Below are 72,089 nucleotides of genomic sequence, written 5' to 3' on the forward strand. Positions count from 1 at the left end.
CACCATCTGGTCCCATTGATGCTGTGTTTTTGGCTTTGGAGAGGGCTGTCTTAACCTGTGTGTCTGTGATTACTGGGGCTCTACATTCCTCTGGAATGGTCATGGGCCCTTTTGGGGGTGAGAGGGGGTGACGTTTGCACTCAACCTGTCAGCCAGGATGTTAGCAATGTCAGTCGGTCCAGTGTATTTTGTGCCATTCTGCACTAACTCAGAGCAGATCTGAGAGTTGCCACTTAAGTTCTTGACATAGCTAAAGAATGCTTTGTGGTTATCGTTAGAGTCTTTGGTGATTTTTCTTTCTAAACTAGCCTTGGATGATTTTATGAGGGATCATAGTTTCTTGCTGATACTGATCAGGGATGCCTTCCCTTCTTGGGATTTTGCTCTATTTTGTACTAGTTTCTTCCTTTTATTGTATAGCTTATTTATGGCAGGGATCCACCAGACAGGTTTCTTCTTTTTGGAGGACTGAGTCTTGGTTTTGCTTGGGATAGCCCGATCCATGCACTCTTGTAGGTGCTCAAACAGTGCATTTATATAGGATTCTGCAGCTTGGACAGCATTATCCTTTTCCATGGGAGCTTTGAAACTTTCCACCTCAGTCTTAAGCAGTGAGAAGTTTGCTTTTGAAAAGTTTTTCATGGTGGTTTCCTTGTCATGGGTTGGGGTCGGGATGTGGATGTCCAGAGTGATTAGTTTAGGGTCTGATCTGACCAGTGAGGGTTTTACCTCTGTTGTGGAACATTGGTCCCCCATGTAGGTGATGACCAGGTCCAATATATTGTCACCTCTTGTGGGAGTGGTGACCAATTGGTCCAGGGCATTTGAATTTATAAACTCCAGGAAGTGTTGGGCAAAGGAGTTAGTAGTTGAGTAGTTCTCCCAGTTTATGTTTGGGTAATTGAAATCTCCCAGTATCACAGTGTTAGGTAGGACCTTCATATTTTCCAGTGTTTTCAGAAATGCTGAATGGGGATCCTGGGACATGGTGGGTGATCTGTAGCAAGCTACAATTTGGAATGCAGTTTTGCCCATTGTTAGTTGCACATGGATGGTCTCTGAGGCATTGTGCTGCGCAACTAACCTGGAGGTGTGGGTATCCTTGATGAATATGGATGCACCCCCTGCCTTTTGTGTTTCGGTCCAGATTCTGTGGCTGAAAAGCATGGTATGAGTTGTAACCTGATAGTGCCGGGGTGCTCTCTGGAGCCTTAAACCAGGTTTCTGTTAATGCACAGATATTGATTTCTTCCATACTGAGGAGTGCCTCGAGTGCGTGCATTTTGATATTTAGACTTCTGGCATTGAGTAGCATTAGCCTCAGTTTTTTGTTTCTTGTGCTGTTTAAGGAGGTGGGTTTGTCTTTTGAGCCTTGCCTAAAAAAGGCACTATGGGGGCGGCAAGGGTATTGGCCAGTATTTGAAAGTCTAAGGGTGACAGGTGCAAGCTGTCTTTTGCGAAGCAACATGGCTTGTCGAGTATGTCATCCCAGGCTGACCGACACTGGATCCCCTTAGAACAACACCAGAAGCTTAGCCAATTGTTGAAATTGATCATTTTTTCTTTATACTGTGGCATAATTCTAGGTGAGGGCAGGATGCTACTCAGGGTCAGGGTCATACCAGCCTGGGCTACATGATCAGAGAGATCCTCCATGTCTCTATTCATGTAGTCCAGGGAGGTACATCTTAAGTCATTCACACTAACATGGACAATGACAGAGTCATATTTGTACTTGTTATGGAGTTACCTGAGTGCTTGTGTTATGTGGCAGATCCTGGCACCCAACAGACAGCTTACAGTAACCTTCTCCTTGTTCAGCCTAGTGAGGGGACATCAGTGTGCCTGACTATAGAGTCACCTAAATAATAATGACTTCACATGATGTCTACTGTATGTATATTTCATGGAATCTATAAACATGGAGTATAGAATTAGGTTCCATACCCAATATCCGTGACATATGTGAGGCATACAAACAAAACACATACCTGACAACTCCACATGGGAAGATGGTGCTGCTGAAATGGGATGAACTTCAACTATTGTAGGGAAAAAACAGTATTAGTGATCACATCATTGCTACTATTAACCATGTGAAAACAGTTAAAACATACCAAAGGTTTGACATATACATACCACCCATATGTGTATTTGATGAGGTTGCAGACTGGCCTAGAAATGAAAAGAATGACACTATTAATGGAGGACATCAACAGGATTAACATCAGTGACAGGTATGAAATATAGTTAATAGCATACTCCTGACAGGATTCTGCTGTTGAGAAGTTTTCGGTTGTACTATGTATCCTGCAGTGGGAAAGTAAAGATAAGCACAACACAGTCATGCATGTAGCAAAACCATTACTGACAGTATTACTTATACAACACAGTAACAGGGCTGCAGATACTCATGATGGATGTTGCACCTGTACACCAAATGGGCCTGTGTTGAAAAATATTGACATAAATATCACGTATTACATATTTGCTACACATTGATGCAAACTATGAATATTTTGCAGTAACTTACCTGGCCTGTCTGAACTTGAACCTGCACGGCTTGAGCAGCCACTGGCTATACCTGTAGCATACAATGTTACAGAAGTATCACTATGACAGTAAACAGCAGTGCCATGACATGAGGCTGAGGCAATAACACCTATTGGTCACAGCAACAGTATGGAGATACTCACCTGCCATTCCTTAGTTTTGTCCATGAGTAGACAGACCTGTGAATATTAATGTACACGGCATTACACATGTTGGTTGGACTGCTCTGTCTGTACTTCACTTGTTTGAATACGTCACTAGATTTATGTACATTATCCTCACCCTACATGGACCTGTCTGCATGGCTCAAATCGGCTGCTGTAGCTCAAAAATAACAAACATGAATATGCATGCTATAGCAATATGCAGTGATTGTTTCTATAACCAGCCATGTTATGGGAAGAAAGACATACATGTTCGGTTTGGAACTTCAGCTTCAATCCCATCACTGGCTATGAGTTGGTCCCCTCTTGTTGTATGCCATGATGCCATAAATATTGTGATGTCATTGGGGGTGGGGAGTCAATGGTCAACCATCGCCAGTGACATCCCTCAATCTCTTGTATCTTCTTCATCTGTTGGCTGCAGACAGGATCATGTCTGAGCAGCATCATCTACAGGCATCATGGGATTTATTGTGACCTTTAACTCCATTTATCATTTTGGTGTGGTCATTCCAGATTTCATGTCTCCAAATTGTATCACCTGAGTGGCCAAGGAGTCTCCATCTATATTGCAGAAGAGCATCAATTATGATTATATTTCCTGTGGAGAGATACTGTCACCCCTAGGACAGCTGACCATCTGAAAGACAATGATAAGCACATGATCATATTCCTGTGTGAGCCCATTTATTTAGTTGATTCTGTAGACAGAGTACAGCAACATAAACTGTATGCATTCCTGTATAACACTGTCTGTGACAAATGCTAAAGTGACATAAAAAGTAACAATAATGTGTCATACATAGCTTGTAATATCTTTAGAGTGGGATTAGAACTTTTCATACTACATATATGTTGAACGGAGGTCCAAAGACAACAATATCATGCCACAACAGTCTGCATGCATTTCACATTAAAATACCACACAGACTTATTAAACAACATACAGAAAGCATCATCAAACCTCAGAATCTGTAGGCAGACCACATACAGTATGGATCCTTAGTATATAAAGCCAGTAGTGAGAACAACTTTAAGAAACATCATTGAAGAAATATCCATAACAGCAACCACACGTTTTTAACAGTTTTGTTAGGAAACATTAATTAAGAAAACTCTGTAATATCAACATAACATGGTACATATAGACAATGTCAGAATCCATAGGCTTTTGTAGTTACACCACATAGTGCAAGGGATTACCAGTAAGAACTGTAGATGATCTGACTTGTGCAGACAGACATTTCTTTGCAGGAGTTAATACTCAGTACATCTTGCAGTTCAACACTGGTATTGAATCTGCCTACAACACTGTGGGTGGTTTTGTTAAAACACAGTTATAGCCTAGGTTTACTGACATTTGTGCAGATAGACATTTCTTTGCAGGAGTTCATAATCAGCAAGCATAATCAGGATATTTGCATTTTGCAGGCTACCAAATAATACTATTTTTATTTAGATAATGCATACAGTTGCACACATACAATATCTTTTAGTACAATATATAATACATTTTCATATGTCATAGGCTGTGGTGACTGAACATACAAAATATTTGTTACTGTTGTATTCATTATGTTGATGTGTGTTCAGCAATCATGCTGCCTGTCTCATATGTTTGTCGTATGGCCTGCCTATTGCCCACGATATTATCATATCACTTTCTCCTCATTTTAAAAATGACACTTGGTGAGTGTTCATATGAATCCTTACATGCAGACACAGTACAATCTCTATATTTGAACATTCATACATTTTTACATTGCTAATGACCCAAGTTGGTGTTGCTAAACCTGTGCAAGTTTTCACAAAAGAATAATGACATCCTGTTTATGAAAAAGACATTGAGGGGCAGGCATTTATAAGGTACCTCTGTCCATAATGGCTCTGTGTCAGTCCCTGGGTACATTTTCATCATTTTGATATTAAGTTCTGCTATGACCTTCTTGGGGATGCTCTGCATGATAGACAGTTGCTTTTCTTTTCTGTTGCACTTTGCAATTAATCTTGACAGACCATGGGACCTGTGATGTTCTCCTGTCAGGCAACAATGACAAGCACATGCCAGGCCACTACCAGAGTCTTCAGATGATGACAATGATGATGAAGATGATGATAATAAGGAAGCTGGACCCACCCCTGCCCAAGCCATTATGCCTGCACCCCGGAGGAGACAATGCCAGGACAGGAACAGAGACTATTATAAGCAGGAGATTAGGGAGGTTGAGACAGATGTGTTCAAAACCCAGATGAGGGACATAATGGGGATATTTTTCCAGGACATGGCACGGGCTATGTGCAATTCATTCAGGGAGATAGCTCATGAGGTCATTCATGAGTCTCAGGCCCATTAGCCTGGTCCCTTCAGTCCATAAATATTGTCTGTGTGCTCCACTTGTGTTATGCTGCCAACATACTGATTGCTGTATAATTGATTGGGCTGTTTATGCACTCTTGTGCATGCATACCATGTAACTGCCATACTTATGTGTTATTGTCATGGGACATTTACTTCTGTTTCAATGTGTGCATGACACACATTAGCACATTACACCTTCATCCCACATTCAGAAATATACTGTAGATCCCAAGCCAAGTGTCTTTTCTGCATTGTCCTTCATCTTTTTTTTGTCCTGGATATACAGAATGTCCAGCCTAATGTCATCTGCTTCCAAGCTGCATCCTGTCAGTGACCTACACTGAGTATAGCAATCCTTAGTTCATGTTTGAAAAGTTGATTGGCATTACATCCAGCTTTCACTCAACAGAACTATCCCAGGTAACCCAAGATGGGCAACTGAATACTAGCTGATCAGTAGCCTCTTGACAATGGGCTGCTGGGCTTTATGGTGGGTACTCCCTGGCCAATAGAGGCATATAGACCCCTCCCACTATTAGCATGGATCCCTGGCAAGGATGAATCCTTAAACTACTTAACACTGTTAAATATACCTGTCTTTTCTGGAAATATTAGTCAACATGGCCAAATCACGCAGAACACAATTTAACCCAATTAGCACATTGTTACATGACTAGATAGACATGGCACACAGTCTATGATCCATGTTCCCCTTTTTAGAGGTTGTCTAAAATAGTTGGCCCATAAAACTCATCTCAAGAGCCTGTGCTGATGCCCATAACCCCATTCAGTTTTGGTTGAACTTGAGGTATAAACACCCACTATGTTTTAAGGAAGTGTCAGGAACCTCACAGACAGAGCATGCAAACTCCACACAGACACTGGGTAAATGTCAGAGCTAAACCTTGCATCATAAAAATGGGAGGTAAAGATCTACACCATTAAGCCAGCTGTTCCCATCTTAATGCTAGAAGTCTAAACAATAAATTACTTGATCCTGAGGCTGTGATGCCCCACCACTGGGCAAGCAATCAAGGAGCCTCAATCCTCACCACTAGGACCTGTGGGGAGCATTCACTGGGAAGATAACAGGTACACATACAGTATCTCCAGAGGGAGCTCTCTGCATCAAGTACAGTCAAGAACAATTTCCCTAAAGAGCACACAGGGAGCACAGTCAGTTCAGGGGTTGGTTTCTCTCTCTTTTTCCAGATCCCCAATAAGACTCCCCACTGGCACAGCTATAGAGTTGAGTCCTTAGCCAGGGTTCCAACCCAGGTCTTCCAACACTCTTTCTGTCCAACCAGTTCTTTGTATCCCAGCCCAAGTAGCTGACACGCATACTCTTTGAAATTTGATTTGCACTCACACACACACACACACACACACACACACACACACACACACACACACACACACACACACACACACACACACACATACACACACACACACACACACACACACACACACACACACACACACACACACGCAGGGAAGGTTGGCACAGGTTTGCTAGCTATGCCTCCTTTTGCCCAGACTATAAGGTAGTTATCACTGCCACCAGAACCCATCACCAGCTACTTTAAGGCCCTTAATAAAGTATGTCCAATTTTACTGTGTAATATCAATACTAATACAAATGGTAGTTTGACCAAGAGCAAGGCTATTAGGAGTGGCCCACACAGTGTCACCAAATAAATATGCAAATACTCTCTAAACTTAAATATCTCTACAAAGATCAGCCACAATGAAAGGTTTAAACATATTTAATAATAAATAATAAAAGATCAAGACAGTACTAAATATCTATTCACAGTGACATCAGAGTTCAAAATCACAAGAAATATTTAAAATAACACTGAAGGACAAACTTATAGAAATAAACAATATCTAAAATAAGCTGCACTATATTCCTGACTGAATCTAAGAGTATTATACTATTCCCCAATAACTTACTTGGGAAAGGCAAAATGAAATATGTGAGCAGTCCCTCTAGTCAGGCCCTAAACAGAATATGCTGCCTCGCTAAGAGACTTCTCAAAATAATATCTAAAATATTACTTCTGGTATAGCTTGCAGGATAATATCACTTCTGGTCATCTGACTTATAGTTCCCATGTAAACCCCATTGCTGGAAGCTGGCAGGATTTAACAACTACCTGTAAAAATACACACACAAGGGTTTTTGCTCAGATCTGTGGCAGGTGCGGGAAGTCATAACAACAATTTCATACCTCCACGCTTCCAGAGTAGTAATTAGTTCACTCCAACGGCAATGCACAAAGCTTTCTAGTACAGACTTTGTGTCTCTGGCTACATTGAAACCTGTGAGATAGCATCTTTATGGCCTAGACCATAAAGTGATTTAATTTCATATATATTTTAAAGTTTGCTGGACTGAGTTGTTTAACATCCTGACTTCCATTCTCCTCTGTTAAAACATATACATTTATACAGTTACAATAGTGCATGTACATTTCTGTTTTCTCCAGTAGAGCACACTGTTGATACATGTTAAACACAAGCACTTTACAAATACATTTTCAATGCAAACATATGTACAAACCAGTTTGATATACACACGACATACAGTTCTAATACATTTGTAACACAGGCATCTTGTATAAATCAATTTGATATTCATGAATGACTTATAATTATTTACAGAATTTCAGCTAGTTGTGCCGGCAGTACCTCCTATCATCACAGAGGCATTACTACATTTGGAAAAATCTTCATGACTGCATAATTACTGAAACATGGCTTAAATATAAAAAGATCACTCTATCTGTACCAGAGTGTTGGGCTTCTCATAATCTTCAGGCCCAATGGCAACTGCAGTGGAGTCCCCATATTTGCTAAGGAATATAATACTTCCTGGAAGATCCCTTGGGACTGATAAATTGAATTCACTGAATTAAAGATTATGCTATCTAGGATTAATCTACAACTAGTAACTTGTTACAGAACACCTTTATTTGTCTGACCATGTAAGATTACTCAGTGTTAAAAATTATCTGCTTATTAGCAAAAAAATGACTTATTCTGTGTGACTTGAGTACGCTTCAATAAGCTAAGATACCTATACTTCCAATGTAGGATATGCCCCCAAATCCCCTAGACTCAATAAACAAAAATTCTCTTGCACAACTGGTAAATAAACTTATTACAGGTCACAGCATTCTTGACAAGATGTCCACAAATATAGCTTCTTCATGCACTATTCCTCTAGTATCTCCTTTCCCATTGAAGTCAAACAATAAAATTGTAACCTTCTCCTTTAAACTCCTAAAGGCTCCCACTACAAGTCCTCTGAAAGGAAGGACTACTACTTCCATCCTCAACCTAAAAAGTGACAAAATATCAAAATTCATTATGTTTGAACTTCCACTTACCTTATTACAGCCAGAAGTATAGAGCTAGCAGTCCCTACAGAACTAAGTATCACATGAAATTCCAAAACAAGCCATCCTTTTCATCTATTGCCACAAATAAAATATATAGCAAAAGAAAGAAATAAACTCCTTACCCCTGGATTCAATAAACTCCGTGCAGGAATAGTGCTATTCCTGCACGGAGTGGTTCATGTCCATGTAGCATTAGCATTAGCAGCAGCGCACCTTGTATATTCATGAAGGCATGCTGCTGTTAAGGCTAAACAGACATGAACAGTGAATGAGTGCAGGGGGCATATTTAAGTAGTGCACAAATATTGAACACTCCCCCTGCACTCACAAAGTGCCGTACTGTACTTTCAAAAGTATTTTGGTGTCCGTGGACACTGAAATGAAATTAAAATGAGTATTTCAGTGTCTGCAGGCACTAAAATATCTAGGGGAGCAAGAAACAATGCTGGGGGTGTGTGACAGGTTCTGTCACACACCACCTGCACTGTAAAAGTGCAGTACAGCACTTTACAAATGCTGTGAGTGTCCGTGGACACTGACATCTAATAAAATAGCTATGTCAGTGTCCACAGACACTGAAATAGCTAGTAGATTATTAAGAAAATGCAGGCTATGTCTGACAGGTTCTGTCACACAATCCCTGCATTGTAAAAGTGCCATATGGCCATAGCCATTAACTGTACAGATGTCTGCAGAATGCCCAGATGCCTGCCTCACATATGTTTCACCCTCCTAGAGCAATAAAGCAGTACAAAGCCATAAATAATGGGGGACAATGCCACAAAAATAGGGAAACATCTTAAATGTTGCACTGACAAACTTGAAAGCTGATAGAATAAAAGATTTGCTGTATCACTGACTTCCTGCAGGGTGTGAAGATTGAAACAGAAATGTCTGCCATGTGAAAGCACAGTAGGGCCACAGCCATTAACTGTACAGGTGTCTGCAGAATGCCCTAATGCCTGCTTCATATACTTCTCACCCTCCTAGAGCAATAAGGTAGTACAAAGCCATAAATAATGGAGGGGGGCAAAGCCACAAAAAATATGGGCACATTTTAAATATTGCACAGGCAAACCTGAAAGCTGACAGACTAAAAGGTTTGCAGTATCAAGGACTCCCTGTATGGTATGAAGACTGAAACAGAAATGTCTGCCATCTGAAAGTGCTGTACAGCCATAGCCATCAACTCTACAGGTTTCTGCAGAATGAGCAAATGCCTGCCTCACATACTTGTCAATCTCCTAGAGTAACAAAGCTGTACAAGGACATAAATAAACATTTTTTAAATACTAAGGCATGTTTAAGTGTAGCTGAGTGGCTGTGCATGTTATGGCCCTCTGCTCAGCATTGCCTAAACACCCCAGAGGAGATAAATGAAAATATAAAGCTAAAATCCTCAAACTGAGATAATGTAGTGGTTAGAGTCCTGGCTTTGCAGGCAGGCATTCAGGGTTTGAGTACCAAGACAAGCAATTTATTTTTACATGGGAAAGCAATGTTAAAATCATTATTTTTATCTTAAAGCATGGTGTAATTGATTTTTGTCAACCAGGGTAGTGTAGCTGGTGTAAAATGGAAATGTGAGTGCATATAACATGTGAAATCACCCATGTATACACAAGTGTCCCATACAGTATAGTCACACCCCTTGCTAATGTAATGAAAGCACATAGAGGGATGTCATGTAAAGTAAATCATATATACTTACTAAATGAAGTCATTATTCTGATAATTTCTTAAAAATGAAAATTGAGCAGTGGTTAGCCATGCTCAGCCATGCTTAGCAGGTTTAAGCATTGCTTAGACATGAAGGCTAAGCAGCAGATAGCTCAGCTAAGTGGATTTGTGCACTGTTAAGCAGTGCTCAGCAATTACTCCTTTAAGCACTGTTCAAGTCAGCTTACCAGATTTGTGCTCTACTTAACAGAGCTTGACATGTTCAAAATGGTCCAATGATGGCAAAGGGCATGAATATGACATTATCTAAATGATGCAGGTGGGACTACAGCCAGAATCTGTTATAGTTCATCTGTGCAGGTATTATGGCTGGTGTAGGCGAAGGAGTGCACTTCCGGGTGCAGTTCTGGAGCATTCAGGAGTCCAGGGTCATGGCTGGACTCCTTGTAGAAAACCATGAGGAGAGACTGCTGCAGGGCCAGTACCAGGGCTCACAATACAAAGAAGAGGCTTAGGACTGACTTGCATGTGCTCTCACCAGTGCTACTGACATCCTCCGGTCTGATGAGCAGGTATGGCACCACTATGCTGTCCTAAAGCAGAGGAAGGGCCACTCTTGGCCTAGTGAATCCAAGATGCACAGGTACAGAATGCTCCAGTATTGTGTAAGTATCACTATCAAGTAGTTTGTATCAAATACTAGCCTGCAAATGTGATAGACAGGTATGCATAATGTCTGTTTTTTGCCCCTATAGCTGCAGCAGAGAGGGCTAGTAATGTAGAAGCCCATGCCGACAGACTACTGAGGCTGCGCCAACAGGCTGGTGAGTTCAAATCTATTTTGCAGTATATTGTGCAAATAGTTAAGAAGGAGTGCATTGCTTACTGCTAGTAGGTATACGGTTACTGTGTTAACTGAATAAATAAAAATGATTGTCCAACTAATAATGATGTGTAATAAAATCCCTACAAAAAACTGTTGTGTTTACTCTGGTATGTTGTTGTAGCTATATAGAATATATACAGGTTCTTCACAGCAAATATGGCTATGACAGCCTACATTAACTGAGGTTGTTCTGTGAACCAGTTGTTAATAAAAACTGTAGATGTTGGAGCTGTAAAACAAGAAATAAATGAAATGTGAAATATATACTGCACTAAGCTCTGAACACTGAACAGTAATGTGTAATGTTTCAAAGTGTGTTTCATCCAGCATTACCTTGTATTAACCTTTGCTTTCCAGATTCTAGTAATCCAAAGGATTAATGCACAGTACAATAACTATCTGTCATCCATGCATCACAGGATTACAAGTTCAGACTGTCTAACCAAGAGACTATTAGGCAGAAACCAGTGAAACAAGGAACAGTGGTTCCCCAGTAGCTCAGTATGATGCAAAATAGCTTAGCTGTTAATTTTGCATACCCAGACACATTTCGAATCCAGGGAGTGGTACTAACATGTGTATATATCTACACACAAAGAATCAGGAATAAATGTAAAAACAGTTAAGTAGTGTTAACAGATATTTTCTTCACAGGTAAGGAAATGTTGGTTGGTAGTAGCTGTATGAAGGGTATACTAATAAACTGTGTAAAACTGTTTAACTGTCCCACCACATGCCTATAAATGACAGCAGGACAGTACATACAACATGCACTCTTCCCAATACATGTCTCTCAAGTGTCACACTGTCATCAGTAGTGGTCAATGCTGCCAGTAATCCTGGACACAAATAGGAAACCAGTTGAAGTATGCCAGTACCACACTTATATAACAGCAGTTCAGGGTACTCCTACTGTGCGAGATATGTAACCCTGACATGAATGAGTCCCCTCTAGTCATGTACCCAGAGTTGTCACAGTTTGCCCCATACCATTCCAGGATGACCGTTTAATAAGTATGTTTGTGCTACATAAGCTATGGGCCATAGGCAGATGTAAAGTAAGGGCAAACCCATAGAGTATTGAGCGGTAAGGTTGTGGAAAACAGAAGCATAAACAGTTGTTAATTGACTTTTTGTTTCACCCCCCATCCCTCATCTGGATCAATAATATAATTCATATACTATGGGTATGTTTTTCCCCAAACCCAATGTTGGGACTTGTGTTCTATTATTGTTCATATATTTGATTGGTTGCATGTTAACATACCGTGTTCAAATACCATTGTTGGCAGCCTGTTGTCATCAAAGTTACTGGCATGCTGTTGCAATGCATACTGTTGTTCAATTTATGCATGTGTTCATTATGCAACTGTTTCAAATCTGTTTTATGGTGTTAATTGGAATACCCACTCATGCTGTTGTAACTAATCTTGAAATGTATTGTTCATGACTAACCAACATATATTTTTTTTAAAACATCAACACCATAGCACATTTGGGAAGGCAGATCCCGGCAGATACACCTGTCCAGCCTCATCTGGTTGTGGCACCAGGCCCAAGCACATCTGGGACCCAACCAGGAACTTCTTCATCAGTTGGTCCTGCACCACCTGTGGGTGGAACCTCCTCAGGAGACAGGGCCCCCCCAGGAGCGGGTGTGGACAGGAGCTTGTCACCCGTAGTCAGTTCTGGGGTTTGGTGCACAGCCCATCTGAGCAAAATTGGGTGGGCAGCTGTGCTAGATTGAGGGCCGCCTGGTGCACCTCTAGGGGCAGGCCACGCTTCCTGTCTAGCCCCCACCACTGCCACCTTTGGGGCCATGAAGGAGCAGTGGTGCCTGCCCATGGGTGGGGACCTCAGTCCCACTGTATCCATTTGGGGGCACATGGGCTTCAGATTCCCAACCACCCTCCCCATCAAAGGTTTTTACCCTCTCATATGTCATATACCACCCCATCTGCTGTCTTGTCTGTCTGCAAATGCAACCTATCCCACCCAGCCTACCTCCCGAAACATACCTACAGCCATTCCTCAACATCCCAATCTCACATAAAAAAAGGGGCATCTGGCCCGCAAAAAAAAAAAAAAAATTGCCCTATATATAGCTCAACATTTTGCCCCCATGTACAGTGAAACTAATCAATCAACCCAAAGATTGTTCTGCAAGTGTTTGTCGCCAACATCCCGCCCTGTGGGGTGTGAGGCTGTAAATTCTAAATTCTACACATTATTCACAGCTGTTGCTGCTGAAGAAATGTAGAGCTATAGTCCTTTTCTACACCCATCTTGCACATCCCTAGCTGCTTTTCATAATGTTTTACCCCCTGCTTGCTTCCATTTCACCACTTTCTTATCACCCTTTTTTATTTTCTTTAAAGAAAGTTAGTGCAGGTGTAAGTGGGAGTAAGCAGTGCTAAGTGAAGCTAACAGGACTTAACTGTCTGTTAGCATCGCTTAGCTCTGTACAAAACTGTGCAAACCCACTTACAACTGCTTAAAAGTGCCTTAATCACTGTCTCCATCAGCCCTTATTCTGCCCAGCAACAAAATAATCTGCCCTGTCAAGCCTTGAACCTAGGATGCTGTGCACTACAATTATAGCAACATACCTCCACACCATCTGAACTGCAGGAGTTTGTAATGTTTTTACAAATATATCATGCACAACAGTCATTCAACATAAGGGGGAATTATATATCCATAGTACTGTTATATACGTATATATGTATATATAGATACCAGTATATATATATATATATATATATATATATATATATATATATATATATATATCTACATATATACATATAGGTTTACTGTCAAAATGTTGAAATTCATATTGTCTAACGTTCATTTGATCGACACATATGGTAGACACATGAATATTAGGTAGTTCATTTGGTTGACAGAAAGTGCATCCAGATTACCTGTCGACATTATGTTGACAACAGGCAAGGATTTGCCCTTGTCTGCACTGTTGTGTGATCTGAGTTGTAATATATAAGTAGCAGGAGGTGTGGGGGGCAAAAACACTAGTGTTAGTTTGCAGGTGTTTGTCGACCATTTAAACTTGGACATTTTTATTTTCAGTATTTTAAACGTTTGATGTAATGATTTTGATGTTATGATCATCAACCATATGAATTTCAACATTTTGATAGTAAACTATATATATATATATATATATATATATATATATGTGTGTGTGTGTGTGTGTGTGTGTATGTGTGTATATATATATATATATATATATATATATATGTGTGTGTGTGTGTGTGTGTGTGTGTGTGTGTGTGTGTGTGTGTGTGTGTGTGTGTGTGTGTGTGTGTATATATATATAGATATATATATAGATATATATATATATAGATATACAGATAACCAACCTCTTACTGCAACACATCTGCAAAAAGCCTGTCAAACTGGGGGGATAAAGGGCAAACAATAGTGGCATCTTTGAAATATGGCTGTCATGTGAGTAGAAGTCTACTAGAGTGGCATGGTTTGCTTTAACATACAATTCCAGATAGATTCCAGGTCTGAAACACAAATGAATGCCATTATTTACTGATGTCAATGCTCACACCATCCCAGTAATTTTTCAGAAACCCACAACTGTTGAGGCCAACAGACAAAACATATGGGCCATGCATCTGGACAGTGTCTAGACATCTGGACAAGAGGTACAACCTCAGTCATGTATCAGAATGGAAAAACCCATGACAGCTGCCAATCATTTCACGCAACACCTTCCAAGCAACAGTAAGACCAACACGACACCAACCCAAATCAGCTCTGGTCCATCACACATTTATATCCAACTAAATCATGCACTACAGGAATGGAACTGTAGGGAAAAGCAGATAGTGGTGAATAAATGTCCACCCACAACCATTTGCACCACAGTCACAGCAACATACCAGTACCCAAATGAACTCTAGAGTACAAAGGCTGTTTGAATGAACATATCCTGATTTCCAGTCACTCACTACACTGGCATATACTGGCCCAACTCGCAGTGTACTGGGAATCCTGAGGTGTTACAGGACATTTCTCAATCTACCCCTACAGACATATACACCTGATAGACTACCAGCAGTTGTAGCAGCATGGACAGTTAGATAGGAAACTGATCTGTGACACTCACATCTGCTACTCTCCCTACTCAGCCAAAAAAACAGCTACAAACAACACTGCTAGACAGTCTTGGTAGTCTGTTCTCAATGGCCAGACATACACAACTCTTACATGTACAGATTTTCATAGAATGTCCAGGGTGTGAGACCATATTCATGGCCACTGCCACATAACACTTCCAGGAGTCTGCTAAGTCAGTGGGATGATACCTTGAGTGCAGTCTCTAAATAATGATATCACATACCTCTGACCCTTTTACTGCAAGACATCTGGACAAAGCATGACATACTTGGGGGACAGGGGGACAGAAAGAAGGACATATCTCACATAATGGTGTTACAAACTGAAACAGTTGCCAGTGTTACAGGCGTTGTTGTAAGATAACATCCCTGAAGGATATGATGTCTGAAACACCAATGGATGTCAGCACTTACTGACTACAATCTTCACATTATCCTATTGTTTCCACAAAAACAGACATTGTCTGAAGAACAGACCAAACATAACAGGCAAACCTCTGGGCAGTCTGTGGACATCAGGACAGTTGAGAGGTATATCAGAGACATAGCACTGTCAGATGTCAAGTCACTCAGAAAATGCATGTCCACATGAACCCTGTTAAACTAGAAACCCTCTATGTGTATAACAGCACTACTGACTTACGATCAGTACCCAATTCTGGAGCTTTGTCCCCCATGTTGATGTACTGTTGCCACATGTCCTGTCCTGACAGGTATTCCCACCTACTGTCTGTGAAGCTGTAGCCCCACACCTCCATAATGTCCTCCACCAGGCAAGGAATAGGGGAAAGGCCCACATGAAGGCTGTAATTATAGCACTGTGTTGCTATGGCATTGGCAAATGGAAAGCCAACACAGCTGCTCTGGATGCAAGTAGCATGTGGGAGACATTGATTTGTGCACAGGCCATCAATTGCTCATGAGCAATACCTACAAAAGGCAAGCTGCTGCCTATGCAACACAGGTATCAACCCATCTACACAAAGACAGGCTGGGACTACATAAACCTATCCATTTGCAGTGTTGTGAGGAAACTCCTGAGCACTATAACAGGTATGTCAATCATGTAAGCTTGTAATGGAATGCAGAAGGATGAATGAAATGATGTCAAATGGGACATTAAACACTAGGCCATAACAAGACCTCCTGGACTCACATGCTGCTGTCCAGCACCTATGGCCATTCCCACTTGCCCTGTCTGCATTGACATGGAGCAAATCTCTGGCCCCTGAGTCACCCCAGCAAAGGTCAGCTCAGGTATGACTACTAATGGAGTCTCTGTTGTCCAATATTGAGTGTGTCACTGGTAGGCCAGCTACCTGGGATGTTGTAATTATTCAAATGTCACCTGTGAATGCTACTCTGATACCTATGCTTATCTTACAAATGTAAGAGATGTACATAGGGTATGTGCATACTACATAACAAGTGCAGATGTATGTGTTGAACTGTATGTGATATACTGAGCCTATACCTGACAACTGTCCAGAGTTTTGCAGACTGACCACATGTCTGCCTCATATTTGCAGTCAATGCCTTAGACAGTTGTGTATTGTCTGGCACATCACTGGCAACCCATTAAAGACTGAAGTCATAACATATTATCATACATTTGATTGTCAGGTGTCATATCCTGCAAAGTATACCTGTGAATGTGACACTATCTTTGATGGTAACTAAGTGTGTTTCAGCTACATTAATAAAGTGACACTATTTACTGGCCTTTGCCCACTACTGATTTGTGCCTTTGTGCAGATGTTTTGTTCTAACAGGAGCTAAGTGTCTTACCATGAAACCCATATCAGTGCAAGCGTACCTTGTCCTGTAGGATTCTGACATTTCTGCATTCACTGACACCTGCTTTCTAGCTGTGGAGAGCACACCAACCTTGCCAGGTTACTCATCCCGTCATACGGTCAGACCCCAAATGGAAGCCTGCAAAGCCACAGGAGGTAGAATGTTGAACATTAGCATACAAATACATACCTCCAGTCTGGCCAAATAGTATGACGCATGGGTGACATCTCATGTGCAGTTAGTTGACAAAACATCTACTCATATCATAGCTAACTACAGGCCTCCAACCATGACTATGGATACCCACCACACCTACTGGGACCTGCTGAAATCTGTCAGGATTCAGTCATCTACCCTGCTCCTGGGTGACTTCAAATACCCAATCATAGTGTACACATGACCTATGCCACCTGAACATGAATGCACATAGATTTCTCGGTTTTGTTAATGGCAATGCAGGGGCTCAGCTGGTCAACACTCCTATGGCAGGTGGAAATTTCATGCACCTGGTACTAGCCAACATGAGCAGCCACTGTAGCATTCCTACAGTGCCAACCCCCTTGGTAATATCTGACCACATAGCCATCACTGTTCAGATCACCATCTCCCCTACCCCCCCTCCTTTACCGTGTCAAACAGAATGAACTGTACACAAATGACTATAAATCCCCTCAGAGCAGGTAGAAGTAGCTGTACAGCCAACGTCAAATTTGTAGGAACTAGCAGCAATGTCCAGGCTCACACCACAATACCATATGGCCACCTACATAGCTGTATGGACTCAGTAGTATCTGACAGGACAACATCATCTCCCTCAAGGTAGGGTAAATGCCTGTGATGGAGAGCAGCAATACACAAATACCATAATAGGTGGAAACAATTGCTGGACAGGCCAAAAAGGAAAGCTGCCTCTTTGTAAGCAATGTCACCTTGGTCTGCACAAGCAAATAAGGGCACAGGTGATGTACCATAAGGCTGCTTTTGAGGTCAAATTGGATGCATCCACCTAGGCAAATCACTAGGTCTTCCACACATGTGTCTGCAATTCCAGAGGCAACACACAAATCTGTTCTGTAGTGGTGGTCAATAACACCACATACACACATGGCATAGATATAGGCAACCATCTGCAGAAAGGTGAAGTGTAAACACCACCCCCTGTACCCCCAGTGCTACACATGTGCATGTACAGCACCTGCCTTCCTTCATAATCAGGAAGCATGTCTGCAATGCCCTCTAAAAGGCAACACACAGAGGTCTCTATAGGCATGATACCATCCCTGACTGCATCCTACATGAACACAGGCATGGGGTCTCAGATCCATTCCACACTGAGCACTGCTGTCATCTCATCTGCACAGAGGACTGTCACAGTCATCCCTATACACAAAGGTGGAGTAATCCACCAACCTAGCCAATATTATGCACATCAGCCTAACTAGCCTGCTCTGCAAGGGGATGGAAGTCAATATCTAGGACATTATGAACAGGGACATCTGTAACATCACAATGTCTAGGCCCATACACCATGGTATTGTCAAAGGGAGATCAACCTCTCTGCAGTGGGGGAAACATGGGGACGAGGGGAAGATGGTGAACAATGCTGACCTTCCCCTAGCCCAATCCTTTCGCACTAATCACCAGGTGGGCAGGTTACATATGCCTACACAGCTAGGCACCAACCTGTAGGTTACCAGATGGGTAGCTAACTGGCCCAATGATAGCACCCCCTAAGTCAAAGTAGTAGAACCCACCTGTAACAGTAGATTAATTCACAATGGTGTACCCCAAAGATCGGTCTAGGGGGCCTCTACTGTTTGAGATATACATATCTGAGGTACAGGACAAAAGCAGTGGTTTGTGGCTGACCAGGTGTATAGATGCTTGCAAGCTGCCCACTGTCTTACATTCCTCTACTGATGCGATCATCCCCCAAGAGGCACTCACCCAATTACTGACTGATGCAAGAAGTATTACCATAAACAGAATGCCAGGAGAGGCATCATTCCTCCTGTTGTGGCAGATGTCATCCACACTAAGTATGACAGTAATAATGTACTGAGCATCTAATCAGGTATGAGAAAACTTGTTCACTGAGTCTGGCAGTGACCTGTCAGTTTCCCAGCATGCGGGCAACATTGTACGGAAGGCCGTCTACATGGTCCACCTCACAAATATGGGTATGTCATAGGTAGGCCATAGGTAGATGTAAAGTGAGGGCAGACCTTTAGAGTATTGAGCATTACTGTTGTTAAAATAGAAGCCTATTCAGTTGTTAATGGACTTTTCTTCTCTCCCCCACCCCTCATCTACATCACTAATTATTATTCATATACTATGGTTATGTTTTTTCCAAACCTAATGTTGGGAGATGTGTTACATTATTGTTCATATAATTAATTGGTTGCATGTTAGCATACCTTGTTCACATACCATTGTTGGCAGCCTGTTGCTATCATTGTTACTGGCATGCTGTAAAAATGCTTACTGTTGTTCCAGTTATGCATGCGTTCTGTTTGCTATGCAATTGTTTCACATCTGCTGTTTTGGGTTAATTTGAACATCCATGCATCCTTTTAAAACTAATACTGAAATGTTTTGTTCATGACTAACCAATATATCTTGAAAAACCTCAACACCATAGCACGTTTGGGAAGGCCAGTCCCAGAGGATACACCTGTCCTGCCCCATCTGGCCATGGAACTGGGCCCCAGCATGTCTGGGACCCACCCTGGTACTTCATCTTCTGCAGGCCCTGCACCACCTGGGTGCAAGCATGGAGATGAGCCCCTCATCTGCTGTCAATTCTGGGGTATGGTATGCAGTGTCATCTGCTCTGATTTGGGTGGCCAGCAATGCAAGAAAGAGGTCTGCCTGGCACACCTTGAGGTGCAGGCTGCCCCTCCTGTCCAGCCCCCAGCACAGCCACTGTTGGGAGCTGTGAAGGTGCAGCCATGACTGCCTCCAAGTGGGGATGTCAGTCCCACCGTATCCATATGGAGGCTTATGGGCCTCTGATTCTCAACCACCTTCCCCAGCTAAGGTATTTACCCCCCGCACGTGTCATACACCACACCTGTCTGCTGTCTTGTCTGTCTCCCTACCCAAACTAACTCCCCAGATCTTCCTACAATCCTACCCCAACATCCCACTCCCACCTTAAAAAAAAAGGGCATCAGTCCCACAAAAAAGTATTGCCCCATACATAGCTGTCCATTTTGCACAGGTGTTCACAGGACACATGTAATCCATTCCAACTGGCTTGACAACACATTTCTGTTGTCCTCATCCCTCTCTCTGGGGTTTGAGTGTCCAAATTCACCTCCAAATTCTATACAAATGCAGAGCTGTTGCTGTACAAGAAATGAACAGCTATGGACCTTACCTACATCTGCCCTGCACATCCCAAGCTACCTTTCATATTGCTTTACCCTCCGCATGCCCCTTTTTCACTAGTTTCCTTTAACCCCTTTTTCTTGTCTTTTAAAGGAATTACCGTGGGTGTAAGTGGGAGTAAGCAGGAGTAAGTGAGTTTACATGATGCTAAGTGAAGCCAAAATGGATTAAGCATCTGTACGATTAACCATATCATGGCTTCACTTAGCATTACTCAAACCCACTTAAAGCTGCTTAAAACTGCTTTAATCACTCTGTCTCCATCAGCCACTGTCCTGCTTAGCAACAAAACAATCAGCCCCTCCAAGTCTCAAACACAAAACTCTGCACGTTCTAGTCAGAGCAGTGTACCACTACACCATTTCAGCTGTAGGATTGTCTGATGCATTTTCAAACATATCATGCAGCAGAGTCATTCAGCAGTAGGAAAAAAGCTCCGTGGAATCACTCTGTTTTTGTATACATACATATACAGATATCTCTCTCTCTCTCTCTACATATATATATATATATATATATACATGTATAGATAGATATATGTATGGAGATATATATATATATATATATATATATATATATATATATATATATATATATATATATATATATATATATATATATATATATATATATATATATATATATATATATATATATATATATATATATATATATATATATGTGTGTGTGTGTGTGTGTGTATGTGTACATAACATGTCGTGCAGTCGTACCTCAGAACCATACCTCTCAACCTATTAGTACAAGACATCTGGGCAAAGGCTGTCAAAATGGGGGGACAATGGGCCAAAAGTAGGGATGTATTTTAAATATTGCCATTAGAAACATAGAAATTTGCTAGAGTAACAGGGTTTGTTTCAGCATACATTTTCTGAAGGATATGAGGTCTGACACTGAAATACATGTCATCATTTATTGACAGAAATCCTCAGATCATCACAGTGATTTACCAGAGAAATACAAATAATTTGTGGAACAGACCAAAAATATAAGCAATAAACCTGGACATTCTGAAACAATCCAGCCAGTTGAGATCTCACTATGTGGGTTGCTAATTGGCTCACAGAGAGAGCCCACAGTGTGAAAGTAGTGGACTCCAAATCATACTGTCAACCAGTAACGAGTGAAGTCCCTCAAGGATTGGTCCTGGGTTCTCTCTTGTTTGGCATATACTTCTCAGAAGTCCAGGCAAACCCAGATGGACTCTGGCTGACTTTTTCACAGGCAACTGCAAGCTGGGAGCCATTATTAACTCCCCAAGTGATGTAGACATCCTACAGAAAGGCCTCACTGAGACCAAAGACTGGTGTCGAAACCTTGGCCTTAAGCTTAATGCCAACAAATATGTCATCATCCCCTTTGGAAAAAACTCAGTTCCCACTAATTACTGCATTAATGGGAGCCCACTGAACACTGAAGATGTTATAACAGATCTGGGGACACAGGTTGACAGCAACCACTCCTTCGACCACCACATTGCCACTGTGATCAGAAAGTCCTTCTGTGTTGCACATCTCATTACCAATGGTTTTGTGTCCAGGAAGAAAGAGGTCATCATCTCTCTCTACTCTTCCCTCATTAAGCCAGTCATCAAGTATAATACTCCATTTGGCATGTACCTCACTAGACACATGCAACAGCTGGAAAGGCCACAAAAGTACCTCACAAAGAAAATCTTAGGCCTAAAACAGATGTCCTACATGGACAGACTCAAAACTAGGCCTAAAACAGATGTCCTACATGGACAGACTCAAAAAAGTCCATCTATTATCTGTCTCATATCATCTACTAAGAGGCGATCTCTGCTTGACTTACAAAGCCATGTCTGACCCAGCTGTGTTAGAAATGCTACGTCTAAAGAAATCCAAATCCCCCCGCACCACATGCTCCAGAGACCTCAACCTCATTACCGCAATCAGCAGAACATGCTGGAGAGACAGTTTCATAACCCAGAGATTGCCCATGCTCTGGAATATACTTCCCATACATATCAAGCAGAGCACCTCACTGGCCCTCTTCAAAAGAAATCTTGATGAGTGGATGGGAAATAGAAAGTTCACCCCGGGGAACACTGCAGTGGTTCTACATGATAGAGGCACTGGGAACTATCATCAGGTGGCACGATGCCAGGGCACTTCTATGGGCTAGACTTGTAAAGGCTCCAGGGCCATTAGCCTAGTACACACCTATGAACCTATGAATAGGTATGCTCAGAACCCCTTAGTGCAACGAATCTGGACCAAGCCTGACAAAGCGGGTGGAGAAAGCCATAAAAATAGGGACATATCTGAAATTCTTGAGTAGATAAGCTGAGACAGTTGCTGCAGTAATGCCATCTGTTCTAACATATATTGACTGAAATAGCACAGGCGCAAGACTCAGTTGCTTCTCATTAATTAGTGACTTAAATCATCACATCATCCCACTGATTTGTCAGGAATACACAACACTTTTGGGGACCAAACCAAAGATATGAGCCAGATAACTGGACATCCTAAGCATATCTGGACATGACATGACATTAGGGAAATGACACTGATCTAAGCATGTCACCAAGCACCATCCAAACTATTGTCAGACTGACACAACACTACCCTAAATCTGCTATGGGGAATTTATACATGCATTTGCAAATATATCAGGCACTACAAGGGTGTACCCATAGTGAAAGACAGACACCGGTGTGACAGTGCATACCCACAACCAATTTCACCACAGTCACAGTGACATACCTATAAGCCAAATGAACACTAGAGTATAATGACTGTGTGAACAAAACTAACATGTTTGCCACTTACACACTACCCCTACATATACTGGCCCAATTCACAGTGTAGTAGGAATCCTGAGGTGGTACTGGATGTGTCTCAGTCTGCCCCTACAAACATATACAGCCGATAGGCCACCAGAAACTGGAGCAGCATGCACAGTCAGATAGAAAAGGAACCATGACACTTACATTTACCCCCCCCCCCATCCCTACACAGACCAACTAACATTTACACACTACACTGCTACACAATCCTGACAGCCTGTTAACAATCGCAAGACATGCACAGACCTCTCAACTGTACAGATTCCCACAGAATGTCCAGACTTTGTCCTTATATATATGGCCTCTCCCTCATAACATGTCTGGCATTCTGCTACATCACTGGGATGATATCAGGAATTAAGGCACTAAATAATGGTATACCATAACTATCAATCTCTTACTGCATGACATCTGGACAAAGCCTGACATAATTGGGGACAGAAGCCCCAAAACAGGGGCATATGTGAAATATCGCTGTTATAAACTGAAAAGTTGCTTGTGTTACAGGGTTTGTTGTAACATATCTTTTCTGAGGGATATGAAGTCAGAAACACAAATGGATAGTAGCATTTACTGACTACAATCTCCAGAGTATGCTGCTGATTTGCCAAGAATAAAAACTGTCTGAGGAATAGACCAAACATAAGAGACGGACCTCTGGCCATTCTGTGGATAGCCCTACAGTTGAGAGTTATGTCAACCACATAGCACTGTCAGTACAACCACACAGAAAATCAATGTCCACACAAACCCTATTAAACTAGCATTATTCCAACTGTATAACAGCAATACTTACATTCTGTCCCTAAGTCTGGAACTTTCTCCCCCATTTTTGGGCTGTCTTCACATTTCTTGTTGTAGGAGGTATTTCCAGCTACACACTGTGATGCTGTTTCCACACAACTCCATGATGTCCACCTGACAGGCAAGGAAAAAGGGCAATGCCCGCATAAAGTACTGAATTATAGGACTGTGTGGCCATGCCATTGGCTATAGGAATAGCAACATAGCTGTTCTGCATGCAATTAGCAAGTGGGGGACACCGACTGCTGCACAGGCCATCACCTGCTCATGAGCATTAACTACAAAAGGCAAGCTGCTGACTATGCAAAACAGGTCTATACCTCTACATGTGTAGACAGAGAGAGAGAGACAGACAGACAGAAACAGAAACCAACAATACTTGGAAAGAAAAAAAGGTATGTCAAATAAGTAAGCATGTAGTGGAATGAAGTAGGGGTTATACAATAATGGGAAGTAGGATGTTAAACAAATATGTCTCAACAAGACTTGCTGTACTGATATATTGTTGATCAGCACCTATGGACATAGCATCTGGGTCTGTCTGCAGTGACATAGATCACAGCTCAGGCCCCTGAGTGACCCCAGGAAAGGACATCTCACATTCAGTATGACTACTACTGGAGTGTCTTTTGAACAATACTGACTGTGACACTGCTAGGCCAGATAGTGGGATGTCAAAAATATCCATGTTACTTGTGAATATATATATGATACACGTTTGTCTCACAAATTTAAGAGACCTATACAGGGTATGTGCATAGTAAACTACTGTCACAGATGTGTCTGTTGAACTTCATGTGATATACTGAGCTCATACCATTCAACTGTCTAGTGTTAGACACACTGACCATATTTGTGCCTAATATTAGTAGCCATTTACTCATAGAGTTGTGTTATGTCTGGCAAATCATTGGAAAATCTGTGAAGACTGACATTATATGAGTGTCGGACATCCTACAGCATATTTCTGTGAATGCAAAGCCTACTGTGATATCAACTGACTTGTGTGTTACAGCAATACTAATAAAGTGTCACTAATTTTGGCCCATTGTCACCCATTGATGTGTGTCATCCCCAGATGTCCTGCTCTAATAGATTGAGAGGTATGACTGAGCAGCAACAGTGTAAATATGGTGTGTTATACTGACATAGAACAGAAATGTATATCAGGTATCACCTGTGCACATGTATGTATGAGTAGGTATATCTGGAAGCCTCAAAACAAAAGACATGAGATGCAAAATGTCAGGTAAATAAGCTGTACATGTTGTATACATGTGTAATCTTAGTTTGTATGCATCCAACAGACATACATTTCTACAGCTACTGCTGGTTGCATTGCCCTGACACAGACATGGGTACTAGAATAAGCATAATTATCAGGTTGAAAATGGAGGGTTGTCCAACTGTGTTGTGACCTTGTGTCCATGCCCACTACAAACAGCTATATGAACACCTACATAGCTGTATGGACTCAGCAGTACCTGACTCATAAAACCTGTCTCCACCAAGGTAGAGTAATCCCCTTTGCTGGACAGCAGCAATACACAAACCACATAATTGGTTGCTATATTGGCTGTACAGGGCCAAGTAGAAGCAGGCCCCAACCTGGAAACAAGTCAACCTGTGTCTGAGCAAGCATATGCTGTCACAGGTGAATCACTGTAAGGCTAACTATGAGTATAAATTGGACACATCCACCAAGGCCAATCACAAGGCCATCTTCACACATGTCTTCAATCTCAGAGGCAATAACACAACCCACCCTGTACTGGTGGTCAATCACACCACACACACACAGCATAACTATAGCCAACCCACTGCAGAGAGGTTAAGGGAAAACATCACCCTACTGTCCAACCATCAGTATAGGTGGATGTGCACAGCACCTGCACCCTTCCTCTCATCATCGGGGAGAAGGTCCATAATGCCTAATCAAAGGTAACAAATGTAAGTCTCCATGGGAGCTGATAACATCCCTGCCTGTATCCTACATGAACTCAGGCATATGGTCCCAGCTCCATTACACACTGCACGCAAGCAAAGCCTGAGCACCATTGACATCCCATCTGCAAGTAAGACGGCCACTGTCATCCATCTACACAAAGGTGAATGATGAATGGTGGATTATGCAATTTACTGGTCTCATTGGGGGAACATGACACATCAGGACCAGGAGTGCAATGCAAGCTCATATTGTGCTGATAGATGACAGGAGTATGATGTGGTTGTAAGTGATGGCTAATGCTAGTCAATGTTGATGTGCAGGTTATGCAAATAACATTGACCAATGTATGAGGTCCTGTGATGTGTTTCCCTGTTTATGTCTTCCAGGTGAAATTCAGCATGCAAGGCAGCCAGTGTACACTGCAGCTGAAACTGCAGCCATCTCTGAGATGATATTCAACCACCATGGGGTGATGTTTGACCATGGCCAACAGAATCTGCAGGAGTGGACCACCCTGAGGGATGAGCTTGCCCACACAGTAAACAACATAGGCCATCATGGATGCACATACGATCAAGTCAGGCATCAGGTAATTTGTAATGCACACAAGTGCACATCTATGGTGAAGGACAGCAAATTGTGTAGTATCACATGCCTATTTGCAGGAGGTGTAACATATCCGTAGCATACCTCACAACCTGTCAGTGCAAGAAATCTGGACAAGAACTAACAAAATGGGGGGACAAAGGGACAGAACTAGGGACATATTTGAAAAGTACTCTTATACAGTGCATATAAAAAGTGTACACACCCCTGTTAAAATGCCAGATATTTGTGACATACAAAAATGAGACCACAAGAAAACATTTCACAACTCTTCCAACTTTTAATTTGACCTATAACCTGTACAATTCAATTGATAAACACACAAACCTGTTAGGGGAACAAATATGAAAAGTAAAACACGTACAATAAGCTAGATGCATAAGCATGCACAGCCTAAAGCTAATACTTCGTTGAATTAGCTTTTTATTTAATAACATCATTACATCTTCTTAGGTACACACCTGAAATCAATTACAGAGACTCTTTGATTAACAATGAATAATGGTCAGCTGTCCTACTAGGCTTTTCCATACATTTACTCAGTTGCCTGCTACAGCAATAGCTATAGTTTGTAGAGAGCTTAAAAAGCTTCAAAAGAATCTCATTGTGGAAAGGTATCAGCCTGGAGAAGGGTACAAAGACATTTCCACAGTATTGCATATATCATGGAAGACAGCCATCAAAAGGTGGAGAAGATATGGGACAACAGTGACATTGAGATGAAGTGGACATCCCTCCAAATTTGATGAGAAGACAAGACCAAAAGTGGTCAGGGAGACTGCCAGGTGACCTACAGCAACACTAAAGGAGTTGTGGGAATCTCTGGCAAGTACTGGTTGTGTACTACATGTAACAACAATCTCTTGTATTCTCCATATGTCTTGCCTATGGGGTAGGGTTGGAAAATGGAAGCATTTTCTCACACCAAACAACACCCAGGCCTGGCTAGGTTCCGAAAAACAAAACATCAAGTCTCCCAAAAGCATGTGGGAAAATGTGTTATGGTCTAATGAGACCAATGTTGAACTTTTTGGCCACAATTCTGAAAGGTTTGTTTGGTGCAATAACAACACTGTGCATCACCAAAAGAACACCATCTCCACAGTGAAGCATGGTGATGGCAATGCCCTACTTTGGGGTTGCTGTTCATAAAGTGGAACTGGGGCTTTAGCCAAGTTGGAGGGGATTATCAATAGTACCAAATACCAGTCCCTTTTGGCCCAAATTCTTCAGGTGTCTGCTAGATAGCTGTAGATGGAGAGGAATTCCACCTTTCCACACAACAATGACCCAAACCATACATCCAAATCAACAAAAGAATGGCTTTACCAGAAGACATTCAACATTCTGGACTGGACCAGCCAGAGCCCACACCTACATTCAATAGAAAATCAGTGGGGTGACTTGAAGAGGGCTGTGCATAAGAGATGCCCTTGCAATCTGACAGTGTTGGAGGGCTTTTGCAAGAGAGAGTGTTCAAATATTGCCAAGTGAAGATGTGTCATGCTGATAGACACTTTCCCAAGAGTACTGAATGCTGTAATTAAATCAAAAGGTATTTTAACAAAGTATTAGTTTAAGGGTGTGCACACTCATGCAACCAGCCTATTGTACATATTTAATTTACTATATGTTACCCCTAACTGATGCATTTGTTCTTCAATTGGATTGTACAGGTTATAGGTCACATTAAAGGTGGGAAAAGTTATGACATGATTTCTGTGGTCTCATGCTATATGTCACAAAAAACAGGCATGTTAACAGGGGTGTGTACACTTATTCTATCCACTGTAAGCATAGAAAGTTGTCAGAGTAACCAGATTTGTTTTAACATACATTTATTGCAGGTTTTAAAGCCTGCAACTCAAATTATGTCATTAATTAGTGGCACCAATCCACAGATCATCCCAGTAATGTATCAGACAAATACAGTATTTATAAGGAACAGACCAAAAATATCAGCCACACATCTAGATATTTAGCAAAACTCTGTACACTTGAGAGGTATGTTCTGTAGGAGTTGCCACTGTGTTATACAGGTGAACAGCAATAATGTGTACATGGGTGCAGTGTGTGTTAGGTGAAGGCCCATCACCTACTAACACTACTCACGTATCCCAGAGGTGTATATTAGTAATAATATGAAGTGGAAAGGGCTGCACAGCATGATGTGGAAGGCCTGTCCAAAGTGTGTATGTTGTGGTCTGACTGTGTGTTGTGAATGTTACCAGTTGGCTATTGTGAGGTCTGTGTAATGCCTTTGTTCCACCTCACGTGTCTGTGTGTAGGTCCATGTCTGCATGCATGTGTGTGTGTGTGTGTGTGTGTGTGTGTGTGTGTGTGTGTGTGTGTGTGTGTGTGTGTGTGTGTGTGTGTGTGTATGTACCAGCAAACTTTATAGTGCAGGTATTAATTTACATATGTTGTCTTTCCCTCACAGGTGGACATGGTAGTCATGGTCCCTCCTGCTTAGAATCTGATGTCAGTGTCTATGCAGACTCTGACCATGATGGTGGTCCTAGTAAGGCACAGATGGGGTTGTCAGGGGCTGAATCTGTGCCATCGGTTGGCATCCCACAGTCGTCCACAATGCCCCTGCACACAGTCACAATCTCCACACATACCCCATCCCCAGAAGCCACAGATAATGGACATAGGTCAGCACCAAGACCAGCTGAGAGTCTACGTGGTTGTGCACTTTCACACTCTTGTAGTGGCAGTCTCACCAGCAGTACCACAGGGTGGGTACTGTCCACACCACACTGGAGCAGGCCATGGACATGTGGTCCTGACCAGTCCCATCAGGGACATGGATCCAGCAGATAGCAGTCACCATCAGGGAGTAGTACTGCATCTGGCCTTAGACCTGGTGGTACCAGTGAGACCCTGGTAAGACCAGTTCACATGTCCATGGCCAGAGACAATGAAGTGTGTACCCTTGCCATGTACGGTCCACAGCTGTCCAACATACCCCTGTGTAGAGCAACCACATGGTGCGACTGCGTGCATACAAACACACACATATCACCATCACAGCCAGGTCCCCTCCAGGCACACACACACAGCCTCTGCATGGCCAATTCATAGAACACCCCTCCAAATACACACACATGATGTCAATGATATGGCCCAGCCTAGGCCTCTGGCAAACCTACACAACACCCTGTTCATATGATGATACCTGTGCCACATCCCTGTCATCCAAACCACCGATGAAGGGACATGCTAATATGGTTCTGATGCACAGGGTGAATTAAGTACAGTTTAGCTATGTAATGCTGTGTAAGGTACTGTCAGCTGGCATTTGTAATGGTAAACTTCAGAGTGTGTGTACCTTTTCAGCCATGATGCATTATTGGTGTTAGTAATGCTGACTGAATGTAGTCTCACATGATGTATTCTGTGTTCTAGGTGTATGTGTGTCAGCAAGATGTGGCCCTGCTGACATTGCCAATGAAGGGTATGGCAGAGTGGTAACACATCGATTATGTCATAGCCAAGGTACAGCTGTATAGCTACACATTTACAGGTCTGTGTAACAGTTATTGTATGTGCCACAGAGCTTATAGGGCTGATGGGTGTATACAGGTAAGTCTATGGTGGTTGACATCAGCAGCCCTTGCAAAGTGGACAATGGTAAGGGTAGTGGGTGGAACACACCTCAGATTGGTAAAACCCACACCCCCAAGGGATATTCTGTCAATCAAACACACAGAGAATACTGTTCCCACACACACAGTCTCTCTCTCTCTCTCTCTCTCACACACACACACACACACACACACACACACACACACACACACACTTGCTAGGACTGAGAATAAGACCTTTACCTATCTAGTCATTGCTACTACAATGTTATGCATTTATCGCATGTGCCACAAAGCTTACAGGGTAAAGAGTGGCCAAAGGTAATTCCAAGGCAAACAACATCACCAGGCCTTGTAAAGTATGGCAATGGGTGATTTACTGGCTGAAAATGGAGCCAGAATACTTAAACCTACAGTTATACACACTTGCAAACACAACACACTCATACAAACATTTGCCAGGACTGGGATTAGCATCTCTGCCTATCTTGTTAGTCAGTCCATAGTGGGCTGAAGAGTGTCAACAGATACCTCTAGGGTTGATGAAGACAGAGGGCCTTGTAAAGTGGACCTTGGGACATGTACTGGAAGTACTGTGGCCTAAAAATGTAAAACCCATCCCCCCAATGGATATAGCTCTCACTCAAACATGTACACGGGTTACAGTTCTTTTGCACACACACACATATTTGCCAGGACTGAGATTAGAAACCCTACCTATCTAGATATTGCTAATACAGTGTTACACAAATATTGCACGCGCCACAGAACCTATATTGTGAAGAGTGGCCCACAGTTCTTCTAAGGTGAACAACATCACCAGCCCTTGTAAAGTATGTCAATGGGCAGTGTACTGGGAGAGTGAGGCCTCAAAATGCTGTATCCTACAAATATACACACTTACAAACCCTTACACACACAGTTGCTAGGACTCAGATTAGAACCCCTTCCTCTGTAGTCATTGGTATTATAGCATTATGCCATTACCACATGCACCATGGAGCTTATAGGGCGAAGAGTGTCCCAAGGTACCTATAAAGTGAATAACATTACCAGCCCTTGTAAAGTATGGCAATGGTAGGTGTTTGTGGTGAGAAGGGCCTCAGACTACTTTCACCTACATGTTTTCCCACTCACAAACACTTTTATACACACTAATGCATAAACATACACTCACACACACACACACACACACACACACACACACACACACACACACACACACACACACACACGTTTGCCAGTACTGAGATCCATAGGTTCATAGGTGTGTACTAGGCGGATGGCCGTGGAGCCTTTACAAGCCTAGCCCATAGGATTACCCTGACATCTTGCCACCTGACATTAGTTCCCAGTGTGTCTAATGAGTATAACCACTGGAGTGATCCCTGGGGAGGGATTTCTATTCCTCATCTACTCATCCAGATTTCTCTTGAAGAGGGCCAGTGAGGTGCTCTGCTTGACATGTATGTGAAGTCAACTCCATAGCATGAGCAGTCTCTGGGTTATGAACCTGTCCCTCCAGCATGTTCTGTTGATTGTGGAAATAGGGTTGAGTTCTCTGGGGCATGTGGTGCTGATGGATTGGGTTCTTCAGATGTAGCATTCCTGACAGAGCTGGGTCAGACATGGCTTTGTAAGTCAAGCAGAGATTGTCACTAAGTAGCCAATATGAGACAGAGACATGGAGTTACTGGAGTCTGTCCATATAGGACAAGTGTTTAAGCCCTAGGATCCTCTTTGTGAGGTACTTTTGCAGCCTTTTCAGTTGTTGCAGGTGTCCAGTGAGGTACATGCCAAATGGGCCATTGTACTTGTTGACTGGCATAATGAGGGGTGAGTGGAGGGAGACAATGACCTCTTGATTCCTGGATGCAACACCCTTAATAATGAGATGTGTCACGTAGAATGACTTTCTGAACACAGTGGCACTGTGGTGGTCAACAGGGAGCTCATTGTCAACCTGTGTTCCCAGTTCTCTTATAATGACTTCAGTATTCAGTGGACTACCATCGATATGGTAATTCATGGGAACCAAGTTGTTCCCAAAGGGGATGGTGGCACATTTTCTGGCATTAAGCTAAAGTTCAGGGTTCTGATACCATCATAGGGCTCAGTGAGGCCTTTTTGCAGGATGTCAACATCAAATGGGGAGGTAATAATAGCACCCACCTTGCAGTCATCTGCGGACACTGTCAGCCAAAGTCCCTTCATGTTGGGCTTGACTTCAGAGGCATAGATACAGAACATGAGGGGACCCAGGACCAAATGCTGTGGGACTATACTCATGACTGGTCAGCAGTCTGACATGGAGTCCGCTGCTTTCACACCATGTGTTCTATCTGTGAGCCAGTTTGCAAGCCACCTAGTGATATATGGGTTGATGCCTATCTGAGTGTATTTGTCTATGATTCCTGAGGGGGAATGGTATCCAAGGATTAGAAGGTCCACCTTTCTTGTTATTTATTCCATACTGTTACATAGTTATTGCAAGTGGCATAGAGATTATAGGGCTGCAGAGTGTCTATAGCTACCTCTACAGTGGATTACAACAGTGGGCCTTGTAAAGTGGACATTGGGACGTGTACAGGGTGGACTACAACAAAGAAATTGCAAATCCCACCCCCCCAATGGATATGGTTCTTACCCAAATACATACACACACCCACAGGATACTATTCTCACACACACACACACACACACACACACACACACACACACACACACACACACACACACACACACACACATTTACCACGACAGAGATTAGAGCCCCTAACTATTTAGTTATTGCTAATACAGTGTTATGCATTTATTGCATGTGCCATGGAGCTTATTGGGAGAAGGGTGTCCCACTGAACATCTAAGGTAAGGAACATCACCAGCCCTTGTAAAGTATGGCAATGGGTGATGTACTGGATGAGAGAGGCCACAAAATACTTTAACCTACACATATGCACACTTACAAACACAGATACACTCACATACACATTTGCCAGGACTGAGATTAGAACCCCTGCCTAACATAGTGTTATGCAATTATCGCATGTGCCACAGAGCTTGTAGGGCTGTCGACTGCCCAAAGGTACTTCTAAGGTGACTGACGTCAGCAGGGCTGCTAAAGTAGGGCAATGGGAAGTGTGCTGGGTGTGAATGGGCTCAAAATCTTTAACCTATAGACACACACACATTTACATTTGCCAGGACTGAGACTAGAACCCCTACCTTACTAGTTATTTGTACTACAATGTTACAGAATTATCACATGTGCCACAGAGTTTGTAGGGCTGTAGGTTGCCCAAAGGTACTTCTAAGGTGTCTGACATCAGTAGAACTGCTACATCATGGCAATGGGAAGTGCACTGGGTGTGAATGGGCTCATAATCTTTAACCTACAAACATACACACTTTTACATTTGCCAGTACTGAGATTAGAACCCCTATCTAACTAGTTATTTGTACTACAATGTTACACAATTATTGCATGCACCACAGAGCTTGTAGGGCTGCGGGTTGCCCAAAGGTACTTCTAAGGTGACTGACATCAGCAGGACTCCTAAAGCAGTGCAATGGGAAGTGTACTGAGTGTGAATGGGCTCAAAATCTTTAACCTACAAACACACACACTTTTACATTTGACTGGACTGAAATTAGAACCCCCATCTAATTATTTGTAGTGTAGTGTTATGCAGTTATCACATGCACCACAGAGCTTATAGGGCATAGGCCAGTCCAAAGGTATTTTTACAGTGAATGACATCAGCAGATCTTGTGATGTAGGGTCATGGGAGGTGTACTGGGTGGGAATGGACTAAAACACGTATTTCTACCCCCACCCCCCACACACAGTTACATATGTCAAGATTGTGATTAGAACCCCTACCTATTTAGTTATTTGTATGATAGTGTTATGCAGTTATCACACATGCTACAGAGCTTACAAGATTGAAGTCTGTTTGAAGGTACTTTTAAGGTAACTGACATTAACAGATCTTGTAAAGTAGGGAAATGGGAAGTGTACTGAGTGGGTAAGGCATCATAATACTTAGACCTATAGACAAACACACAAATGTAGGTGACGTGATATTCCAATCCCCACCTCAGTACCATCAGACAATGTATCTCATCTTCATGCTGGCACGTTCCAGTAATTACAATTGGTATGCAACTGTCTGCAGCAGGACATCATTCTCTGCCATTCAGGGTATCCCTGTGTATGACTCCCCCTGTGTGTGTGTGTGTCTCTCTCTATTACTGTCTGCCCCTCTCTTCCCCATGTCTATGTGTGGGCATGCTTGACATATTGTAATATGTTGCCCATGTATATGTGTGTGTGTGTGTGTGTGTGTGTGTGTGTGTGTGTGTGTGTGTGTGTGTGTTTGTGTGTGTGTGTGTGTGTATCATGCACAACAGATGCAGATATACCATATATGTGCCACCTACAGCTGGCTGTGGCTTATCTGGTCTAATGGGTGTGTGTGGGCAGTTACATTTACATAGCTGTACGCATGCAAAGACATTTGCACAATACAGATATATATAGTCCGATGCAGTTTCAGACATGGGCTTCACTTCTCTAATTGTAGGAGCATGCTCAGTATGACCTTCTATAGTAAGTGTGGGAATCCATTCCAGGGATACTTGTACTCCAGTCCAGGGTGTTGTGTGCTACAGCCATACCTTGCAACCTGTTTGTGCAAGATATCTGGAGATGGGCTGCCAATATGGGGAAACAATGGATCAAACATAGGGGATACTGTAACTATTGCTCTTATCAATATATGAGTTGCTTGAGTTACAGGCTTTGTTTTACCATTTTCTGACACATGTAATGTTTGACACTGTACTGTACTGTGTAATTACCTACTGACAGATATAATCGGATCATCCCAGTTATTTACCAGAGAAATACAAGATGTATGATGCACAGACCTATATTGTGAGGGGAAAGGCTAGACATTCTTGCACAATCTGGCCTGTTGGGAGGTGTGGCTACAGCCAATTGACTGACAAAGCTGTGTAAAAGGTCCAGCACCTTGGTGATATACTGGCTGGGGATCTCCTTGTTGTGTGGTATTCTTCTTACATGAAAGACCATATCCTGGTGTGGCCATACCTGTCAACTGTACAGATTCTCACAGATTATCCAGATTCATGCCTCATATGTCTGGTCAGTTTCCCTTAAAACAGTGATTTTCTAGCACGTTTGTTGCAAATCACTCAGGGTTGCAGTCAGGGAATAATGACAGAACATTAGAGTTTCAGTCTTCACACCCTTCATGACATCCATGCTACTATACACCCCTTCTATTATTCTATCAACTTTTTAAAATTACAAGAGCAATATTTCAAATGTGTACCTATAGTTGGGTCTTTATCCCACCATTATGTATGGCTTTGTCCAGATTTCTTCTTCTATGAGGTCAAGATGTATGCTACTAGCCTTTAATGGCATGACCTTACATTTGCATTTTGTTGACTGTGTTATGTTGGTAGTATGGACCACATGACATTCCCTACAATGGCACTATAGGAGATGCATGGGCCTTTGCCAGAGGCCTGTAGGCCATGTGAGACTGATGCAGGTCATCTGTAGCAAGCAGTCTGTAGGATCTGTTCTGTCACTCATATGCTCTCAGGCTACCAGGCAGTGGACCCCCCCGGGGTGACAATGGTAAGTGACAGAACGTACTGCTGTGCTACTAGGCTCCCTGTCTCTCTATGTATGTGAGCCAGACATATGGACAAAGCCATGAGAGATTGGATGACAAAGGCCTAAATATAGAGACCATTGTAACTATTGACCTTACAAACCTAGAAGGGTGATACAATAACAGATTTTGCATTAGCATTCATTTTTCTATAGGGTATGAAGTCTGAGACACTACAAGCCATCATTATTTTCTGACTTTAGACTTTCATGGTTTGCCAGTGATTTGCCAGAAAACTACTATTTCAGAATAAAGACTGTAGCAGAATATCCTGAGGTACTAGGTACGATAGACTCCACACACATCCACATCAAAGCACCACCTGGTGAACAGGGTAGGGTCTACATAAAGTGCAGGGTCTTCCCCTCCATCAACTGCTAGGTTGTGTGCAATGCCCAGGGCATTATCATGAATGTGTGTGCTGGCAGCCCTGGAAGCTATCACAACTCCCACATCTGTCATTTGTCACAGGTGTACCAAACATCATGCAAACCTCTGTACATTCTGCAAAAGGTCTGTACAGTTGGGAGGTATGGTAGGCATTGTGTAGGTTACTCTAACTGTGTACTGTTCATATGTGTGGCCCCCTCTACATGACCTGTCCAGCTTCCCAGCAGTAATGGATATTCACATCTGGACAGTGTGTACAACTCCCACCATAGGTGTAGCTGACATGCAAAATACTTGGCACTGCAGTTTGTGGAACATGGCCATGTCTACCACAGTACTATACCTAGGCCATTAGGACACAACAGCCATGAGAAGTTGCTGGCCACATCCTGACAGTATTCCCCAAACATATGCATAGCTCATTAACCCCTGCATATTGTGGTCATGCAACAAGTTATCCTGTTGATTGGGACATCCCTGGCAATGTGTGCTCTGCTGCTACTACCCTACAAACTTACATGTTATTGCATTTCTAGGGGAATGTGGGTGTGAGGGGGCACACCTGTCAATGGTACACATTTGCACAGACTGTGGTGATATTGACTTTACATTTTGGTTTCATTTAGCATAGTATTGTACCCCATGTTGGAGAATTGAGGCATATCACTAGAGACCACAGGTTAGATTGTAATGGCATACAATTGAGTTTCGGATTTCTTACCCTTCAGAGCTTTAGTGCAAATGCAAGGCCTGCTGTGATATCACTGTGTAAGTCTGTAGGGGGTATTCCATCACTGTTGCCATTTGTGAACCTTTGCCAGATATTCCTTTATGGTTTTTTACAGCTGACTTGCTGAGTGAGTCTGAGGGGTGAGTATGGGATCACCATATTGTCATTCATGCATGTGACCTATGACCCCTCGTTAGTTGCCCCCCCCCCCCCACATATACTGCAAAGAGATTTGTCACCTTGAATAATACTACATAGTGTGGGGAATACAGTATTGTGCTGATATTTCCTGATGTCCAGCATAGCTGTCAGTTGTCTTGTGCTATCCCAATAGGCCACCCCATCCCCTTGCATGCAGCATTACCTTAGATATGCTACCAGAACATACTAATCCATTCATTTATTGTTAAGAAGATAGACTTACCTTGTGCCTGTGGTTGTTGTGAGGACGGTGCTTGAAGCTGCCTATGTTGGATGCACACAGTACACTGCCTATACATGGTAAGTTACAGGTAATGGGATGTGTGTATCATCCATTTTACTGTGTGTGTGGCATGCCTCTGTCTCCCTACAGGAGCAGGCTCAGGGGCTTCCTCCTCTGAGTCCCTCTGTGCCTGTGGGGACCTTGGCAATGGTGGGAGGCTGTGTGGCCCTTCCATGTGCTGCTCCTGCTGCAGATGTTTCCACAGGATCATATTGTGTAGCATGGCACATACGATGAACATGTGTGCACATGTGGCTGGAGAGTACTGCAAGGCTCCACCAGATATGTCAAATCAGCAGAACCGTGATTTGAGCATCCCAAACACATGCTCTATAATTATCCTAGTTTGTGCGTGTGCCTCATTACAGCTTTCTAGAGTGGTTTTGTGTGCATTTTTGATGGGTGTTATCATCCATGGCACCAGTGCATAGCCAGCATCCCCCACCAGATGCCATATGGAATGCCCCCACTGGCAAATGCCTGGTACACCTGTGACAAATGACAGATGTGGGAATTGTGATAGCTTCCAGGGCTGCCAGCACACACATTCATGATAATGCCCTGGGCATTGCACACAACCTAGCAGTTGATGGAGGGGAAGACCCTGCACTTTATGTAGACCCTACCCTGTTAACCAGGTGGTGCTTTGATGTGGATGTGTGTGGAGTCTATTCCACCTAGTACCTCAGGGTATTCTGCTACACAGTGGAAGAGATGCATATTGCTGGTCCTCTCCTCACAGGTGTTAGGGTAGTAAATGTGCTCACCAGCATGTGGTAGGGTGGCATCCAGGAACTGGTGGAGTACCCTGGATGCAGATGCTTGTGAGACCCCCCATGACGTCTCCAGTAGATCTTTGGAAAATACCTGTAGCTAGTATTCTTAAAGCTACACATACCTTGGTATCCACTGGGATGGGTTCCTTTCTGTTGGCTCTGGGTCTGAGTTGAGGCTGGCACAGCTCGATGATTTGTTGAAGTATGTCTCTGTCCACCCTGTAGTGCTCTACTTTCTCCAGATCATGTAGCCCCTGGTAAGTTACCCTGGGTCTGAACACTCTTCTCCTACTCCTCGGTCTGGGGTGGTTGTCAGCATTATCCTCCTCACCGCCCTCAGCTTCTAGCACATAGGTTCATAGGTTCATAGGTAGGTACTAGGCTACCGGCCCTAAAGCCTATACAAGCCCAGCCAAAAAGGTACCCTGGCTTTTGCCACCAAAGAAAATTATTTTCCTGTGCCACTGTCAAGCAGAGCCACAGAAGTGATCCCGGGGAGAATTTTCTATTTCCCATCCAACCATCAAGATTTTTCTTGAAGAGTGCTAATGAGGAGCTTTGTTTGATATAGATAGGTAGCTCATTCCAGAGTATGGGAAGTCTTTGGGATAGGAATCTATCCCTCCGGCATGTTCTGTTTATTGTGGTGACAAGATTTTGGTCCCTAGAGCGTGTAGCTCAGAGGGATTGGGAATTCTTTAAGTGGAGCATGTCCAACAGCTCTGGGTTTGACATAGCTTTGTATGTTAGGCAGAGATCACCTCTAAGTAGGCGATATGCGATGGAGTAAAGCTGGAGTTTTTTGAGACGGTTCATGAGGGCATCTGTTTGAGGCCGATAATCCTCTTTGTGAGGTATTTTTGTGGCCTTTCCAGTTGTTGTAGATGTCTTGTGAGGTACATACCAAAAAGGGCATTGTACTCTATAATGGGTCTAATGAGTGATGAGTAGAAGGGGAACAATGACCTCTTTCTTCCTAGATGAGAACCCTTTTGTGATGAGGTGTGCCACATAGAAGGATTTCTTGACTACTGTGGTGATGTGATTATCAAAGGAGAGACTACTGTCCACCTGTGTCCCAAGGTCTCTTATCACACTTTCGGTGTTAAGTATACTTCCGCCTATGTTGTAGTTCATGGGTACAGAGTTTTTACCAAAGGGGATGACAATGCACTTTTTGGCATCGAGCTTGAGGTCATGGCTTTGACACCAGGCATCTGTCTCATTGAGGCCCTTTTGTAGGATGTCCACATCATTAGGAGTTTTGATTATGGCTCCTAGTTTGCAGTCATCTGCAGACTTTGTTATCCAAACATCTTCTGTGTTAGCCTGTACTTCAGAGAAGTAGCTACCAAACAGGAGGGGACCCAGGACTGAACCCTGTGGTACTCCACTTGTCACTGGTCTGAAGTCGGATTTGGAGTCTGCTACTTTCATTGTGTGGGTTCTGTCAGTCAGCCAGTTGGCAACCCATCTTGTGACATAGGGATTTATACCTAGTTTAGTGAGTTTATCTATAATTCCAGAGTGGGGGATGGTGTTGAAAGCCATGGCAAGATCTAGATAGGCTGTGTGAACTACCTTACCCTCATCGTGGCTTTGGTGACTGCTTCAAAGAAGTCTATCAGGTTTAGGAGACATGATCTGCCTTTTACAAACCTGAACTGTGTAGGGTCTATAATTTGGAGATTACCAATGTCTTTGTTTATAAGTTCAAAGATTTTACATTCCATGGCCTTGCAGACCAGGCTTGTCAGGCTAATGGGACGGTAGTTCCTGGGGTCCATGGTGGCTCCCCCCTTGTGGAGTGTGATAACCGTTGCTGTGTGCCATTCAGCGGGCACAAAGCCTGAGGTGAAGCTATGATTGAACATAGTACTTAGGTGGGGTGCCAGGTCATTCTGTAGTTTGTGTAGAACTCAGCCTGGGATGTTGTCTGGTCCCATGGATACTGTGTTCTTGGCTTTGGAGAGTGTATTTTTTACCTGTGCAGCCGTGATTACAGGAACTTTGCATTTTTCTGGTATAGAGATGGGCCCTATAGGGGGTGAGTGGGGTAAAGTTAGCACTGAACCTATCTGCCCAGATGTTGGCAATATCAGTTGGGTCTGTATATTTAGTGCTATTGTGCTGTAACTCAGAGCAGATCTGAGTGTTGTCATTGAGATTCTTGACATAGCTATAGAATACTTTGTGGCTGTCTTTAGAATCAGTAGCAATTTTGTTTTCATAACTAGCTTTGGAGGATTTTATCAGGGATCACAGCTTCTTACTGAGGCTGACCAGGGAGCTCCTCCACTCATGGGATTATACTCTCTTTTGCAACAGTTTCTTCCTTCTGTTGTACAGTTTGTTTATGGCAGGGGACCACCAGATTTGCTTCCTTTTTTTGGAGGATAGCGTCTTGGTTCTGTCTGGGATAGCATGATCCATGCACTTGTGTAAGTGCTTATAAAGGGCAATTGTGTAGGATCCAGTAGTCGTAACTGTATTGTCCATCTGCATTGGTGACATGAAGTTCACCACTTCTGTCTTAAGAAGCATGAAGTTGGCTCTGGAGAAATTTTTTACCGTGGTTTCCTTCATGGGAGGTGGGGGCAGGATGTGGATATCTAAGGGGATTAGCTTATGCTCGGATCGGACCAATGAGGCATTGACTTCAGGTGTGGAACACCGGTCACTCATGTTGGTAATGACTAGATCTAGGATATTTTTGCCCCTGGTGGGGGTGTGGATAAGTTGATCCAGGGCATTGGAGTTTATGAATTCCAGAAAGCGTTGAGCAAAGGAGTTGGTACATAAGTAGTTTTCCCAGTTAATGGTGAGGTAGTTGAAATAGCCCATTATTAGGGTGTTTGGTTGAACCCTAATATTTTGCAGTACATCAATAAAAGAGGAGTGGGAATCCTGGGGTTTGGTGGGGGATCTGTAGCAAGCTTAAATTTGGATTGCAGTTTTGCCCAGAGTTAGTTGCACTTGGATAACCTCGGATGCATTATGCTGAGCAACTAGCCTGGAGGTGTGGATATCCTTAATGAATATGGACACACCTCTGCCTTTAGTGTTCCGGTCCAGGTTACATGGCCAAAAAGTGTGGTATGAGTTATAGCCTGGTAGTGCAGGGGTGCTTTCTGGAGCCTTGAACCAGGTCTATGTCACTGCACAGATATCAATGTTTTCCATTTTAAGGAGTGCCTCGAGTGAGTGCATTTTGAGATTTAGACTTCTAGCATTGACTAGCATCACCCTCATTTTTTGATTGCCTGTTCCTGTTATGGTGGTGAATTTGTCATTTGAACCTTGTCTAAAAAAGGCACTATAGGGGTGGCAAGAACCTTAGCCAGTATCTGGAATCCCAGGGGTGACAGGTGCAGGCCATCTCTGACAAAGCATCGTGGTCTGTTGACCATGTCATCCCAGACAGACAGATACTGGATCCCTTTAGAATGACACCAGAAGCTTAGCCAATTGTTGAAGTCAATCATTTTGTCCTTATACTGCGGTATCATTCTGGGTGATGGCAGAATGCTACTCAGGGCTAGGGTCATACCTGCCTGGGCTACAAGATTGGAGAGTCACATGTGTACTTGTTGTGGAGTGACCTGAGTGCTTGGGATATGTGGCGGATCCTGGCACCCGACAGGCAGCTGACAGTAACCTTCTCTTTGTTTAGCCTGGTTAGTGGGACATCAGTGTGCCTGACTATAGAGTCACCTATGACTAGTGTGTTGGGTACGTTGTTTTGCCTTATTGGCTGTGGTTGAGTGGCACACAGAGTCTGCGGGCTATGTGTCATTTGGGTTGTGTTGGGGGGTGGAGGTTGCTTGCATTTCTGCTTTGGAGGTCTCTGTTGCTTTAGCAGATTATTATTGGAGCCTCCATGAATGTTTTTGTGTTACTTTGTGTGGATTTTGGTGGTGTAGATTTAGTGAGACTATGTGATGAGTGTGGTGTGGTGCAAGTGTTTACCTTCTCCTCTTGACTGTCAAGTTCTGTCTTGATTGGAGACAGCTTTACCTCCAGTTTGGCTAGATAAGTGCATCTCTCACAGGTTGTAGTGTAGGGTGGTAGGAGGAGAGGGTTGTCTGTGTACATGAGGCAATTTCTACATTGCCTCAGGATGCCCCGATTCATCAGATAGACAGGAGAGAACACTGGGAGCTGACCCTTGGACATGCCTGAATAAGAAACTATTTTCCTCTAGATAAGTGAGGAAAGTGAGTACAAGAGCTGTTTTTCTCTAAGCAAGTGAGAAAAGTAAGTACAAAAACTGTTTTCCTCTAGGTAATGAGGAAGGCTGAGTGCTATAGTATTTAGTAGGTTATTTAGTGCTTACAAGAAGTTCTGAACAAGTGCTGATCACGAATAAGCAAATTCAAGTGCTAAAACTAAGAATCTTTATCTGGACTAAACTAGTTACAGGAAAGGGGGGAATAAGTGCAAATGTGGGCTTTTAAATCAGAAAGTTGAGAGAGATGGAAAAACTGCCCAAACGGCCAATAACTGCAATTTCTGGGCCAGAACCACTACTTATGTGGTAGATAGGTTATTTAGTGCTTACCAGTCCCACTGATAAACTAGAAGGCTTCCCTCCAACACAGAAAGCTTGTGGGGCTCAGAAGCTTGCATACATTCCTGGATACAGCAAATCTGAATCTGAACTACACTAGTTACAGGAAAGGTAGGAAACAGACTTAGATTTTTTTTTTTATTTTAATACAGAAAAGTAGCAAAACAGCAGTAAAAACAATTCAACAATTCAATACTGATGAGTCATAGCAATGGCAGCCCCTAACATGTTTTTGGTTAAAATTCCCCTGCATGTGTACAGCAATGGTGCAGAGTTTGTGGGAAAAAAACAGACTGAAAACTGTTTGCATAGTTTATACTGTAGCGCTGCAGATGCTTTCTGTATGATTGGCTAACTATGATGCATTCCACCTGCCAGCTATGTTATTTATACTTGATTGCTTTTATTCTGCTATTTCCCCTTTTTTACTTTTTTTCCCTTCCCATTTCCACCCCTTTTAAGCCGTGAGGTGCACCATGCAAACCCAGTTCCCAAATCTAAACAGTCCTGCTATTTCTGTTTTTTTTTGTTTTGTTTTAGACCAAGTGCACACTACGCAGACCCATTTGAACACACAGAACGTGGTTTATGTTGCACAATATCAAGAATGTCCCGCGTTTTATGTGGGAAAAACAGCTAGATTATTCAGGGAAAGAATTAGGGAGCATGTGTTGGATATCAAACAAAGTAAAGTTACCAATGCCCTAGCGAGACATGTTATGGCAAATTCGGAGTTCAGGTTCTGTGTGATACAGCACCTGAGGAAAGATATACAAGGAAAAACTCTAGATATCCATTTGGATATATGTGAGTTAAAATGGCAACTATGGTTAGATGCCCTGAATTTTCCAGGCATTAATGAAAGTATTAGTCTAGCACCCATTCTTAAGCTTAGACATATTTTGGGCTAACTAGTAAACCATTGTTTTGATTACTTCAGTTCATAATTGTTTTTAGAACTAATATATGTGGAGTGTCTTAGTGTTTTTTTATTATTGTCATATTTTTGATATTTGTTTACTATGCATTATTTTATGAATGTTCTGACAATGATATTTATGATATGTTTTGGTGGCTTCTTTTTTAAGTGACCAATAATTTTTAAACATTTTATTTAAGTATGGTGTTTCTTTAAAATTTGGGTATGCATTTAGGAACAGGTTTATCCATTGTACAATTATAATTGAAAGTGTTTGTATATGGCCCATTTGGGTTACTTCATTGTTCTGAAGAAGCCCGTCACATTAGGATGAAACCTGGGTTAACAGAGTTGTGCTTTGGTGTTTGTGCTTTGCTACCAATAAATACTCTTGGACATCCTTATCATCGGTTTTTATTTAGGTTGTGGAACAGTTCATTGTTGGATGCTTGGCTGACTATGATGCATTCCACCTGCCAGCTTTGTTATTTGTACTTGATTGCTTTTATTCTGCTATTTCCCCTTTTTTACTTTTTTTCTCTTCCCATTTCCGCACCTTTTAAGCCATGAGGCGCACCACGCAAACCCATTTCCCAAATCTAAACAGTCCTGCTATTTCTGTTTCTTTTTTGTTTTGTTTTAGACCAAGTGTACACTACGCAGACCCATTTGACTAAGATAAACAATGAGAAATGGCCCTCCGCTAGTCACAAACACACTCTTCATTTCATGGCATAAGTCAATACAGCCTGAGACACAACCCCTTGCTTAGCTGTGGTTAGCTAAGCTCAACTGGGAGCCATGGAGCTCCAATGTGCTTACACCAAGCATGACACACCCCATTTTCATGTCAGCACCTTCTCCTGCTTACACCACTGCCTTGTAGCTCCTACACAGTTAGGTGCAGTTTGGCACTTGTCTCCTTTTTATGATTCAGTAAATTTCCCTCATTAGCATACCCCATTGCCTTAGTCCCCAGTTACAGCACTACACCAGAGCCTTTCCCTTTAGCAACCACTGTTCCCTGCTATTGTTTTGATTCTGCATGCCATTTACTATAACTGCAAAATGCAGATTTCACTTATAATTGCCTTTTCACATTATTTTTTTATTTTTAGCACAATCCCATTTGCGCGCCGCTGCCCTATGCTTAAATAGCTGAGATCGGCCAAAAAAAAATCTTTGATTTTTATAACTTTGCAACACTTTTCTGTGCCAATTGCCATATATTTGGCCATTGGCATGCCTAAGGATTATAATACATGCTTTACTTTGAGCTGTCATGCCTCCGTTTTGATTTTTGGAGAAATGTATTCGGTTAGTAGGCAAATACATTTCTACATGCTAAACTATTCTGCCACGGATGCCTGCCTGCTTACTGGATCACTAATTGACCTCATTTGCATGGTTTTCTACAGCAAATGAGGCCATAGCATACTCCAGTCATGTCCATGGCAGAATAGTGTTAGCAGGCTCATGCACGTCCCCAGACTTGTTTACTGGATCGCTCGGCGGCGATATTCCGAGCAGGAGCAGCTACACTATTCCTGCATGGAAAAAAAAACCTTTATTGAATCCCAGGGTTAAATTATTTAGTATGATCAAAACCCATGCAAAAACATGAAGAACAGTAAAAGGTCCAAAAAGGAAGCCCAAGAACTCAAGATTGCCTCTAAAGACAGCAGTATTTATAAATCTTTTTTTAGCCATGTTAAAAATAAATAATTAAATAAATAAATAATTATTTAAAAAAAATACCCTGCATCTCTAACAACGTATTCATAATGGTGCCCTTTAACTCTGACCCAAATGACATTGCTGATATCCTTTTCCAAACAACTGTAATGCCAAAATCACATTTGACATCTCTATTCAAATCCCCAAAGTGTATGAATACCTTACTCCACCAATTATTTCTATAGATCATTGTAATGAAAGTGCTAACCAAGACCCAAAATACTTCCTTCATGGGACCTGACAGTATACTCACTTGCTTAGTTTTGTTAAATATGGTCTTGTAGAAACACTGCTCAGACTGGTTAACTTTAGTTTAATTACTATTTTTTTTTTCTCTGATGAGTGGTACACAGCAGTAGCAATGCCCATCCATAAAGTTGGCCTTACAACCACCCCAGGTAATCACAGACCTATCAGGCTTACAAGCCTCATCTGCAAAGCTTTGAAATTATTATAACTGACCTCATAATCTGTGATATTAAGAATCTTACTAGACTTGACACTAAACAGTTTGGCCTTTTGAAATGAATATTCTGTCTATTTAATGTAGATGGTGGCTATGCAGTGCACTTGGCATGTCATGTCTGGACCTGTCCAAAGCCTTTGACAGCATTTTCCATGCTGCCATAATACAAAAGCTAAATTTTAGTCATTCATTTATTTATTTATTTGAATTTGTTAACCAGGGTAGAGCAGTTATCACATTGGATCTACTTCAGTCTCAGCCTGTGGGTAAACACAATAGATACATGACATTATATTACAGAGTGAATGACAAAAATGGAATATAAACATATATTATATACATTGTGAATACCAGAGTTGGCTTGAGGGTATAAAGGTAATAGATACATGACATTATGTAAGCCTGATAAAACACAACATATACATGCTAATTATACAGAGTGGGTGTCAAACCTGGCATGCTGAAAGAATCATAAAGAAAAGTAGAGTCAGAGAGCAAGGTACACAGAGGAAATAAGGGTGGGGAAAGGTTAAGCTACGTCACTTAAGAGAAAGTAGTTGCATTTTCCTAGAGTCTAGTAATGCGGTTTTATTCTGAATCAGAAAATGGGGAAAGAAGAATGATCTTTAAGAAAAGAAGAAAGAGAGTCCCACAGTTTGAGACCACGGGCAGAGAAAGCATGGTCACACATCTCAACTTCTTAATGTAAAAAATCTGGACAAACCCTAAAACAATGCAGGACAAAGGTCCCTGTACTCTGACCAGACCAAAATCCATTAACATAGAAAACAACTAGAATAACAGAATTTGTGTTAGTGTGCATTTTATGAAGGAAATGAATGCCTGAAGCTCAAATGTGTGTCCCTATTTAGTGACTGCAGTCCTCAGTGATTTGTCAGAAAGCCACAGATTTTATGAGAAACAGACAAAAAGTATGAGGCAAAAAGCTGGACATTCTGTGAAAATCCGGACAGCTACTAGGGTATGAGCTCGGTCTGTGCAGTGAAGCTTAGTTTGTGGTGTCAGAAAGAGTGGACCTGTGTGGTTAATATTTCCAAGGTTGTATGTTCATGCATTTATCATTAGTCTCATGGCTAGTGAGAGAAAGGTTGCATTACTGGTAAGTTTAAACAGTTGAGTAGAGCACTGGCACATTGTTTCACAGGTATGCAATTAGCATTGTATATGGTTTCACTGTGGTGTTCACTACTTGGAAAGAAAGTGATGAATCTGCATATGTCATCTGAGATGAATTCAGTGGTAGATGGATTTCTTTTACAGACTGTAGTATCAGTGGGAGACCATATTCTAAGTGAGTCATTAAGATACATTTACTTATTGCATTCCTATATCATAACCATAAAGAGTATTTATACATCAGCAATATTTTGGTAAATCTGGAGTCAGCTAGCTAAGCCTAAAATGACTATTGGGCCACTAACCTAGTAATCATTTTTGACCCTATGAACCTATATATATATATATATATATATATATATATATATACTGACTGATAATGAGAATGTGAGCATGAAGTACTGGATATTATTTTGTCTAACAGTTTTGTTGTCTTTGAAGATTAATGTATAATGCATAATGTAACTGCAGTGGGCACTGCTACAGTGCTTAGTTATACCAAATTATCCATGACATATTAAGAAAAGCAATATATTTATGACAGTATTTATGTCAGCAGGCATAATATATGAAGGCATGCAGCACTGGAGAGGTCTTACTCCATGGCTGTGCTAGATGTGAATGACACATTACAGGAGAGCTGCATATGCTAACTAACCCCCCCACCCCAGAAGTGCCTGCAGTAAGGCATTTACACTGCCAAACCATTCAGCTGTTTGGCTGCAAAAATTAACATAGCTGTTTCTGGCTGCTCATGGTAACAAACACAGTCAAAAGCTCATGTTCACCTAATGAAGTAGAGGTAAGTGCTGGGGAGTTTAGCGATCATGTAGTATTATAGAGTGTGTGTGTGTGTGTGTGTGTGTGTGTGTGTGTGTGTGTGTGTGTGTGTGTGTGTGTGTGTGTGTGTGTGTGTGTGTGTGTGTGTGTGTAATGAATATGTATGAGTGAGTGTATGTGTGTGTGTGTGTGTGTGTGTGTGTGTGTGTGTGTGTGTGTGTGTGTGTGTGTGTGTGTGTGTGTGTGTGTGTGTGTGTGTGTGTGTGTGTGTGTGTGTGTGTGTGTGTGTGTGTGTGTGTGTGTGTGTGTGTGTGTGTGTGTGTGTGTGTGTGTGTGTGTGTGCAATTAATATGTATACCCCCTTGGACTTTTGAGCAAATCCTGCGACATTGGGTTGGGAGGAAACAAACACCAGGGAAACACTCATAACTCATGCCTTCTAGGCAGTTCAGAAAGACATGGGTTGGGGAAAGCCAGTAGACATCAGGATAACTCTTACAACTTGTACCTTGGGGGCAGTTCTAAAAGGCATATGTTGGTTGGGGCATTAGACACCAGGCATAACTCTTACAACTTGCACCTTAATAGCAGTTATATATAATGTACATTGAGGGAAACTGTTGCCACCAAATATTAAATTTAACATTGAGCCTTAATTGCAGTTATATTCATAATGTGGTTTAGAGTGGGAGGCACTAACTCCCAGGAATAGCTTTTCAACAATGTGCCCTTAGGGCACTTATTAAAATAAAATGAAAATGATGTGGGTCAACAGGGAACACAAGACACTGTGGAAACTTTAAATATCTTTCCTTAGAAGCATTAAAAAAGATTCTAACCCTGCACCCTCCAACTTTCCACAGAAAATGCTAATCCTCTACACCACCACTAGACACCAGGAAGAAAATGGAAATAACACTGAAAGGTTAAAAAAAACAGGAAATGAAAAAAGCTTTGAAACACTGTACCCTTGATACCAGAAATAACAAAATTAACCCACAATATTAACTGAAAACTTTCTGTGTCAATGTTTTTAGCATATAATGAGAATCTCAGTCATTATTCAATACCTGCAAAAATTTGTGAACTGCAAGGGAGAGGGACAAGACACATATATGCATACTTCTCAACCTTGCAGCACAAGAAATGTAAACAATCCAAACTTAATGGGAGAACAAAGACAAACAACACGGGACACATTTTCTTTACTCCTCTTATAAACTTAGGACGTCACTAGAATATCAGTTTTTGCATTAGTATTCATTTACTGAAGGATATGAAGTCTGAAACGTTAATGTCTGACAATGATGACTGAAGTGTGATCACCTGTGTGGATAATGAAAACATAAGAGGACACAAGGGGTAGGTCTATCAAATCAGGCAAATAGAGGTGTGTGTGTGTGTGTGTGTGTGTGTGTGTGTGTGTGTGTGTGTGTGTGTGTGTGTGTGTGTATCTGTGTGTGTGTGTGTGTGTGTGTGTGTGTGTGTGTGTGTGTGTGTGTGTGTGTGTGTGTTTGAAAGTGTTTACTGTGGTTAGGAGAATGAATGAGTGGACACCTGTGCTAACATGATGCATTGGTCACCACTGTTAACTACCACAGGAATTGCTGATCTGCACTTGGCTTAGATAACAGCAATTCATAGTCACTCATATCAGCTAATAATTAGGTATTTCCTCATTGTGGCTAATGTGTCTGTAAATCATAAAATACCACATCATGGAAACAGCAGCTTTTGACAGCAGCTCTTACCATGAGACCTAAGGTTCCTTCTGAATCCCCGCAAACTTTTTAAAAATGTTTTATTGACAATACCTTATGGTCTGGTCCAGTTATTTAGTGATATTAAATTAATTCATTTCATAGTATCAGATTTTTTTTTTAAATTCACATTTCACTGCCATGAATATGAAATTAATTTTCTAGATATTTCCCTGCATAAACGGGATGGCAGACTTTGCACAAAAATATACAATAATACATCAATGATTGATAATTATTTAAAATGTTAGAGCAGAACTCTGTGGTTAAAATGTGAGTGCATAAATGGGCAGGCAATTATATTAAAAAGACAGGCAGAAGATGAATCAAATTATTTTAATGTTCATTTCCACCACAGATCTGTAGCGTGTAGGTATCCAGAACAGATGGTCACCCGGATACACTAATCTTCCATGCAGGACTAGCTTAGTCCTGCATGGAAGTGCCCGTTTAGGAAGAGGACAGCAGTGCACCATGCATATTAATGAAGGCGTGATGCCCGACCTCCTAGGCTTACACGGAGCATGTACGAGTGCAGGGGGTGTGTCTGAGAGCAGAGCTCTCAGAATAAACATGTCCCTGCAATGTAGAATAGCACAAAGTGGAAATAAATCAGCGAGACTGCTCATAGATGTACACATATCCCCACCAACAGTCCCCCATGTGTACAATAGCAACAGTACATACAAATCAAAACAAGAAACTCCTTTATTTTTTTTTAAAAAACAGAAAAATCCTGGAAGAACACCGCTGGATGCTTCAAGTAGTAAAAATAAGAACTTTTAATAAAAGCTGGTATAAAACAGATAAGCGCTTTCGGGTTGGTAGCCCTTCATCAGATGAATAACAGACATCAAAACTCACAATTTAAACTAAACATCTTCCAATCAGCATCTAGTAAAAAACCCGCCTATTTTTCAGGGTGGGTTTCACTGGGATGACATCATTAAGACCGGCCCCCTGTGGGCCATCAGCTGTATAATCCATCTAGACTCAATTAATTCAGTTAATTGTTTGATGTCTCCACCCCTTCTACCCAAACTAACATTAACTATAGCCCTAAAGCTAAAATTGTATGTGGGATTATCTTGAATATGTCTAAAGAGGGCATTGTGCTGATCACTGTTCCTAATGGCAGATAAATGCTGTAGGATCCTGACCTTAAACATATTGTTGGTTTTGCCCACATAAAAACAAGGGCAAGAACCACAATTGGCCAGATAAACAATGTCCTTTGTTCTACATGTAGCCCTGGCTTTTAAAGAAAAGATTCTACCTGAGACAGGATGCAGAAAAATAGTGTCCTTATTGATAAAGTCGCAGGCCTTACAGGTACCACAAGGTACAGTGCCTGCTTGTGACTTAAAACTCAGTTTTTTGGAATGATACTCTCCACATAACAGATCTTTTAAGCTCTTGTTCTTCCTGTATGCAATACAAGGGCTAGATCCTACTAAACCCCTAATCCTATCATCACTTACTAGAATGTTCCAGTTCTTTTTAACAATCTCACCTATATCATTAATGTTACTACTATATGTGAACATTACTTTAGGTTTAAGAATATCGGTGCCATTCTTAGAAGTTACATTATGTTCATCTATGGGACGATGCATTCAAGGTCTATACACATGTTTCCTCTTGTGTTTACTACCTTCAACAACCTTGTTCACCATATCTCCCCTATAACCTCTTTCTTCAAAGTAACCTCTCAATTTGCTTATTTCCCCTTCGAAACAGGGATCCTCAGTACATACTCTTGAGATCCTGCCTAGTTGTCCTTCCACAATGTTGGGGAATGTATACCGTGGATGCATGCTATCAAATGAAAGGAGAGTATTCTTCCAACACTCCTTCCTATATATACCAGTGGAAAAACCTGTTTCAGTTTGTTCTATGGTGACATCCAAAAAATCTAACTGAGTATAGGAGGTATTTTTAGTAAATCTGGAAAACGTGGTGGTAGAATGTAGGAAGGATATAAACTCATCCAAGCGAGCTGGCTCCCCCTTCCACAAAATAAACACATCGTCCACAAACCTCTTATATAGCTTGATGGATGGTAGCCAGATTGTGTTGTTGAAAATATATTGATTTTCCCAAAAGGAAAGCACTAAATTAGCATATGTATTGGCACAGGGTGTGCCCATGGCGACACCCTGTGCCTGTCTGTACAGTTGTTGTAAACCCAAAAAGATGTTATTCTCTAGTACCATAGTAAGCATAGTCTTCACAAGATCAACCTGTGAATCATTAGCTCCTCTATCCTTCAATAAACTGCCAACTGCTGATATTCCATACTGGTTATTTATGACCGTAAATAGGCTCTGTACATCCAGAGTAACCATTAAATAATGAGTCCTGGGTGTACCTCTATCTATCTCCCCCAAAGCCTTTAAAAAATCTCCAGTGTCCCTTAGAACATTACTCATACTATCCACATATGGTCTTAATATTGTTTCTAGCCATATGGAAATGTTCTCGGTCACCCATTTTCAGCCCGACACTATGGGGCGTAGAGGTGGTTCTATCAGGGATTTGTGTATTTTCGGTAACCCTTTGAAAAGAGGCGTTACCACCCCTTCAACCTTAAGAAACCTGTACAATCCTTCATCTATTACCATGTCATGCAGTAAGAGCTCTAAACTATTATGGAATTCGTCAACCAAATTCTTAACCATAACAGGGTTAATAGGAACATATGTGGAACCATCCAATAACAGCTCTGCTATCTTACTCTGATAGTAACTAGTATCTAGAACCACTACTGCACCCCCTTTATCAGCCATTTTTATAGTAATCTCATTATTATCAATTAATCCCTGTAATGCTTTTCTCTGTTCTACTGTCAAATTATAATACTTATTATTGTGTCCCTTATGAAAATACTCCAAAAGGACCCGCTCACAAGCATTAATAAACAAGTTCATGGAAGGAGTAAAAGGGGGCATATAGCTGCTACGTTGTCTCAACATTAAATCATTGGTATTGATTGCACCAAACAAATTACGTAGGGCTATACTCCTACAATAAACCATAAGGTCCATCACGATCTCGTGATAAACACTGTCCCTACTAGGAACAAACGAAAGCCCCTTATTGCACATACAGCTCATCTGTAGTCAAACAATAAGTAGATAAATTAAAAACAATATTAGTGTCAACATACTGAGTCATTCCACAGTCCTTCTTTTCTTTTGTGGGTCCCTGCCTTCGCTCAATGAGCATTTCCAGGACCCCTTCTTCTTGACAGGGACAGGCAACACATTCAAAAAATGCCGTTCCGCTGACGAATTTTTCGGTCTAGCCCCCAAACGACTACTGTCCGCTGGTAAATCTACTCCAGAAGCAGACAGTTCGTTCATGGAAACCACAGAAACAACGTTGGACGGCTCTGCTAAACAATCAGAAACAACGTTGGATGGCTCTACTAAACAATCAAATGTTCCAATAGGTTTCTCTATTACTTTGACCGTGGTGGTAGAAATTGTGGAGCCTAAAGTAACGTGCGTTGAACCCAAACCTGGAGTGGTCTCCAACGAACGCGTGATGTCAGCAGCATCTTGTGCGTCGACTCGTAGCTCACCGGTACTTGTCACAGAACTACTAACATTGTGAGATGCTCGTTCCTTCTCACAAAACTGTGAATTGTGCCACCGGAGCAAACCTAGATCTAGGCCAGACAAAGATGTTGCCATCTAGGTTTGCTCCGGTGGCGCAAAGCCATACCACAGCAAGCTATTCATCTAAGTTAGCACCCAAATCTAGCTATATTTCACCTTCCAATACACAGTTTTGTGAGAAGGAATGAGCATCTCACAATGTTAGTAGTTCTGTGACAAGTACCGGTGAGCTACGAGTCGACGCACAAGACGCTGCTGACATCACGCGTTCATTGGAGACCACTCCAGGTTTGGGTTCAACACACGTTACTTTAGGCTCCACAATTTCTACCACCATGGTCAAAGTAATAGAGAAACCTATTGGAACATTTGATTGTTTAGTAGAGCCGTCCAACGTTGTTTCTGATTGTTTAGCAGAGCCGTCCAATGTTGTTTCTGTGGTTTCCATGAATGAACTGTCTGCTCCTGGAGTAGATTTACCAGCGGACAGTAGTCGTTTGGGGGCTAGACCGAAAAATTCGTCAGCGGAACGGCATTTTTTGAATGTGTCGCTTGTCCCTGTCAAGAAGAAGGGGTCCTGGAAATGCTCATCGAGCGAAGGCAGGGACCCACAAAAGAAAAGAAGGACTGTGGAATGACTCAGTATGTTGACACTAATATTGTTTTTAATTTATCTACTTATTGTTTGAGTACAGATGAGCTGTATGTGCTTAATAAGGGGCTTTCGTTTGTTCCTAGTAGGGACAGTGTTTATCACGAGATTGTGATGGACCTTATGGTTTATTGTAGGAGTATAGCCCTACGTAATTTGTTTGGTGCAATCAATACCAATGATTTAACGTTGAGACAACGTAGCAGCTATATGCCCCCTTTTACTCCTTCCATGAACTTGTTTATTAATGCTTGTGAGCAGGACCTTTTGGAGTATTTTCATAAGGGACACAATAATAAGTATTATAATTTGACAGTAGAACAGAGAAAAGCATTACAGGGATTAATTGATAATAATGAGATTACTATAAAAATGGCTGATAAAGGGGGCGCAGTAGTGGTTCTAGATACTAGTTACTATCAGAGTAAGATAGCAGAACTGTTATCGGATGGTTCCACATATGTTCCTATTAACCATGTTATGGTTAAAAATTTGGTTGACGAAGTCCATAATAGTTTAGAGCTCTTACTGCATGACATGGTAATAGATGAAGGATTGTACAGGTTTCTTAAGGTTGAAGGGGTGGTAATGCCTCTTTTCAAAGGGTTACCGAAAATACACAAATCCCTGATAGAACCACCTCTATGCCCCATAGTGTCGGGCCGAAAATGGGTGACCGAGAACATTTCCATATGGCTAGAGACAATATTAAGACCATATGTGGATAGTATGAGTAATGTTCTAAGGGACACTGGAGATTTTTTAAAGGCTTTGGGGGAGATAGATAGAGGTACACCCAGGACTCATTATTTAATGGTTACTCTGGATGTACAGAGCCTATTTACGGTCATAAATAACCAGTATGGAATATCAGCAGTTGGCAGTTTATTGAAGGATAGATGAGCTAATGATTCACTGGTTGATCTTGTGAAGACTATGCTTACTATGGTACTAGAGAATAACATCTTTTTGGGTTTACAACAACTGTACAGACAGGCACAGGGTGTTGCCATGGGCACACCCTGTGCCAATACATATGCTAATTTAGTGCTTTCCTTTTGGGAAAATCAATATATTTTCAACAACACAATCTGGCTACCATCCATCAAGCTATATAAGAGGTTTGTGGATGATGTGTTTATTTTGTGGGAGGGGGAGCCAGCTCGGTTGGATGAGTTTATATCCTTCCTACATTCTGCCACCACGTTTTTCAGATTTACTAAAAGTACCTCCTATACTCAGTTAGATTTTTTGGATGTCTCCATAGAACAAACTGAAATAGGTTTTTCCACTGGTATATATAGGAAGGAGTGTTGGAAGAATACTCTCCTTTCATTTGAAAGCATGCATCCACGGTATACATTCCCCAACATTGTGGAAGGACAACTAGGCAGGATCTCAAGAGTATGTACTGAGGATCCCTGTTTCGAAGTGGAAATGAGCAAATTGAGAGGTTACTTTGAAGAAAGAGGTTATAGGGGAGATATGGTGAACAAGGTTGTTGAAGGTAGTAAACACAAGAGGAAACATGTGTATAGACCTTGGATGCATCGTCCCATAAATGAACATAAGAATGGCACCAATATTCTTAAACCTAAAGTAATGTTCACATATAGTAGTAACATTAATGATATAGGTGAGATTGTTAAAAAGAACTGGAACATTCTAGTAAGTGATGATAGGATTAGGGGTTTAGTAGGATCTAGCCCTTGTATTGCATACAGGAAGAACAAGAGCTTAAAAGATCTGTTATGTGGAGAGTATCATTCCAAAAAACTGAGTTTTAAGTCACAAGCATGCACTGTACCTTGTGGTACCTGTAAGGCCTGCGACTTTATCAATAAGGGCACTACTTTTCTGCATCCTGTCTCAGGTAGAATCTTTTCTTTAAAAGCCAAGGCTACATGTAGAACAAAGGACATTGTTTATCTGGCCAATTGTGGTTCTTGCCCTTGTTTTTATGTGGGCAAAACCAACAATATGTTTAAGGTCAGGATCCTACAGCATTTATCTGCCATTAGGAACAGTGATCAGCACAATGCCCTCTTTAGACATATTCAAGATAATCCCACACACAATTTTAGCTTTAGGGCTATAGTTAATGTTAGTTTGGGTAGAAGGGGTGGAGACATCAAACAATTAACTGAATTAATTGAGTCTAGATGGATTATACAGCTGATGGCCCACAGGGGGCCGGGTCTTAATGATGTCATCCCAGTGAAACCCACCCTGAAAAATAGGCGGGTTTTTTACTAGATGCTGATTGGAAGATGTTTAGTTTAAATTGTGAGTTTTGATGTCTGTTATTCATCTGATGAAGGGCTACCAAATCGAAAGCACTTATCTGTTTTGTACCAGCTTTTATTAAAAGTTCTTATTTTTACTACTTGAAGCATCCAGCGGTGTTCTTCCAGGATTTTTCTGTTTTTTGCTTCGCTTGTGTGTGCCTTTGGAGGAACCATTTCAGCACCTAGCATTGATTATTGGACTTATTTTTTTTTTTAAATTAGAGTACAGCTAACCGTAGGTGCGCGGGTGTGCCAATTGCTTAGCTACGGTTGAAGCAGCTTAAAAGGCTGAAGAGGATAACAAGGAAGATATATGAAAATGAAGCAGCACAGCAATAGTGTCATGGCCAAAGCATTCCCCTAACAAGCAGGCATTCCAGGTTCGAGTCCCACTGCAGCACTGTCTATTTTACATGTCAAATCATGGTATAACCAATATTTTTATTGCAAAACCCACTAAATAACATATATTTATGAACTGGAGTACTGCCGGAAATGCACATGTGAAGAGTTAGTGTCATAATGAATAAGGCAGTAGTAAGGAGGTGTAAGCACAGATAAGCAGTAGTAAGCATATGTAAGCACTAGTAAGCATGTTTAAGTGCATTTGCATGGGGGTAAGCATTGCCTACACAGATTAAGCAAAGTAGAAGCTAAATGAGTGTAAGAAACTATAAGCTGAAATAAGCAGTGCTTACCACCATGTGAACCCGCTTACAACTGCTTTAAAGTGCCTTAATCACTCTGTATCCAATGGGCCTTTGTCTGCCCATCAACAAAATAAACAGCTATGCAGGCCGCAAACCCAGAACCCTATAGTCCCAGTAGCTATCCACAAACCATCACAGAAGTATGGAAGAATGAGGTAGTAGTAGACATGTCCTCACCATAGCATAACCAAACTGAACCTGTGAATGGCATCAGTATACACTCATATGTGCCATAACCGACTATATAACATAAATATGTGAACTAGAGTACAGCAGTAAGCCCAGAAGTGAGGTGTACTTATAATAGAGTGTTAAAGTCCCCAATAAAACACAAGAACCCCACAGAGTGTACATACACATCAATCAGGGATACCAGGCATACATATAAGGTGTAATGAATAATAAACACAATGCCAAAAAGGCATTATAATGAATGCCTACTGTAGGCAACACAAGCATTGCACAGGCCAGCTTAGGAGGTGTGAGCAATGTGTAGACCAGCTAAATCTTTGTGCCCAGTGGTGTACCCCTTTAAACAATGCCAACTTTAGGTAAGCAGGTTTGCCCATAGCTTAGCTTTTTCAAAACTGGCCAATCACAGAAAAGTGTGGGAAATCGGCCCTACTTAAACCCAAGAGGTGGGAATACAGTTCATTACTGGTTGTAGCTTTCCCTTGCAGGCACTATGGCAGTAAAGGGAGAAGGAGTGCGCTTCCAGACACAGTGCTGGTGCATCCAGGATTCCAAGATCATGGCGGGACTCCTAGTTAAAGACCATGCACAGAGACTGCTACAGGGCCAGTACCAGGGCTCCCAATATAAGGCGGAGGCAAGGGACCATCTCACCTGTGATCTCACCAGTGCCACTGGCATACCCCGAACTGGTGAGCAGGTTAGGTACCACTATGCCGACCTGAAGCTGCAGAAGGAGGACCTCTTGGAGGAGTGGCTCCAAGAGGCAAGAGCATCAGGGGATGTCCCAGCATCAGTCCACTACCTGTTTAATAATTGCCAGCTCAGGTATATCATGGATAGGTATGGCTAAATATTCCTCTTATGTCCACCACAACTGCAATGGAGTGGGTCGCGAACCAGGAGGCCCACATCTGCCACCTGGCGCGGTTGTGATGTGAGGCAGGTTAGTAATACTCATGCTTTTACTGTCATAGGAAATAAAAATAAAAGTAGTAGTAAAGTAATTGCTAGTATAAAACCTGTATTGTTCAAGGCAAGTACTGCATACACTAGATAATATGGCAGGAAGAGTCTCATATTGTTAGTATGGCAATAAAAGTGTAATACCCTGACAAAGCAGGTCTAACTGCTGGACTGTATGTGTATATTTTGGAATCATATGGTAATGTAGATTTGCAATCATGTAATAGTACTGTAGTATTAAGCACTGTTACCCACACCATGCACCATAATGTAAATGTGTAGGAATGCCTGCAGCACATGCAACTGATATGTGAACTGTAGTTTTATTAGCACACACAGCCACGGTTTGAATACTGCCAGTGGTAGTAGTCTGCATACAGAATTATACACCACAACTGTACAGATATGTCCAGACTGTCTATTAAAGTGGCCCATATCTAATGCCTATCAACCTGTCCCCTTGGGAAATCAGTGGGATAATCCCAGACATATAGACAGCAAACAGGAAATACAACTGATTGACACACATCTATGACAACAAACTTGGCACACTAGCAACTCCCCAATACCTTATGTGACTAAGAAGCCATGTATGTCCCATTTATACCCCAACCTGTTAAGCTGTGGTCAGAGTGTGTAGAGTAACAGAGTGAGATGTATGTGCATAATACTAATGTGTAATCTGGAACCTTGTGTGGCAACAGTCAGGTAGTGCTAACAATCATTGCTCCCACAGGTACGTTAGATATGAACACTGTGTTGTGAAATACAGACCAATATAACCTGCACTGGTACCGTCCATCCTGGTATTGTAGGGGACTGTGAGTGTTGCAGTTTCTCTGAATAATAATGTAGCACTGGTCACTGTCACCCACACTGTGCTACATAATATAACTGTGTAGGAAAGCATGTATATGTGTGTGTCAGGTCACTAAAGGTGGAAGAGGGCAATATACTAGATATGTCCAGGCATGCCAGCATGTGGTTAACACATGGCTAAAGTCTGTGCAGAAAGAGTTGGATAGCATAGTGCAAAACATCAACCCGGAATCTGGCTGTATGTTTTCAAACAGTTAGTCAGTGTTAACAAACATTCCCTCCATAGGCATACCAGGTAAGAGGTGTATACTGCAGGTAAAATCGGTTCATGTGCAATGACGTTGACAGCCATATGCGTGTCCAATATAGGTGTATAGGGCAGTGTATTAAGACTTGTAAGGTTCAGATAACAGCACTGACTAGGAAAGTAATGTGGAGTACAGGAATATACTACTTGTTAATTTACATCTTTCTCTCCCCCAACCTTATCTCCAACAATAATCAACATACCCACCCCAACTGGTATGTACTGACTCTGATAATGGCCAATTGTTTGATAAATATTCTAATGGTTCCCATGCATGTGCCATATTGAATTATTCCAACATTGTTGGCATGGTGCTATCAACATACCTGCATGCTGGTCTTATTACCACTGTTGTCCCATATATGCATGTGTTCTGTTTGCTATGCAACTGTTCCGTATCTGGTGTCTGGGTTAATGGGAATATCTATACATGCTGTTATACCTAACCATGGAATGTGTTGGCTATTACTAACCCATAAATGATGTTGAAATCTAAACACTAAAGCAATCTTGGGAAGGCCGGTACCAGCGAACCCACCTGTCCCCACCTCAGCTGGCTGAGGCACCGGGCACTGGCATGTTTGGGGCACAACCCATTGTTAAAAACATTAAAACATTGCTAGTTAAACAGTTATATGTATTAAAACACATATTTTGAAGGAGTTGAAGTCTGAAACACAAAGGTGTCATCAGTACTTACTGACTTCGATCCTGAGATCATCCATGTCTGTTGTCAAGAGAATGAGGTGCAGGCCAAAATTATGAGCCAAACATGCATGGACATATGGACAAATATATATCTGTAAATGTAGACAGATAGACAGCTATATGTATATATATGTATGACACAAATAATCATATAATATTAATAGTATATAGATAGATAAATATGTTCATATGTATATATATATATATATATATATATATATATATATATATATATATATATATATATATATATATATAGGGTTTACATATATAATTAAGTAGATATACACACACACACACACACACACACACACACACACATATATATATATATATATATATATATATATATATATAGCATTTCCACATGGGAACAACATGCTGAACCACTCACTACAACATAACAGACCATATGCACTGCTAATGGAGGTGGGGGCACAATTGAGGGATACCTGGTAATTACTATGTTGCCCCCCTCCACAGCCCTAACAGATATGCTGTGCAATCCAATATCCAGCACATGAAGTTCCTGACTCCAGGACCCTCCACAACACAGCTATAGTGCTTTAACAGTAAGCCAATTCACCTGTAAACTGTCAGGGCAATATCTGTAACATATCAAGCAGAACTGTCATTCTACCGTAGGCAATGTACAACGTGGAAGGAGTACACATTACAATGGTGCAGATATGCACACACATCTATATAGTGACAAATATATTCAGGTATATATATATATATATATATATATATATATATATATATATATATATATATATATATATGTATATATACACATATATGAGATATATGTAATGAGGGGTGAGTACAGTGGGACAATTACCCACTTTCTTCTGGATGAAAAGCCCTCACTGATGAGGTGTGCCACATAGCCTGGTATTAAAGGAGTGCTTTCTGAACCGTTGAACCAGGTCCCATTTCCTGCACAGATATCGATGTTCCCCATTTGTAGGTGTGTCTCAAGAGAGTGCCTTTGTAGGTTTAGACGTCTAGCATTGAGTAGCCTTACCTTCAGTTTTGCATGCTTGTATCTGTTATGGTGGTGGTTTTGTTCTTTGAACCTTGCCTAAATGAGGCACTATGGGAGTGCCAAGAGCTGTAGCCAGTAACCTGAATCCCAGGGGCAACAGGTGCGACCATCTCTGGCAAAGCATCGTGGTTTGTCAATCATGTCATCCCAGGCAGACAGATACTGGATCCCCTTTGAATGACATCAGAAGCTTAGCCACTTGTTGGAGTCAGTGCTGTGTATATGTATATGTGTGAGTGTTTATATATATATATATATATATATATATATATATATATATATATATATATATATATATATATATATGTACATATATATCTCCATATATGTATGTGGATATGTATATGTCCATATATGTATGTGGATATGTATATGTGTATATATCTATATAGATATATCTAGATAGATATGTGGATATATGTGTACACATATATGTTTACCATATGTCCAGAACATGGAGTGGAGTTCTACCTCAGCAACAATAGTCCCAACCCCTTATTACAAGGGGATGTCATGGCTGTATTGCAGGTATACATGTAGACTGTTGCTACTATCATAGGGGTGTCTTAACAGACATGTTGGGTGTGGGAGGTCACATCTGCTGTAGACATGTACACCACTGGCTACGGACAGACATCCTGAGGGCATCATAGTACAGTACCACTGCTAGCACAGTAATGATTCTATGGACTACAGCAGGGATTATGACCAATATATTTGGGCAGTCTGGCACTTTGTGGTCAGTCCAGAAGTGTACACATGTGAGACATATGGACCACGCCTCCCAATGTGGATGTTACTAGCCATGTGCATGGGTATATCACAACAATACTGGAGTACATATGCCCACACAGTGTATGCATGCACACACGCCAGTCTGTCCTGACACATAATACCTGGTGGTGCTGAGTACACATGGCCACATACTACCCAGTAGCTAGTGTCATGCATCTGTACAGCATATCACTGCTTTGTCAGAAATACACAACAGTTATGCTGGCCTGGCTGCAGTATGTCTTGCAAGTAACTGGACATAACAGCACACTGGGTAATTACAGTAGGCTGCTAGGCATGTCACAAAGCACTGGGCAAACCACAGGCAGACTACCAAAACACTGGAATACATATTGTATGGGAGAATACACATGTACCTGCGATTATAGTGGGATTGACATGCAGGTCACAGCACTGCATAGCAGACACCTGTGAGAAAATGCATACCCCCATCCAATGTCAATGCCGCCACAGGCACATATGATACACAAGCTTAACACTGGAGCAGCATGTAACATCAGACAGAACAGGACAGAGAACAATGGTGTCTACCACATTCTGTACAGAGCGCATGGTTCGTAAGCATAATACACATAAAGTCGTCAATCATAGTACCTCAGGGGTCTGCAACCTGCGGCTCTGGAGCCACATGTGTCTCTTCAACCCTGCTGTAGTGGCTCCTTGTACCTCTGAGGATTAATGGACACTCTACCACACAACACACACACACACACACACACACACACACACACACACACAAACAGATCAAGCAATCACAACACAGGAACACAGTTATGGACATATGTTAGATTTTGTTCTTATACACTTAGTTATATTATATTTAGTATAACTATATATGATACCATATATGCTCTGCTATCTTCATTGTAGGAGTCAGATAGCTGTTGTGCCTCCTGATGAATTTAGTTTGGTGGGTGAGGGGTCAGGAATGGCTCTTTGGATAGTGAAGGCTCCAGACCCCTGCCATATGTATACAGACCAAGGTACTGTACACAAAAACACCGAATGTCCAAGTAATGTCCTCCAAAACAGCCCCTACTACACAGAACATGTCCAGCAATCTGTTATCTGACTGGCTTTTTATCAATTTTGATGTCAATAAATAATGGTGTACAGACCATATGCACCATAAATATATATGTGGGCTACATATGGACAACACGTGTGCACCTCTGCAGTCTAGAGGTCAGTGTATGTAACAGTGAGCTATGCCCCTGTAAGTCAATGCATGGGGGGTATGCACCATAAGTATCCTAGGGTGTTACAGCATGTGAGGAATACCAGTAGTAAGCTGCCTTAAGGTATGCGGATGTACATTACCATACATTTCACCTTGTGAACATTTCTGGCCTACTGCTTACTGCCATCAGTGTGATTGTGATGATTTCAGTTATGCATTGTTATGTGACAGATACCACCCATAGTGTCAACCCAGGACTTTTCCCCCTAGAGATTCCATGCAGAGCGTATTTAGACCCCACTGTGCTATACATCTCCGGACAATACCAAGAAAGGAGGGGGGGTATCCATATTCATCAAGGACACCCACACCTCAAGATTGGTGGCAACACACGATGCATCGGAGACCATCCAGGTGCAATTAACCATAGGCAAGACTGCTCTGCAAATTGTAGCATGTTACAGGCCACCCTCACAAACTCAGGAACCTCACATGGCTTTCCTGAAAACACTGGAGGGGATAAATGTATCTCCAAACACCATCATACTAGGTGACTTCAATTACCCTAATATAGACTGGGAACACTATTCAAGCCCAAACAGCCTAGCCCAAAAGTTCCTGGAATTCATAAACTCAAATGCCATGGAACAACTAGTCACCATCCCCACAAGAGGAGAAAACATACTTGATCTCATCATCACGAACATGGGAGCACAATGTTCAACACCGAAGTATACCCTCACTGGTGAGATCAGATCACAACTAATCTCGCTGGAGGTCCTCATCCCACCCCCACCTGAAATAAAAAGACCACAGTAAAGAACTTCGAAAGCCGACTTCACACTTCTAAAGACTAGTGTGGTCTCCTTTAAGGCCCCGAGCCGGCGGAAAACAGTACTCAAGCCGCTGAATCACTTACAAATGCCTTCTACCAGCACCTGCAGGACTGCATGGATAAGGCAATCCCAAGCAAAACAAAGACTCTTTGTACCAAAGGCAAGCGTCCAGTCTGGTGGACCCCAGCCATAAACAAACTCTACAACAAAGGAGGAAGCTACTACAAGATAGAGCAAAATCCTTAAAAGGTAAGACACCTTTGATCACTATAAGTAAAAACTAAGAGCTCTCATAAAATCATCCAAAGCAAATTTTGAGAGAAAATAGCTAAAGACTTAAAAGACAATCATAAGGCCTTTTAGCTATGTTAGAAACCTGGGAGGAAACTCCCAGATATGCTCAGAACTAGTTCAAAATGATGTGAAGATTACTGATCCTACAGACATTGCCAACATACTGGCTGACAGGTTCAGTGCAAACTTCTCCCCCTCCCCCAAAGGAGATATCTATACCAAACGATTGCAGCCCCCCAAACATCTCTAACGCCCAAGTGAGAACTGCTCTCTCCAAAGCAAAAAACACAGCATCCATGGGACTTGATGGTGTCCCCGGCTGTGTGCTCCACGAACTCAATGAAGAATTAAACCCACAGCTAGGACAGCTGTTTAATCAGAGTCTCACCTCTGGATACGTACCCAGGGAGTGGCACACTGCGACTGTGGTCCCACTTCACAAAGGCGGTGCCTCCACCGACCCTGGAAATTACCGGCCCATTAGCTTGACAAGCCTTATCTGCAAAGCCATGGAGAGGATCATAATGGATCTCATAAATAAAGACATAGGGAATTTGCAGACTTTGGATCCAACCCAGTTTGGCTTTGTCAAAGGCAGATCATGCCTTTTAAACCTGGTTGACTTTTTCGAAACAGTCACCAAAGCCATTGATGAGGGAAAGGCAGTCCATACAGCCTACCTCAATCTGGCAAAAGCCTTCGATACAATACCCAACTCAGGTATCATTGAAAAACTCATCAGCTTAAATGTTAACCCATACATCACAAGATGGGTTGCAAACTGGCTGAGTGACAGAACCCACAGGGTCAGAGTTGCTGGCGCCATGTCAGACTCAAAGCCTGTCACAAGTGGTGTCCCACAGGGCTCAGTCCTGGGCCCACTCTTGTTTGGCATCTACTTTTCCGGTACAAGCAAACACAGGAGGGTTATGGCTGACAAAGTTTGCAGATGACTGCAAACTGGGCCGTCGAAAACATCTGACACAGATATCCTTCAGAAGGGTCTCACAGAAACGGATAACTGGTGCCAGAGCCATGGCCTAAAGTTAAATGCCAAAAAATGCATGGTCATACCCTCGAAAACAAGGTTACCCCTAGCTACCATATAGGTGGCAATCCACTGAACACAGAAGAAGTTATCAGGGACCTGGGGACCCAGGTTGACAGTAGCCTGTCATTCGACACCCATGTAGCTAAAGTAGTTAGGAAGACCTTCTACATTGCCCACCTTATCATGAAGGGATTCACATCTAGATCAAGGGAGGTCATAGTCTCCTATACTCATCACTCATCAGACCAATGATTGAGTACAATGCCCCATTGAATGTATCTGACCCGACACTTGCAGCAGCTGGAGAGGCCACAAAGTTCCTCACCAAAAGGATAAAGGGTCTCAAAATCTGTCCTATGCTGCCCGGCTGAAAGAACTCCAGCTCTATTCAGCCACGGCTGCTCAGAGGTGACCTGTGCCTGACATACAAGGCCATTTCAAACCCAGATTTGATGAATATGCTTCACCTCAAAAAATCTAGATCCGTCAGAGCCACAAGGGCGGGAGACCTAAACCTCGACACGGCTATTAATAGGACGTGCTGGAGGGATAGATTCATCACCCAAAGACTCCCTATGCTGTGGAACAAAATCCCAGTATATGTGAGGCAGAGCACCTCGCTGGCCTTGTTCAAGAGAAATCTTGACCAATGGATGGGAGATTGCAGATATACCCCAGGGATTACCTCAGTGTCACTGCTCGACAGAGGCACAGCAAAATAATGGGTATAGTTCCCCATACTAAAGGGGTGGCGTAAGCCACAAAACTATGGGCTAGGCTTGTAAATGCCCTCGGGCAGATAGCCTAGTATGAACCTATGAACCTATGAACATCTGCATTGCATACTGTTGATTGCTTGCTATGCTGTGGCCAAGTCTGTCTGTCCTGTTGTACTAATGAAAGGCCGTGGCATGGACACCAACAGATGTGATGTTTTCGGATTACTGTAATAAATGATCTGTTTGAGTGTTGCATTACTCTGCTTGTATGTATGTCAAAGCATAATCAGCTATATGACATGGCATATACAACTTTAATAGTTGCACACACACATACATCTAGATGGTAAAGTACATTTCCTGTACTGTTGAATGATTGTGCTAGATGATATGTTTGTGATTACATCAAATTTAAATATATCTGTCATGGCTTAGTGGTAAATCACTTTGTCTATGGTTTGCAGGGTCCTGTGTTCAAGACTTGCAGCGGGTGTGCAATTTGTTGCTGGGCAGAACACGGGCCATTGGATTCAGAGTGATTAAGGCACTTTAAAGCAGTTGTAAGCAGGTTTGCACTGAGGTAAGCACTGCTAACTTCCAGTTACACTTTCTTATATTCAGTTAGCTTGTAAATTGCTTACCCCTTCGCAAACAGGCTTAAACCCGCCTACTACTGCTCAAAGGTGCCTTAATCACTCTGTATCCAATGGGCCGTGTTCTACCCAGCAACAAAATAAACAGCTCCTGCAAGGCTCGGACCCAGGACCCTGCACACCACAGAGAAAGTGATTTACCACTAAGCCATGCTAGACACAAATAAATCCGATATTTTCAGAAACATATCATCCAGTCCAGTAATGCAACAATACAGAGAATGTATACCAACATCTAGATGTATGTGTGTGTAAATATATTAATATCTAAACAGATACTACATATCTATATATGTAAATATATTAATATCTAAACAACTACATATCTATATATGTAGATATATATATATATATATATATATATATATATATATTTAAAGCTATTTGCATATATATTAATATATATGAACATATATACATGCAAATGCCTACATCGATACATATATGTGTCTACACCTATATGTCTACATATACACAGCAAGTTACATATGTGTGTGCAGATATATATCTATATAGGTATATATGGCCATACATCTGTAGATAGCAATGGCAGATTAACAAAAACACATATGTCCACATGCACCGTTAATGGGGTTGATAGGCCCCACACGCTATATGTCTTGTATGAATAGGCATCCCACCCCCACAGCCAAACACATCCGCCCTGCAATACACTACCAAGTGTTGCAGATCCCATAACCAGAACCTGACATGACATGGGCACAAGATGTTAACAGTACTACATCCCACCTGTATGATGTCAGGCTGGTATTGGTAACATATCATACAGTACAGTCTGCCTCCCATAGGAAATGTAAAATGTAGAAGCCATCAACTTCCCCAGGATACAGATACACAGACACAGATATGCAGATACATATATACATATATACATACATATATATCTATACATTAATATATATATATATATATATATATATATATATATATATATATATATATATATATATATATATACATGTGACTACACATACACACACAGATATATGTGCAGTAAGATACATATGTAGAAGGTGTACACAATATGGAACAGCCACTATGTCTACAGTTAACACCTGAACAATTGTTGCTTGCAACATATACCCACATGGAGGTCATAGGGAAAACAGCACACACAGGTTTGCAGAAATGGAATACCTTTAATTGTGTACTATTACAGTTCTATATGCCATGTCATACAGCTGTTCAGATACTGACATCCATATAAACAGAGTAATGCAACTGTGAAACAGTTACACTAATACAGTAGTCTGGAAAGGTTCACAACTTTTGCTGTCCAGGCCAAGATCTTCAAATTGTACAATAGTAAGGGCAGACTGGGCCACAGGATACCAAACAATTAACAGTATGTAATGCAGGTGTATAGTTCAGCAGCCTCTATTTACACTCTGTACAAAATTACTAGGTGGTAAAGATGTCATGTAACCAAATGAGTTGTAACTGTTACATAACAAGGCATAACTGACACAATCATATGCACGCTGACAAACAGAACAGTCTGTATGGCAGGAGGCAGTAGGCTTGCATTAACACAATTTATGTAAGTAATGTAAATATACGTGAAGTATACGGTACTGTACATCCAGATACCTTAAGGCAGCTCACCCCTGATACCCCCACATTTTTTAACAGCCTAGGTCATTTATGGTGCTCCCCCTGACTCAGTAATACAGGGCCATATACCACTGTTACATACACTGGCCTCTGGAGTGCATAACAGCACACGTATTGTGTAGTGACGCCCACACATATATGGCCCCAGCCCCACAGTATTTGTGGGGGATACAACAGCAGTGGACTGATGGCAGCAATGGCAGTGTGATATACTCACAGCCCACTATGGAACAACCCAGACAGCATGTCATATGTGCAAAGCTAGGTATGTAGGTGGAGGACAGCAGCTGGAACACAGGCACAAATGTGGAGAACTGTTGCTATACACTAAGCAAGTTGCTGGTGTTACAGGATGGTCTGCAACATACCCTTAGTCAGGGAATTGAGGTTAGAAACAGAAATGGATATAGCCATGTACTGATAGCACTCAACACACACATTGCCAGTGAAATATCTGACACAGGACCTGTGTGGTGGACAGACAACACATGATAGGCACACCTCTTGCCACCAAGAGGATAGGCCCACAGTTGAAAGCTATGCAGACAGACTGCATTCTTAGGTAAAGTAGTATGTACACACACACCCTGTTACACCAGTACTATACAAAGCATAACACAACTCTACTCACACTCTGTCTGTAGTTCCTGAACCTCCTACAAATATGTAGCTGGCCTGAGTGTGCAGGTTCTCCTGTAAGAGGTATTGCTACCTGCTGTCTGTAACACTGATGCCCACACACAGGAAGGATGTCCATCACACAGGCAATGTAAAGGGATCACGCCCATACGATGAGGAAGTACTACACATGTGTAATCATATATATATATATATATATATATATATATATATATATATATGGCTATCAGGATAATAATATGTACATATATGTTCACCATATGTCCTGGACATGAAGTGTAGCCCTACCCCAGCCTCTACAGTCCCACAGTCGTAGTGCAAGGGGATGTCAGGTATGTATAGCAGGTATATTAGTAGACTATTCCTACTGTCATTGGGATTGTCTTCACATACATGGTGTATGTTGGAGGTCTCATCTGCTTATAACATGTGTGCCATTGGCTACTGACAGACATCTTAAGGACATCATAGTAAAGCACCGCTGCTAGCACATAATGCCCCTGTGGACTGCAGCAGAGATATTGGCCAATATATGTAAACATTCTGACACACTCTGTACAGACCAGAGGTGTACACATAACCTCTTAGTGCTAAACATGTGTACCATGCCTGAAAATATGGATGTAGATGGGTATAACACATAATGACTGGAATACATTTGCCACCATAGGTTATGCAGTCACAAACCCCTGTCTGGCCTGATACATAATAACCACTGGGACAGGGGTGCCATGGCCACATACCACCCACTAGATATTGACATACATCTGTACTGCATCTCACTGCTCTGTCTGACATACATGACTGTTAAGGGAGGTCCGGCAGCAGTAAATCTGGCAAGTATCTCCACATAACATCTCACTGGGTAAGTACACTAAGCTGTTAGACACGTAACAATGCACTGTGCAGGTTACAGTCAGACTGGCTCTACACTGGCCTACATCTCCTATGGGGGAATGCACATGTACTATTCATATATAGCAGGCTCTACAGGCCTGTCACAGCACAGGATAAGATACACCTGTGTGAAAGCACATAAACAAAACCAATGTAAACACAGTCACAGCCACATATGTTAAGCAAGCATAATATGACAGTATATGGGCTATCTGTTTGACACCACCCTCATATGTGCCACTCACAGACTGACCCTACATATACTGGGCTACTGCACAGTTTGGTCTGATGGCTGTCTGTGGTATGGGACATGTGTGTGTATGGCCCTACAAACCTGTATGCCAGTATGGTACCATACAGTGGAGCAGCATGTAACATCAGATAGGATAGGACCTAAAACAATGACATCTATCACCGTCTGTACACAGGCTAAAGTACATATTAACAATACACACACTGTCAACATTCACTATAAGTATACAGACCTCAGTACTGTACAAACATCCACAGAATGTCCAGGTTATGTGATCAAATATAACCCCTACTGTACATAACATGTGTAGCAGTCTGATATCTCACTGGCTTGTTATCAGATATGATGACACTAATTGTGGTGTACAGCATATATGCACCACTTCATGCACGACATATGTACACAGGTTGACAGAGTTGTGGCTGGAAGCACAGACACGGGCCAATAATGACATGTTGCTGTGATAACCTCATACATTTACTGAAAACCAAATGAAACAGTACTAAACTGAGAAACCACAAAGTGAGCTGACACCACAGGAACAAGAATAAAATTTAATGCTGAGCGCTTTCGTCACAAATTACAGTTGACTTCTTCAGAAAAAACAGAGTATCTCCCCTCAGCTCCTTAAATACTCATTACAAGACATCATTAACAGATGTGTGTTGAACACCATTTACATTTAAAGATAAAGACTCCCTTTTTCTTACATACAAAACTAAAAGTCATGTTGCACTACTTATGATATCTAATAATGTTAAAAACTTAAAGCCTAAGATGTTAACATAAGTTATATGAAATAATAAAATATTCTAATAATAATATTGTAATAATGTAATAATAAAAGTTAACAAATTACATAGAAAAGTTTGCTTTTAGTTTCAAAAAACTAGTCAATGACACCATGTCATTCAGTCCTGGATTACTGTTGGCATTAACCCTCATTTGCCATAACAGTTCTTTATATTCAAGTAAATATTCTATAAGGCCTCCTCTCTCATCCACCGTAAATTGTTCAAGTACTGTGAATTTGAAATTGTGACCTGGGTGGGTATTGACATGTTTTGGCCAGTGAATTTTTTAAAATCTTTAAGATCTGAGAGAGAGAATTGGGGATGCCCCAGTGGTTGTGTATAGGAAGGACATCTGTGTTAAAAACATCTTAGAGAGGAAAAAAGGTGGTAATACCTTAGGAGAACAAGGAAGAATGTCCAAATGTAGACAGTGTACCCACTGCAAATATATCCTGGAAGGTGATAGCGTATTCCTTAAAGGTTATGGACGGGTGAAACTACTACATAAGTACAATTGTAGTAGTAAGAATGTCATATATGCTGGTATTTGTCAGATGTGTGCCTGCTTTTACATAGGCAAAACCAAGAATGCCTTTTGAACACATATTTACCAGCATTTATATGACATTAGGAAAGTGAATTTAAAAAATTCACTGGCCAAACATGTCAATACCCACCCAGGTCACAATTTCAAATTCATAGTACTTGAACAACTTACGGTGGATGAGAGAGGAGGCCCTACTAGGAGTACTAGAGAACTGCTTCCCCAAAGGTGTATTTCACAATGAATGACATCAGCAGGATTGCCAAAGTAGTTCATTTGACATGTAGTGAGTGTGACTAGCCTATAATGCACTGATCCGTACACAGACATTGAAACACACAAAACATCCAGAACTGCCATGGGGGGTAGCACCCTACCACAGTTCTATGTCACACTACAGCAGTACGCAGTTACAGGACATGTTACAACCTTCCCAGAGGTGTATGTCTAGGTGGGTGACATCAGCAGCCTTGCCAACATTGAGTATATGAATTGTAAGGTGTGTGAGTACCCTAAAAAGCATTGCTCTCTAAACAGTCAGACACACACACAAACACTCAGTTGCCAAGTCTGGAGTTAGAACTCCTACCTAACTTGTTGATCACACTACAGCAGTATGTAGTTATGGGACACTCCACAGAGACTGCTGGGCTACAACTCTCCCAAAGGTATATTTCACATTGGATGACCTCAGCAGGCTTGTCATAGTAGGGCTATGGGGAAGGCAGTGTGTGCATGGGCCATAACCCATTAATCTAGGGGTTGAAACACCACATGTGGGCACACACGGGGTCTTATGTCACAGGTACGTGTATACAGCTGCTAGATTACTACTTCCTT

Source organism: Protopterus annectens, chromosome 1.part0 (assembly GCF_019279795.1).
Source record: "Protopterus annectens isolate FY-2018-M chromosome 1.part0, PAN1.0, whole genome shotgun sequence".
Lineage (NCBI taxonomy): Eukaryota > Metazoa > Chordata > Ceratodontiformes > Protopteridae > Protopterus > Protopterus annectens.